A 72,089-nucleotide genomic window follows, 5' to 3' on the forward strand; every position below is an offset into this window, starting at 1 on the left:
TTGCTTATCGTGTCGGAAACATATAAAGATCAAGTTTAAATTTGGTCGAAAATTTTCGGGTCGTCACATTCAACTTATCCACTTGTTTGTGGATGATAAGCGGTTGAGATTTTATGAGTTACTCCATATCTTTTGAGAACTTTCTCAAGTTGATTATTACAAAAATGAGTACCCCGATCACTTATTAAAGCTTTCGGTGTTCCGAACCTAGCAAAAAGACGTTTTAAGAAGTTGACTACAACTCGTGCATCGTTAGTCGGGAGAGCTTGTGCTTTCGCCCATTTAGATACATAATCAATAGAAACGAGAATGTAGAGATTATTATGAGATTTTGGAAATGGATCCATAAATTCAATACCCCAAACGTCAAATACTTCACATACTTGAATGACATTTTGTGGCATTTCATCATGTTGACTTATTTTTCAGGCCCTTTGACAAGCATAACAGGATTTACAAAGAAGGTGTGCGTCTTTAAAAATTGCAGGCCAATAGAATCCAGCGTCGTAAACTTTTCTTGCTGTGAGTTGAGGCCCATAATGCCCTCCTGTTGGTCCTATGTGACAATGGTTTAAGATTTGACTGGCTTCATCCCCAAATACACATCGGCGTGTTATTCCATCGGGACAACTTTTAAACAAATATGGATCTTCCCAAAAATAGTGTTTTATATCACTAAAGAATTTCTTTCGTTTTTGGTACGACAATCCTTTTTCAAGGAATCTACATACTAAGTAGTTTGCATAGTCTGCAAACCATGGAATTTCATTATAATCTATCTTCAATAGATATTCATCAGAAAAGTTATCTTGTATGGTCGATTCATTTAGAACTTCTAATTCAGGATTTTCAAGACGAGAAAGATGATCAGAGGCGAGATTTTCTGCTCCCTTTTTGTCTTAGATTTCAATATCGAACTCTTGTAAGAGTAAGATCTAACGGATTAATCGTGGTTTGACATCTTGTTTTGAAAATAGGTATCTAAGAGCAGAATGGTCAGTATAGACCACCGTTTTAGCTAGAACGAGATATGAACAAAATTTGTCAAAAGCAAAGACAATAGCAAGGAGTTCTTTTTCAGTAGTTGTGTAATTCTTTTGTGCTCCTTGTAACGTCTTACTAGCGTAATAAATAGGTTGAAATCATTTTTCAATCCTTTGTCCTAAAACGGCTCCCATTGCAAAATCACTTGCATCGCACATGAGTTCAAACGGTAGATTCCAATTTGGAGTTATCATGATCGGCGCATTAGTGAGTTTTTCTTTAAGAATATTAAAATATTTGATGCATTCATCTGAAAAGATGAATGGAGCATCCTTTTCTAGGAGTTTATTCATAGGAGTGGCAATTTTAGAAAAAATTTTTATGAAACGTCGGTAAAAACTGGCATGCCCTAGAAAACTCCTAACTCCTCTAACATTGGTGGGATGTGGAAGTTTAGCAATTACATCTACTTTAGCTCTATCCACTTCAATTCTTTCCTTTGAAATTTTATGACCAAGAACGATGCCTTCTTTAACCATGAAATGACATTTCTCCTAATTAAGAACTAGATTTGATTGCTCGCATCTAATAAGCATTCGTTCAAGATTAACTAGACATGTTTCAAATGTATTACCGAAGACTGAAAAGTCATCCATGAAAACTTCCATGCATTCTTCTATCATGTCGTGAAAAATCGCCATCATGCACCTTTGAAAGGTTGCAGGGGCGTTGCAAAGTCCAAATGGCATGCGTTTGTAAGCAAAAGTACCATAAGGGCACGTGAATGTGGTTTTTTCTTGGTCCTCGGGTGCTATTGGAATTTGAAAATATCCGAAAAAACCATCAAGAAAACAATAGTAACTATTCCCTGCTAATCTTTCCAACATTTGATCAATGAAAAGTAAGGGAAAGTGATATTTTCTGGTGGCGTCATTTAATTTTCTATAATCAATACAAACACGCCATCCTGTTACAGTCCTAGTAGGAATAAGCTCATTTTTTCATTTGTGATGACAGTCATGCCACCCTTCTTAGGTACGCATTAAACTGGGCTTACCCATGGACTATCAGAGATTGGATAAATTAAACCTGCATCTAGCAGTTTAATAATTTCTTTCTTAACAACATCTTGCATATTAGGATTTAGTCTTCGTTGGCGTTGCACATACGTTTTATGACCTTCTTCCATAAGGATTTTATGTGTGCAATACGAAGGACTTATGCCTTTAATGTCATGAATCTTCCATGCAATAGATGGTTTATGAGGTTTTAACACAGAAATGAGTCGAGATTTTTCATTTTCTGTAAGAGAAGATGATATTATTACAGGTAATTCAGATTCACCATGTAAATAAGCATATTCCAAATGGTTTGGAAGTGGCTTTAACTCTAATGTCGGTGGTTCTTTTATCGATGATTTGTTTTGATATCTGTCTTCCTCTTTTAGCATTTGAAGTTCTTCTGTTGTTGGTTCGTATTCATTAGCCATAAGTGTAGCTAACATTTCAGCTTCATCAATTGGTTCAGTTCCGTCTCCTAAAGAACATTCTCCTGTTCCTTGTAATTCTGAAAATTCTTCTAACAATTCTGCATGTGAATCTATAATTTGAATATAATAACATGTATCATCTGTAGTTTGCGGTTGTTGCATGGCTCTATCAATAGGAAAGGTAACACTCTCGTTCTCTATACTTAGGGTCAGTTTCTTACCAAACACGTCTATTATTGCTTTAGCCGTGTTTAAGAATGGTCTTCCTAATATAAGAGGAACTCGAGAATCTTTTTCCATGTCCAGAATAACAAAGTCTACTGGAAATACCAAAGTACCAACTTTAACTAGCATGTTCTCCATTATCCCTCTAGGATATTTTACTGATCGATCGGCTAGTTGTATACTTATTCGTGTTGGTTTCAATTCTCCAAGGTCTAGTTTAGTGTATAGTGAATATGGCATTAAATTTATACTAGCACGTAAGTCAGCCAATGCTTCTATTGAACTAAGACTACCCAGAAAACATGGAATTGTGAAACTTCATGGATCTGATAATTTTTCTAGTATCTTATTCAACGGCACTGCAGAACAATTAGCATTCATTGTAACAGCCGAGAGTTCTTCAATTTTCTTTCTATTTGTGATTAGATCTTTCAAGAATTTAGCGTATCTAGGTATTCCTGAAATTGCATCAATAAAAGGAAGATTTACATTTATTTGTTTAAACATATCCAAGAATTTGGATTGCTCGGCTTCAAGTCTTTCTTTTCTCATTTTACTTGGGTAAGGAAGCGGTGGTTGGTATGGTTTAACATAAGGTTTTACCTTAACTGTATTCTCTTCATTAACCTTTTCAACTACCGGTTCTGTTTTCTTCTCTTGTTCAGGTTGTGGTGCCTGTGTAGTGGAAATAGAGTCATCAGAAATTACAGGTATTTCAGGTGGTTTAAGTGTAATACCACTTCTTGTGGTAATGGCTTTAGCTGTTTTATTCCGGGGGTTAGCATTTGTATAGCTAGGTAGACTCCCCTGTTTTCTTTCACCTATCAACCTTGCTAGGTTGCTTACTTCTTATTCCAAATTTTGAATAGAAGCTTGTTGATTTCTAAATGCTTGGGCATTTTGTTCATTGGTTTGTTTCTGAGATGTGAAAAATTGAGTTTGAGATTCAACTAGCTTCGACATCATGTCTTCTAAATTTGGCTTTTTATCATCGGTTTGTGGTGGTTTATTTTAAAAAATAGGTCTTTGCTGATTGTAAGTATTGTTGGATACTTGTTGATTGCTAGGACCTTGTTGGTTGTTGTATGGAACATTTCGGTTATAATTCTGGTTTTGATTGTAATTTGGTCTTGGCGGTTGATAATTATTCTGATAATTATTTCCAGGCCTTTGGTTTATGTATGAAACATTCTCTCTTTGTTCCATTGTTTGTTCAATACTGAGACAATCTTTTGTCAAATGTGGTCCTCCACACTGCTCACAACTAATTCGTATAGCGTGAATATCTTTAGTCATCTTTTCCATTCGTCTCTCGAAAGCATCTATCTTTGCGGACATGGAATCAAAGTCATGGCTAGAATCGGCTCTAGCTGCTTTAGATGATCTAACGATATCTTTTTCTTGGTGCCACTCATGTGAGTGGGAAGCAGTGTTATCAATAATTTTGTAATCTTCAGTTGCGGTTTTCTTCATAATGGAACCACCAGCTGCTATATCGATGTCTTTTCGTGTAGTAATGTCGCATCCTTGGTAGAATATTTGTACTATTTGATAAGTGTCTAAACCATGTTGCGGACATCCTCTCAACAACTTTCTGAATCTTATCCACGCCTCATATAGAGTTTCATTTGGCTTTTGCGTGAACGTAACTATTTCTCCTTGAAGTCTTACGGCTTTAGATGCCGGAAAGAATTGTTTAAGAAATTTTTCAACTAAGACATCCCATGTATCAATCGCCCCTTCAGGTAACGATTCTAACCAATCTTTGGCTTCTCCCTTTAAAGTCCAGGGAAATAACATGAGATAGATCTGTTCATCTTTCACTTCTCGGATTTTAAATAGAGTACAGATCCTATTAAAGGTACGAAGATGTTCGTTTGGATCTTCCTTCAGCGCACCACTAAATTGGCATTGATTATTTACCATGTGTAGGATTTGTCCTTTTATTTCATAATCTGGCGCATTAATGTCTGGTTGAGTAATTGCGTGACCTTGGCCAGTGCGTTTAGATCTCATTCGGTCTTCCATACTTAGAGGTTCCAGATTTTCCATGATTGAATTTGTTGAATCTGAATCACTAGAGGATTCTGATTTAATGGTTTCTTCCTCGACAATCTCTGGATGAGTGATTTGTGGTTCAGGAGAAATGATTAGTGGTTCAGGATCTCTGAATTATCCCTGAATATCCTCCGGATTCTCAATTGTGAGGTCGGGTTCAAAGAATGGATTATCGAAAATTTGAATTGGAGTACTTGGTCGACTTGATGATGATTCTAAGGAAAAATCAACGGCGACAATGTTGGCTAGATGTTTTGATCGAGTTATAGGTGGTGAACGTATGAAAGGTGGTGAACGTTTTGCTCGATGCATTCACTGAATATCCTATTAGTTATAAAAGATAAAAATTATATAAGTTATCAAATTAATAGACTTTTCTGATTTTGCTCACGTTTCGAATAGCCAATAGATGCAGCAGGTAGCCAGGACCCTTTAAATCGGAAGCCCACAACTCGCCACTAACAAATCCAACTATTATTACGAACCAGAAAATTTTGGATGTCTATCAAATTAACCACTTAAAATAATTTTTTCGTTTTGAAATTTTAGAGAAGAAATAGAAAATTTTATGTCCTAAAAACTAGAGCATCGAGAAATAAGAAAGAAAAAGAGCGCGTCGAAAAACATCGAAAAATAAATGTCGAAAAATAATAATAAGAAAGTAAAACGTCGAAACTTAAAAGTCTAAAAATTAAAAATTAAAAGTTGCATCTAAAGGATTTAAAGCTTAAAAGGAATTCTATATCCAAAACGGCAATAACTTAAAAAGGCACTAAAATTTATTTAAAACTAAAACTATAAGCAACGTTGTAAAATTTTAAAGCGCCTAAATCTTAATCTAAAGAAAAAGCACTTAAGGGATTTTACGGCAAAGCCTAGAAATCTAGAAATAAAAATAACTACGGCAAAATACTAAGTTTAAAACTAAGTACGAACGATAAAAATACAAATATTACGAATAAACGATTAAAATATACAATTTATAAAAAGAAATAAAATTACAATTTTATAAAAATATTATTTTTATATTAATATTTTATAAAAGTATTAATTTTATAAATAATAAAACTAATTGAAACTTAAAAATACAAAATAAAATAAACTAAAACTTAATTATTAAATAACTACACCCTAATTAGGGTTTAATTATAATAATAATTAATAATACTCCGTAATTAATGCTGTACTATGATCAATCCTGGCGTGTCAGATAGAGCCATGCGGTCGCATGGGTTTTAAGGCATGGGCTCATGCGATCGCATGAGCTTCAGGTTCAGTTCAATTGCAGGCCAAAAATTGCAGGTTCAAACTTTTTTTTTTTTTTTTACTTTGATTTTTTTACAAAATTTAAAATAAGTAATTAAAATACACTTATATTTTTAAGATCTAAAAAAAAATACTTTTATACTTTATAAAATATATATTTTCGTTTTACTCTTTTTTTTATGTTTTAAATTTTTATTTTTAATATTTAAAACGTATTTTTACAAAAAGAAATTAAAACTTAATAAAAATCTTTTTTTATAGCGTTTCGCTTCGACGTTAAGTTTTTCCCGGCAGCGGCGCCAAAAATACTTGATGTTTGTAGCAGCGTATACAAAATAGTTATATTTTTATTGCGAAATACTATTAAATACGATACAATTTTACACAAGTTAATTATTTATTTATAGAGTGGATATACCTAAACATTGCTACAACACTTATAGGCAGTGTACCTAATCGTACAGTAGTGTAGTTTTTAGCAAGTCCGGTTCGTTCCGCAGGGAGCTAGCCAAGTTTAACGCTACATTTTTAAAACTATATATATATATATATATATATATATATATATATATATATATATATATATATATATATATATATATATATATATATATATATATATATATATATATAAGTAGAATTATTATTATAAAAGGGGGGGGGGTTTACCGTTTAATGACCAGTTTGTCGATTTTATGTCTTTAGTCACAATTAAAACCTAATGTAAAATATTAAATATACAAATAACTTAATTTAAAGCGTAAAGTAAATGACGATAAATAAAAGTACGATAATTAAAAGTGCCATAAATAAAATGACGATAAATAAAATTGCGATAATTAAAAAGTATGATAATTAAAAGTGCGATAAGATATAAAATAAAGGAATTATGCTTATTTAAACTTCCGTAATCATAATGTTCGACGTGTTGATTTTAGTTTATTACCATGGGTTAATTGTCCTTTGTCCTAGATTATTCGATATGTCCATACGGTTTTGTCCATAATAGTCCATCAGTCATAAATATAAAGTGCGAGAGTCTTCGTCAAATTATCCTTATACCCGAAGTCAAATATTCCTACTAATTGGGGATTCGAACTGTAACAAGGTCTTAATACTTTGTTTAATGAATACACCAGGTTATCGACTGCGTGTAATCCAAGGTTTTACTACTTTGTTAACAATTACACCAATTACCCTTGAATGTAATCCACCCCTGTTTTAATGAGTCCATTAACCATTAATCCATTCCTGTGTCCGGTAAAATGAACGATAATTCGTATTTATAGATATCCCGCCCACCGTACCCGATTAAGCGTATGTGGTTATATATAGATACGTCAAATTGTAATCTTTATATTAAATTAACGAGGTATCCTTTAGTTAATATAAAGCCCATTAATAGCTCATAGTTCAATTTCCACAAGTGTCGTTCTTTTGTCCAAACCCCAATTATGGTACAAAGCCCAATTACCCCGTCTTTAATATTTAGCCCAACATCACGATTATTTCGGCTTAAATAAGCATAATAATAACTTATCTACGAGACATTAATTTAAAAAGGTTGGACATAACTTACAATGAGTATTAATAGCGTAGCGTTACACGGACAGAATTTCGAATTACACACTTACAACATTCGCTAACATAACCTTATTATTATTAACTTTAAATTAAAATTAAAATTATAAATATAAATATATATATATTGAGAGTGAGAGAGATTGATATATTGTGTAAATAAATCGGCCGAATTCGTTGCTTTTTATAGGACTTAGCCTGCTACAGGCTGCCATGCGATCGCATGGTTTTAAGCCTTCCTGGCCATGCGATCGCATGGCCTGCTTTTCCAGCTCATAATTGAAGGTATTTCGTATGCCCGAGAGACATATTAAATTAACGTGGCTAGCATGTTATGATCCAAGTCGGGTCATACCCAATAACAAACTTACCAACACCTTAAATGTATTTAATCTTAACGATTAGGTCGTTAAATAAATACGCGACACTTGGACTTTAGAAAATCGGTTTTCTAAAATATTATTACTTGAGATAAATTATTTAGATAATTTATATGATATGGTATTAATCATTTGTAAGATTAATAGTTGTGTTATGATACATTTTATAAAAGGTTTTATAAAATGGAAATTAAATTGGAACAAGTAACATATACATGGTGGAACTTGTTTTATAAATTTAAAAGACTAATTTTATAAACATCCCCATGGGGGGACGGTTTTTGTGAGGACCAAGAGGTCCACCCATGCTACTTTTGTAAGTTTCAAAATGCACAAAGCCTAATGTACTTGTTCCTTGACCAAAAGATAATACATACATGCATTCAAACATCAAGTAAAAAGATAATAAGCTCTCTTTCTTCCTTGTTCCAATTCTGGCCGAATTCTTCAAGAAGAGAGAGGTGACTTTGAGTTTATTGGAAGCTCATTTTCTAGTGTAACAAAATCCTAACCAATTTACAAAGTGTTGGTTATAAGTTTGGGGTATAATCCCTTGAGGTTTCACCATTAGAAGCTAGCATTCATCATCATCTTTTATTGTTGCTGCTGGCCGAAATTTTCAGCACAAAGAAGTGGGTTTCAAGCTAGATTAACAAGGGTGTTGAGGCTACCAAGTCTAGCTAACTTAGGGGTGGTGTTGGAGGATCAAAAGCTTGAAGTTCTACACTTTTGTTCATCATCCTACTACCATTTTGGACAGCCCTTAAACTTAGTTTTAAAGAGGTATAAAACTCTATCTTTTCTTGTTGATTTGTAAGCATAATATTCACAACTTGATCCAAGATGGGATTTAACTTTAATTGGTTTAAAGATTAAACAAGTTTAATTGGTAATTACACGCTTCCGTTTATTATGATTCTTAAAAGGTTTTAAGATATATGAACTTGTTAAATCCCAACAATGGTATCTAGAGCCGAAGTTGTTGAAATATGCTTCGAATTATTGTTTTAAACCCACTATATTTGCATTCTAAGTACATGCATGAAAGAAGAATGCAAAAATTGTTGGTTTTGGGTGGGTACTTCATTATGGCCGAATTTATTAGGGTTCAAAATTGGGTTTTGAGCTCTATCATTTGGTCATATTTTGTTGCATGTTAAAGTTCACAATCCTAGCCTTGACCTTGTGTTGATTGCATGTTATATTTGGTTGATTTGTTATATTCATTTGGTATGTAATATTATTCATTCAATTGGCATGTAATAATTATTATTATGGCTATGTAATTTGTTTTACATTTGGTATGTAAAATAGAATAGGTTGTATTTCATTTTCTAGATAAAAATGTATTAGGATACATATTTTGTAAAAATGAAGAACAAGATGATGAAGACTTGAAGAACACAAGGAGCATTTGGATGCAAGGTTAAGTGGGAGATTGTAATCTCCTACTTTGTATTATTACCCCTTAACCCGGTGACATTTGTTTTCGGCTAAACAAATGTCCACCAAAATGGCTAGATTGTGAACACGCTTATTTTGCATGTGTGGTTGTTTGTATGATTATTGTTTTGCATGTTTGGTTGATACAATTAATCACAAGATAACAACAAACAAAACGACAATTTAATTGGTTAAATTAGACGTTCTAAGTACATGCAAAACGGCAATTTAAATGGTTAAATTAAAATAGCAACCAAAACCCTTAATAAATGGTTATTAAGAACAAGAAAAGGATAACGTATATAAAATGGTTTATATCAAGTAATTGGCTCAATTACAAGACATGAAATTGGTTTTTCACATGTACCATACACTAAATGCATGTTGGTGTATGGCATAAAAGTTTTCTCAAACTAGAATTAACGAAAACTTAAAATCCCTTTTACAAACAAGGTAAACAAGTTTAACGCCATCCTATTGCGTGACACTTAAAAGTATTAGGGAACTCATGATGGGATAAAGGTCACCTAACCGTTATGAGCAAACTAATATGATTAAGGTAAATTTCACATGCTTGTGGGATAAAGGTCACCTAACCACTTGTATGTTAAATTTACAAGTCTATACAAGTAGGACGACTTGATTTGGGAATCATGAACTTAGGGTCACCGAAGCATGAGGAACAAATAGGCGTTGATGGGATAAATATGCCATGCAAAAGGATTGCATGATCCCATACTCTAGAAGTTGCAAATGGATTGCAATTGTCATTTATTGACTACCTAGCTAAATCAAATTGCGGGATGAAGGTCACCTAACCGAAATTTGGTTTACCGTTGGATTCTAGAATTTAATAATTCAATTTGATTTAAAGGGTATTGAATGTTAAATTAAAATCGATACTTAAACGAACTTTGTTAATTTTGTAGATGGCCGACAATAACAACAACAACATTCCAAACGCACCACTTAACCTAAACCACCTATCATTAAGGTCTCTCTTAGAGAAAGACAAACTCAACCATACCAACTTTATGGATTGGTTCCGCAATCTTCGGATTGTCCTCAAACAAGAGGATAAAGCGTATGTACTTGAGGACCCCATTCCCGATCAACCGGATGAGAATGATGTGGAGGCAATGGCCTCTTACGATAAGTATTGCCACGACTCCCTTCAAGTCTCATGCCTAATGCTTGGGACTATGATTCCCGAACTCCAAAAGGATTTCGAGCATCATAGTGCATACGACATGATAACGCAATTGAAGGAGATGTTCCTCCAACAAGCGCGTGTCGAGCGCTTCGAAACGGTTCGGGCGCTACATGCTTGTCGTATGGACGATACCCAATCGGTTTCATCTTATGTACTCAAGATGAAAAGCCTTATCGATCGTGCTAACCGACTTAACCTAAACATATCCAATGAGTTAGCCACCGATCTTATCCTTAACTCCCTATCAAAAAAGTTTGATCAATTTGTAATTAATTACAATATGAATGGGATGGATAAGAGCATAGGTGAGCTTCACGGTATGCTTAGAACGGCCGAAACTAGCATGGGTAAAAGGGCTTTACCCGTGTTAGCAATCGATCAAGGTGGATCCAAAGGTAACGCCTCTAAGCCAAAGGTGGCTAAGAGGAAAGGACCCGCCCATCAAGGCAAAGGGAAGGGGAAGATGGTTACCCCAACCAAGAACAAGGCTAAGAAGCAAAAGGTAGCCGAGAAGGCAAACCCCAAGGAAGACCCATGTTTCGGTTGCGGTGAGATGGGTCATTGGAAACGAAACTGTCCGGTCTACCTTAAGGAGTTGAAGGAGAAGAGGGATGCAGGGCAAACCTCAGGTAATATATATATGGTATATATAGAGCTTAGTATTACTTCTTCTAATACATGGGTATTAGACACTGGATGTGGAACTCACATTTGCAATTCATTGCAGGGGTTCAAAAGAAGTAGCAAGCAAACGGGAACATCGAGTCTCTACATGGGTAATGGAGCCAAAGTGCCAGTGAAGGCTCAAGGAGACTTTGTGTTAAAGCTTCCAAGTGGTTTGGAACTTATTTTGAAAGATGTTTTGTATGCACCCGATTTATGTCGAAACATTATTTCCATTTCCCGTTTGAAACAATGTGGGTTTTATCTTAATTTTGTTAATGATGATATCCATATTTATTTAGATAACGTATTCTATTTCAAGGCTTCACCTTCAAATGGAATTTATGAATTGGTTCATGATGACACATCATCTAGTAGCTCAATGTACCATACAAGCACCAAGAAACTCAAAGGGGATTTGAGTGATTCCTACTTATGGCATTGTCGCCTTGGTCACATAAACAAGAACCGAATACATACACTTCAAAAGAATGGACTTTTGAAATCAAATGAAATGGATTCGTTTGAAGTATGTGAGTCTTGTTTACAAGGCAAGATGACCAAAGCACCTTTCAAAGGGACCTATGAAAGGGCTAAAGATTTATTGGGATTAATACATTCGGATGTATGTGGACCCTTTAAACCCATGACTAGGAATGGTGAAAGATACTTTGTTACTTTCATTGATGACTTTAGTCGTTTCGGATATGTCTACTTATTAAGACACAAGGACGAAACGTTTGAAGCATTCAAAGAATATCAAAACGAAGTACAAAATCAACTCAATAGGACAATTAAGGTACTTCGTACCGATAGAGGAGGTGAATACCTAAGCGATGCCTTCCAAGATCATCTTAGGAGTTGTGGGATTATCTCACAACTTACTCCACCCGGAACACCCCAGTTAAATGGAGTTTCCGAAAGGAGGAACCGAACCCTAATGGATATGGTTCGATCTATGATGGCAAGAAGCTCGTTGCCTCTATCATTTTGGGGTTATTGTCTAAGCTCCGCGGCCCGTATTTTAAATATGGCCCCAACCAAGAAAGTGGAACGAACTCCTCACGAGATGTGGTTTGGTAAACCTCCATCTCTATCATACTTAAAGGTATGGGGATGTGAAGCTTATCCTAAGCGTTACGTCCCTAATAAGTTGAATGCTCGATCCACGAAGTGTATCTTCATAGGATATCCCAAGGATGATATGGGATACTATTTCTATGATCCATCCGAGCAGAATGTATTTGTTGCTCGGAAGGTGGAATTCCTTGAAACTAAGTTCCTAATGGAAGGAAATAGTGAAAGGAAGATAGATTTTGAAGAGGTTCAAGATCAAGTAGATGATACACAATTGGTTGTCACTAGCACTCAACATGAAAATGTTGATAGTGATCAAATGGATGATCAAAATACACAAGACGTTCGAAGATCTAGTAGGATTAGTAATCCTCCCGAAAGATATGGGTTTCTAGTAGATGGTTGCTATACGGTTGATTTGGATGAACCGACAAACTACGAAGATGCTTTATCAAGGATTGATAAAGATAAATGGCAGGAAGCCATGAACGCCGAGATGCAATCCATGTATGAAAACCAAGTGTGGGAACTTGTTGAGCAACCTCCTAGCTCTAAGCTAGTTGATTGCAAATGGCTTTTCAAGATGAAAACCGACATACATGGAAACTTGGATACTTATAAAGCTAGACTTGTGGCAAAAGGTTTCACTCAAACTCAAGGGGTCGATTATGATGAAACTTTCTCGCCAGTGGCAATGCTAAAGTCTATTAGGATATTATTTGCCATTGCTGCTCACTACGACTATGAAATATGGCAAATGGATGTCAAAACCGCTTTCCTAAATGGATATCTTATGGAAGATGTCTATATGGTCCAGCCTGAAGGTTTTGTTGATCCAAAATATCCTAAAAAGGTATGCAAGTTAAAGAAGTCAATCTACGGATTGAAACAAGCATCTAGAATGTGGAATCATCGTTTTAATGAGGAAGCCGAGAAATTTGGCTTCATTAAAAATGGTGATGAAGCTTGTGTATATAAGAAAGCTAGTGGGAGCACTATCATGTTCCTTGTACTATATGTGGATGATATATTATTATTTGGGAATGATATTACCACAATGCAAGGAGTCAAAACTTGGCTAAAGAGTTGCTTCTCCATTAAGGATCTTGGAGATGCACATTACATATTGGGGATAGGGATCTATAGGAATAGATTCAAGAGATTGATAGGTTTAAGTCAAAGTACATACATTGATAAAATCTTGAAAAGGTTCAAGATGGAAAACTCTAAGAAAGGTTTGGTACCTATTCAAAGAGGAACCGTTCTCAGTTCATCTCAGTGTCCTACCACGAAAGATGAACAAGATAGAATGAAGAAAGTCCCATACGCATCTGCAATTGGGTCTATCATGTATGCAATGATATGTACTAGACCGGATGTGTCATGCGCTCTAAGCTTGACAAGTAGATACCAGAACAACCCAGGAAACAGTCATTGGATTGCTGTTAAAAGTATACTGAAATACCTTAGGAGGACTAAGGATATGTTTCTAATATACGGGTCTGGTGAGGAGGAACTCGCTGTAAAAGGTTACGTGGATGCGAGTTTCCAAACTGATCGAGATGACTCTCGATCACAATCCGGTTATGTCTTCATGTTAAATGGTGGTGCGGTCTCTTGGAAGAGTTCGAAACAGGAGGTTGTTGCGTTATCCACTACAGAGTCGGAGTACATTGCCGCCTCACTGGCAGCTCAGGAAGCTGCATGGATAAAGAAATTCATCGACGACTTAGGAGTGGTCCCTTCCATTCAGGACCCTCTTGAGATCTTTTGTGACAACGAGGGTGCGATTTCTCAAATCAAGGAACCTCGTGCTCATCAAAAGACTCGTCACATTGAGCGGAGATTCAACTACATCAGGGATGAGGTTGAAAAGGGAAAGATATGTATTCACAAAGTTCACACAGATCATAATGTTGCGGATCCACTCACGAAGCTTTTACATGGGCCAAAACATGAGGGACATGTTTGTGCATTAGGGCTTCGATATTCTAGTGATTGGAGATGATCTACTTTATGTATTGTAATGGAACGAATTTGTTCAAACTCATTAATATGATTATGGTTTAATTTATTTTGAGTCATGTTCTTATTTGCATATTTTATCCATGAATAAGCTATTATTCTAAAATCCGTAGTTGATCACATTTGTGGGAACAAGTGTGAGGTTTAGACTATTATGAACTTAGATTGGTATACATTCAAGGACTGAATGTGGGGCAAGGTTGCAACCAAAGTTCATAGATATTTGTGGGACACAAATATTGGAAGACCCGCTCTCAAGATTTACTGTATGGAGCCTTCGTGGTTGATCACATGTAATCTTGAATAAAGGCGAATATCATTGTATCCTCTGACCTGAGATACATATTGGGTTCTAATATTCACCGAGTATTATGCCTTGATTCTTTCCTTCGCTATTCTGAAATATGGTAGTACATAAGGAAGAACTCAGGTATATCACAAAGTGTATATCTAGGACGATTGTAGTCAAGATGGAATTTGTCCCTCTTATTCGTTGAGAGTCAGATGTCTAAGGCCTGAAAAGTTAAATCTATAAGAGAGTGATCACTCTGTATCTCTTGGATTTAACATGACATCTAGGATGAAAGGATATAATGAAAGATTCACCTAATCATATTCGAGATGGGAACTCGAAAGGGATGATATTATTGAATGGCACAAAGTCATAACATATTAGGGGTGATGGACAGTGTGTTAGGCTGTATCCATCACTTGCATTAATTTCTTATGTTTCTCGTGCAAGTGGGAGATTGAAGGTATTTCGTATGCCCGAGAGACATATTAAATTAACGTGGCTAGCATGTTATGATCCAAGTCGGGTCATACCCAATAACAAACTTACCAACACCTTAAATGTATTTAATCTTAACGATTAGGTCGTTAAATAAATACGCGACACTTGGACTTTAGAAAATCGGTTTTCTAAAATATTATTACTTGAGATAAATTATTTAGATAATTTATATGATATGGTATTAATCATTTGTAAGATTAATAGTTGTGTTATGATACATTTTATAAAAGGTTTTATAAAATGGAAATTAAATTGGAACAAGTAACATATACATGGTGGAACTTGTTTTATAAATTTAAAAGACTAATTTTATAAACATCCCCATGGGGGGACGGTTTTTGTGAGGACCAAGAGGTCCACCCATGCTACTTTTGTAAGTTTCAAAATCCACAAAGCCTAATGTACTTGTTCCTTGACCAAAAGATAATACATACATGCATTCAAACATCAAGTAAAAAGATAATAAGCTCTCTTTCTTCCTTGTTCCAATTCTGGCCGAATTCTTCAAGAAGAGAGAGGTGACTTTGAGTTTATTGGAAGCTCATTTTCTAGTGTAACAAAATCCTAACCAATTTACAAAGTGTTGGTTATAAGTTTGGGGTATAATCCCTTGAGGTTTCACCATTAGAAGCTAGCATTCATCATCATCTTTTATTGTTGCTGCTGGCCGAAATTTTCAGCACAAAGAAGTGGGTTTCAAGCTAGATTAACAAGGGTGTTGAGGCTACCAAGTCTAGCTAACTTAGGGGTGGTGTTGGAGGATCAAAAGCTTGAAGTTCTACACTTTTGTTCATCATCCTACTACCATTTTGGACAGCCCTTAAACTTAGTTTTAAGGAGGTATAAAACTCTATCTTTTCTTGTTGATTTGTAAGCATAATATTCACAACTTGATCCAAGATGGGATTTAACTTTAATTGGTTTAAAGATTAAACAAGTTTAATTGGTAATTACACGCTTCCGTTTATTATGATTCTTAAAAGGTTTTAAGATATATGAACTTGTTAAATCCCAACAATAATGATTCCAAAAACGTGGGCTGTTGCGTATTAATATATTATATAATATAACATATATACTATTATATAATTTTTTATATATTATATTATATTCTTGTGCATCGTTGACTTGTAATTTTAGGTCCGTTGCGTCGCGCGTTGATAGTTGGTTCATGTCCCGGTTCCGGATTTTCGAACGTCCTTTCGTACTATTTAATATCTTGTACTTTGCGTTCCGCGGCTCGTACTCTTGTGATTTTTAGACGTTTCTCATCAATAATTTGAACCACTTTGATTGTACTTTGTACTTTTTAGCTTTTTGGTCGTTTGCATCTTCTAATCGTCGAATCTATCTTTTGTCTTCACCTTTTATTATTTAAACGGATATCACTTGTAAATAGAACAATTGCAACTAAAAGCTTGTCTTTCTTGAGGGATAATGCTATGAATATATGTTCATTTTTAGCATTATCAATGATTATTAACAATATCATTACTATTATTAGTATTATCATTATTAATAAAGTTATTATTATTAGTAACTCACTAATGTCAAAACTATCATTTTTAACAAATAAATAATTTTGTATATAAAATGTATGTAGTACATATACTATAACTATATTAATATTTCATATAACTATATATTAACATTTTCTAGATAAATAATTACATGTAACAAAACTATTGATTTTCAAACATAATAATAAATATGTATATATACATACATGTATATATATATATATATATATATATATATATATATATATATATATATATATATATATATATATATATATTAATATAACTAAATGAATAGATATTAATCATTTTAAAATATATATATACAAAATAAATATATATATAACATATAATTTAAGATATAAAATAAGTATATGTTTTTAAATGGAATTTAATATAACTCCTATGTAACTACAAATATATATAAAGAATATATATTAATAAATAAAATTATATGATTTCCATTATATGTTTTAATATATATACAAATGATATAGATTCGTGAATCCGAGACCAACCCTGCATTGTTCAGTATTGTCGTATGAATATTTTTACTACAAATATTGTATTGTGAGTTTCATTACTCCCTTTTTAAATGCTTTTGCAATATATATTTTTGGGACTGAGAATACATGCGCTGCTTTTATAAATGTTTGACGAAATAGACACAAGTACTCTAAAATTACATTCTATGGTTGGATTATCGAATCGAATATCACCCTTTTAGCTTGGTAACCTAAGAATTAGGGAACAGACACCCTAATTGACGCGAATCCTAAAGGTAGATCTACGGGCACTAAAACCCCCCATACTGGAAAATGGTATGCTTTAGTACTTCGAGTTTATATTAATACAGATGGATTTCTATTTTGCGGATATTCTATATGCATTATGTTAATGTCGGTTACCAGGTGTTCAATCCATATGAATGACTTTTAAACACTTGCGAGTGTATGATTATTGAATAAAGGAAATCTTGTGGTCTATTAAAATGATGAAAATGAATGTTTACGATAAACTAATGAACTCACCAACCTTTTGGTTGACACTTGAAAGCATGTTTATTCTCATGTATTAAAGAAACCTTTCGCTGTGCATTTGCTCATTTTAGAGATATTACTTGGAGTCATTCATGACATATTTCAAAAGACGTTGTATTTGAGTCGTTGAGTTCATCAAGATTATTATTAAGTCAATTATAGTTGGATATATTATGAAATGGTATGCATGCCGTCAACTTTCGATGTAATGAAAGTTTGTCTTTTAAAAACGAATGCAATGTTTGTAAAATGTATCATATAGAGGTCAAGTACCTCGCGATGTAATCATATGTTATTGTATTCGTCCTTATGGATTAGGACGGGTCGCTTCAATTTCAAAATACTAACTTACTATAATTGCTTTATATTTCATTCAAATTGTTGCCAAGCTATCTTCCATCTATCATCCACAGCTTATGAGCTCTGCTCGTGAGATTTGTACATGCACCTGATTCATTGTTTAACTCAATTTCACACTCCCAATAATCTTCACTCAAAGGAGACTTTAAACAAAACCTATCTTCTATCCTTTACCTCTCACAAAAACACCCGACCCACTGATTACGACTCTTTTTGATACTGCCAGATGAGACACCCGAATCACGCCGCATGTCACTCGCTAACCTACGAGGAAGGAAGTCTTTCGACATCAAAAAAATAACGTTGAGCAATAATCCGATCTATGCTACTAGCTTGGGCCCAAGAACCTATCTTTGGATACAACACCTATCTCCTTAGTTTAGGAGATAACGAGTTGTAGCCCGACCTGAATCTAGCAACTCCATTTCCAAGCAATCCACTCGTACATCACACCGTCCACCCCGATTTATCACTCCAACAAAAAATAAACCCGCTGGTAGGACAAACACATGTACATTACCGATCAAGACCTTGTACGATACGCGATCGCACCCTTAAACGTCTACTTCAACGTTTTTACTTTTACAGTTGGTACACCAACCACATAAGTGTGCACGAATTTCGACAAACCCAATTTTTCTCCCCAAGCTAACTCTTAACATCAAGTGTCTTCCCGTCCGTAAATCGAAATCTACCGGAATACCACCTAAAATTCACCTTCTCGTTCATGTACGGGGAAGCATAGTACGAGGCACTTGAATCTAATATCAAGGATTCGTCAAGAACTCCCTCTTGGCACATTAACTCATCCTCGATCACTGTAGTTATTAAAATCCCACCCGACTATAAACTTCAACACTTTGACTTATAGTGACCAACTTGTTGACAATTCCAACACACCACGTTCTTACTCCTTGATGGATTTCTTGAGCTAGCTCTCCCCTGACCGACAATCATAATTGAACCCGAATTCTCACCCGAATTCATAATGGAAAAATACAACACAATGATATTCACATCATGATGGTGACGAACTAATACTAAATTCATAACTAGAAAAAAGAAATATTGAAGCAAGAAATACAGAAGCAGATCTGAAAATAAAAATAAGAAATATTGAAACTCTACTTCTCCCGACTTGATTTCTACAGAGAAATTGAAGTCAGAAACCTCATAATAGTGATGAACTGATCTGAAACTTTCACGACCCGGAAAATTTCGACTAATTTTGAACCAAACTCTCGATACAATTTAATATTTTTGACGCGATAAGAAAAGTCTGTAATATTGAGTCTCAAAAATTTCGAACTGTTTTCATATATGCAATTACCCTTCGACCATTTCCGACGATTCACGAACAATTAATTATAAGTATATATATATATATATACACATATAATAATTTGAAATATTATATGATTTAATTATTATGAAAAATAATATATAATATAATAAAACTTGTTATTAAACGTGTGTGTATATATATATATATATATATATATATATATATATATATATATATATATATATATATATATATATATATATATATATATATATATATATAAGTTTCGAATATAATTATTATCATAATTAATGTTAATATCATCGGGTAAAAACCGTCGGCAGGCAGATTACAAAATGAGAGGCTTTACACACGTTGGTTTAGATTGTTGATTTAATTAATATATATGTTACTCAACTTTGCATATACATTCATAACTGTTTTTAACTTTTAACATACGTACACCCACATAGAACCCCACCATCACATGATCACCTCCACTAATTGTTTTATCACACGTTCTTTCCCTTATTTACTTTTATATTCATTTATGATTTATGATATTTTGTTTGTGGAAGTACAGCTCATTATGTCTAAATTTTACATATACTTATGCATATCAACATATAACAACAACCACACTCACATTACTACTACTGATAGTTGATTACCTTGTTGCTATTCTAAACTTTTATTTCTTTTCTCTTCTGATGCTACACGCTTTTTCTTTTCTTTTTCTTGGTTGCTACTCAACGAATAACACCATCCAACAACCATAAACACTAGTCAACATCAAACTAATGTTCACTTTCTTTCGAAACCCACCTGGGTTGTTATTGCTCTGGTTCAACCATGATGAACGATGATGAAGAAAGATGATGATGAACGAGGATGATGAATCGAAACCCATTTGTAGTTTTACTATTTCTCAACTGCTATTACTGTTCGATACTTGCAGAAAATTTACACCACCTCACCACCTTAACAATCGCCACCCTCACTTCAACCTCACCATCTCATATTTAAAACTCGATCACACCATTCCATACCCACTACAACACCCACCTTTTGGACTCTCACAACCAAGAACCACCACTTTCACCATCCTCATGCTCCTTCTTCTTCTTTTCACAACATCAAAAAATTACTTGATTATTTTTCCGTTTTAAACAATCACACACTACCACCATAATAATACTATCAAGACCTATCTCCATTAAAACCGCCGCTACATTTGAAACCTCCCAGAACCACCTATCTTATCTATCTATTATCTCTTATATATAATACATATACAAGGCAAAAGGTAGATAATCACCACAACCTCACCATCTCTATCGATCCCCAACTCAAACATCATCAATAACCGTCACCCTGAAACCCATCGTGAATGTTACTGTTCTCTCAGTTTATGAATAGAAAACCATCTTCAATCATCAACCACCGCCTTGCTACTGTTTACGTAATGGTTTCTACTGCAAAAATACTTGTAAACTATTACTCGTTGCTGTTGCATCTCGATCAGACCCAAAATAACATTGAACTGGTACTGTTTTTATCGGTTCCTGTTACTGACCAAAGACACCATGGAGAACCATTCCCATCACGAAAACCACCATCATCTATCCTCCCTATCTCCTATTCTAGTCCGAGAACAACCCATCACCACTATTTTTTTATCACCATAAACGAACCCACAAACCTGCTGCAACCATAAACCGTCCCCATATCTTTTTCTTTCTCCCTCTCTCTCTTATTCTCCTGCTACAAATACAACCGCTATAAAATGTTTCTGTCCGACATTTGCAGCTGTTATTGAACTAAATATTCGATGCTGTGTCTGCAGCTGTTACCAATTCTCTTCTGATTCGATAAAAACAACAATCAGCCCTTTAAAAACCCATTGATATACTGTCACGTTTGCTTCGTTCTTTTATGATCAATGTTATGATAAAAATAAATGAAAGTGGTGATGAACAATAAAGACAATGGACGTGATAATCGATGAGGGTTAAAAGTCGATGTGGACATTGATAATTGTTACAGCTGTTTTCTTTCTGTCAATCTCCAAAAACCCCACATGGCTTCTTTTGAGGATTACCTCATTTTTATATTATTTTTTTTTCAGCCGACAAATGCATAAAATCATAACCAGGCTAATTAATTTTTCTTGGGCTGAACATTTAAATGGGTCTGAGTATATTATTTGGGCTTGTATTAATGCTTTTGGGCCTCTGGTCGATCAAGATGTGGAAGAAGAGGGAAAAGAGAAACGTTATACGGATCATATATATTTCTGGTGCTAATGAAACGGAAAAACTGTTATGGACGAATGGTTTATGGGTGTGTTTGTGTTAACTGAGAGGTCATGGGTTCAAGCCCCGTCTGGGGCATTTTTTTTTTGGGAAAAGCCTTTTAACTCTTTAAAGGTAGTTTATCTTTATTTTTATTATTAGTATTATTATTGTTATTATTATTATTATTATTATTATTATTATTATTATTATTATTATTATTATTATTATTATTATTATTATTATTATTATTATTATTATTATTATTATTGTTATTATTATTATTAATTATTGTTGTTATATGATTAATATTATTATCATTAATAAGTATATCATTAATAAGTATTAGCATTAGGTATTATAAGTATTATTAATAGTATCATTAATATCATTATTATTATTAAAATAAGTATTATTAGTATTAATAACATTATTATTATCATTATTAGAAAAATTATTATTTTTATAGTTATTATAGTCATTATTATTACTACTATTATTATTATTATTATCATTTTTTTTTATCAAAATTTATATTATTAATAAAATTATCATTTAGATTATTAGTAGTATCAATATTATTATTATTATTATTATTATCATAAAAGATACAAATTGTTATTTATTATTATTGATATTATTTTACCAAATGAATAACTATATAAGAATATATTTAATACATATCACATAAGAACATTAATATTTTCATAATAAATACTAACTATTTATCTAAAGTATATAAAATAAATATAGTTAATTTAGTTATTAATGAAACATACAAATTACTAAAATAACAATTAATAATAATACATAAATTGTTCGATTGCGATTATATGTTTTAATATATATAATTGATATAGGTTAGTGAATCCGAGGCCAACCTTGCATTGTTCAGTTCCGCCGTATGCATATTTTTACTACAAAATATCGTATAGTGAGTTCATTTGATTCCCTTTTACTCTTTACATTTTTGGGACTGAGAATACATGCGCTATTTTTATAACTGCTTTATTAAATATTTTTTTTAAAATATATTTTGAACTGCGAATACATGAAATGCTTTTATAAATGTTTGACGAGATAGATACAAGCAAAATATTCCTCGAATGAATTATTATGCAGACAGAAGTTCTGTGGATTATTATTGAATTATGTGGACATGATAATTGCCACCAATTGATGTGAATATTTTTTCCCTGATTATTATTGCTTGGTAACCTAAGAATTAGAAACGGGTATGGCCCTAATTCACGCGAATCCTAAAGGTAGCTACCGGGTTTAACACCCCCACCCAGAATGTTCACTAGACGGAAGAGCTAGTGGGCGTGGTGTTTAGTACTTCGAAGTTTATATATTATACAGCCGAGATGTTCTGTTTTGGGGATATTATTGATGCGCATTATATGTTAAGGTCGGTTACCATGTTGAGCAATGAAATCAAATTGAATGTTATGTATCGAGAGAATGATTTTTATACACAGGTTATGTGTATTATTTTTGTGCACGAGATATGTGTACGGTTATTTAAAAATCGCGAGACAGCCTACGGGGGAGAAAAGGATACGAACCTACTATGCTAAGCATTATGAAAAATGGTTTTGTACACGAGATATGTGTACTGTATTTAAATCTTGTGGTCTATCAAAATGATGAATTTTATTGCTTATGATAAACCTATGAACTCACCAACCTTTTGGTTGACACTTTAAAGCATGTTTATTCTCAGGTATGAAAGAAATCTTCCGCTGTGCATTTGCTCATTTTAAAGATATTACATGGAGTCGTTCATGGCATATAGATGTCAGTACCTCGCAATGGGACCAGATGTTGAAGACTTTGTCAAATTGAATTAGGACGGGTCACTACAGAAACTCCATGGCTGGACTCACTTTGCTGCTACTCCATGGACGAACTGATTTGACATGGTGGTGATGAACTGATGGTGACAAATTCATATCTAATCAAACTAAAAATGATGATGGTGATTTCCGATCTGAAGCACAATAATGGTGATGAACTAATCTGAAACTCCATGGCTGGGTTTTTAAAGATCTTGGTGAATAAATGAAAGAAAGAAGAAAAAGTAGTGGGTCTAGGTTTTTAAAAGAAAGAAAAGAAGAAACAATAATTAGGGTTTTTAAAGATCTTAAATCCATGTCTTTATTTTTAATTTGGGTGTGTAAAATGACAAGAGTACCCTCACATGCAATGCACATGTTAAGAATTGACGGACTTTTTTTTTTTTTATCGAAAGTTAGACGAAGGGGACCATCCACACAATGTTTTTTAAAATATAAGGATCAAGTAAGTAAAAAAAATGACAGGGCGCCGCAAGTATAATGAAGTAAAACTAAGGGACCAATGTAGAAAAAAGTCTAAACGAAAAAAGAAAAATCGTAGCAAAATATCCATTCACCTCCTGAGTCGAGTGGGCTCCGGTTCAATTCCGTTTCTGCAGCTCACACTTCCCATGGCGCCACTGATATGAAAACCGCCTCCCTTGCGTGACAAGAGACATACAGTCTCAGTACCCACACTCAACACATTTTTCCGACTGCCAGGTCACCTTCTATATCTCCTTCGTCTTTTGTCGATTTCGAACCCTAACAGTATTAATCTTCACATTTATCTATTCTATTCTATTTTACAGTTTATTTAAATGACAAAATACAATCAACTCAAGTCCGAGGACGAAATATCTTATGAAACACCCTGGTCAGAAGAACATGAACGTCTTCCGTTAAAGCAACGCTTGAAAATGCTGCACGCCAAGGCTCTATTCCAAAACCCTAAACAAATCATTATTTCTGATATGTAAGAGTTTTGTGTGTGTGTGTGTGTGTGTGTGTGTACGGACATATTATTTGCTAGTTTGGGATTGATATCTGAATATTTATGTTGCTTTTATTGAATGTAGATATCCGAATGGTGATGATGATGATGCTGTAGTTGTTAAAAAGGAAGATGATTCATGTGATTCCATTGTAAGTTTATTTCTACATTTAATTTTTTTTAATGATTTATCCACATTAGTAAGTTTAGGGTGATGGTTGTTTTGTATGTTAAGTGTTTTTGTTGGTTATTGACTAGGTAACTGCTGGTTAACTCTTACTAATTGTGAATTTGCTGAGAATGCAGGTTTTTCAATCGAATCGAGATCAAGATGATAGTGAAGGAAGGTACAACAATGTTTCTTGCAAACAAAACCAACATGGTAATCTTCTTAAGATTATATGTGTTTTCTTAGCTAATTTCCTTCTCTAAGTAAGAATCAGACATGTATATAAAAAAACAACTTACAGAATCAGACATATTGTGCAGATTTCTCAGCTTAAACTTTGATGAATGTATGCAATTCTCACAAAATCGTGTAATTATTCTAATTGAATGGTGTTATTTTTTTTTTATAGTGAGAGTTCCTATCAATGAGAATTGCACTTTACAAGACAAAATTCGGCCAGAGATTGAGAGTAAGACCGCAGAAGATGATTCTGTGACTCAATTGCAAAACTGCAAACACCTTTTGAGTGCTGAAACTGCTGACTATTCTGACAACTTGTTTGATGATCTTGATCACGTTGTTCTGAAAGAACGCCAGAGGATGCTGCTATCAAGGTTCTACAGTCTCTCTCTCTCTCTCTCTCTCTCTCTCTCTCTCTCTCTATCTCTCTCTATAGTATTGGTTTTATTAAGTTATATATGTGATGTTGTTTCTTTAGTAGTATTGGTTCCTTTAATAAAGTAAGTATAGAGCCACTGTTGTATAAGTTGGCCGACGCATTGGTCTGGGGACTATCTCGGACTCGCACAAAAACATCTTAAAAGTAGGTCAACCCTAAAAAGTAGGGTCAAACTCGGGCCGTGTCGGGTCTGAGTCAGTCAAACTCAAAGTTAGGTAAAAAAATTTTTGTATTTTTGAAATGAGATTTTGTAGCATATATATTTATGTTTTTTTTCTTGATATATTTATTTATGTGTATATATATATTTATGTTTTTAATTTATTTATTACTGAAAGTCAACGTTGGTCAATTTCCGGCCTTTTTATTATCTTCCAGAAGGGAACTGGCGGGATTTAGCAGACCAGTCAAGCAGGTAGTTTTTTCTTCTCTACACCTTATATATTGAATTGTAATTTGATGTTAAGATCACTTTATGTTAGTGTAGATGATAATAGTATTCATTCTTTATATAATTTTCAACTTGTCCTTCATATTCTGTATCTTGTTTACATGGACACGAATACATTCCACATCTATCTTAACATTTTTAACATATGTTACCTCATTTTGTGAAACAACATGTTCGTTCAAGGTTGCTTCCCTTGCAGTTTTGATATTTTCTTTAAATAAATAACATTGCGGTCCATCAGTTACTATTTAAATAAGATTGATGTGAAAGAAAATAGAGTAAAATCATACAATTGGAAAGCAACCACTGAAATTTAATGTCTGCAAAATTCTGTGTTTCTTTTGAGATGTTCAATGTCTATACAAGTTTATTGGACTCTAGAATCTCTGATTCTAATCCAAAAGATGCGTTAAAACATAGGCAACATTACGTAGCATGAATCTAAATAGATGTGTTATTGATACTTTTGTACATGAAAAAATATCCATCATAATCAAACTAGGTTTACACATCATTTAATGTAAAATATATCCGTGTTTAAAGCTATTAACTTAGTAATTCTTTTAGCTATTGTACATTTTCTGTACTACTTAATACTGTCAGTTGTATGATAACCAGTGACGATTCTACATTGTTAGTTGTGGTGTTTCGTATCTCACCACTACTTTCGATTTACTTTTTTTTACAAAGTATCAAATTGTATAGCACATTACTAAATTCAATGATAGGATCCCGTATAATTTAAAAATTATGGTTTTTAAAGGTAAACGGTCACTCAAATTGTACAAGACTCCTTTGAGTTTAATTTTAAGAATCGCCACTGATGATAAATGTTATTGAATTGTCATGTTACAGCATAACCCATCAGACCCGTCTTCGAATTCAGTTGATACAAATTTGCGAAGTGCTGAAACACGATATCGAAAAAAGGATAACTGCGGTAGAAGATCTGCAATAGGAAAAAGTGACGTGTATGAAAAATGTGATGGAGAAATTATATCAACCGAATCACAAAACTATAACAATGTTCATGGAGCTAAGCCATGTTCATCTGTTAAAAGTGCTACTACTGAAAATAATTTGCTGTCAAGTTCTTGTAAAACTGACCACACTTCAGCTCTACAACGTTTTCCAAACGTTAAGGTCGAACCATTAGATGATGACATGGAAATTCAAAACAAAGATGCTATAGATACTCAGTGCAAGTTATCTGTGAAGAGTGAGCATGTAAACAATACTGAAATTTTTGAAGATATAATAGATCACATGCTGCTTGGAGATAGGATGAGATTGTTGGCCACGAGAACCACTTCTAAGACTATTAAGTATGAAAGTCTAGAGAACTCAAAGCCATATTTGTCTTCTTCTGCTAGTGAACATAAGCGTACGTTATTTGAGTCTTCAAAGCCACTCTTGATGAAACAGCCGCGCAAAAGAAGAAAAACTGTCACGTAAGTGTTTCTTTTGAATACACAAAATGACATGGAACAAGTTATTTACTTAGATATATGGTTATAGGTTTATAGGATTGAAGCTTACCTGTTTTGAATATAATTAATAATTCAGGGACTCGATTGAAACCGCATTGGAGGAAGATGCACCCGGACTTTTACAGGTGATACTTGAATAAATGGATCGTTCTTTGTATGATTTTTGGTTGTTAATCATGCTCTACTACTCGCATGGCAGGTACTAATGGAGAAAGGGGTTTTAGTTGATGAAATTAAACTTTATGGAGAAACGGAGGGTGATGACGTGTTGGATGAATCACTGATTGAAGATAGCTTCTCAGAGCTTGAAGATGTGATTGCAAAGGTAGGCAACAATTCGACCTAACATTGTTTGCACATGTTTCTATTGCTCAAAAAACAACTTTTATTTATTTATTTCTTTTTTTTTGTTTTTTTTTTGTTTTGCATTAAGAAACACATTTCAATGTTGGGGAGTACTCGGTCGGGATTTTTAGGGAGTACTCGGCAACTCGGGGAGTACTCAGATGTTGACCAAGTTTGACTCTAGATGTTGACCAAGTTTGACTTTGACCGATTTTGACCTAATTTCCGAGTATATAATTCTATATATTTGTATGAGACAGATTTTCTCTCAACGTCAGTCATTGTTGAAGTTAGCTCCAATAAGGTGTGGTAGAGGAGAAAAAGTTGGTTATTGCTTGACTTGCCTTATTTCACTTGTGGAGCAGGTATGATAATACTAATTTAAGTTTCATACACTAATCATTTTTATTTTTATTTAACAGTAATATACACCAAGCATTTAGGTCTAATTTGTATTCTTATTTCATGTGCTTCTTGTACTCTTGTAGGCACGATACCTGCGTATTAGAAAGTGGCCAGTGGAATGGGGTTGGTGCCGGGACCTCCAATCCTTCATTTTCGTTTTTAAAAAACACAACAGGTTTACTATCAATCAATAATCACCATTATTATTATTATGCTTTAGACACGTTTCTCTTGCTCTAATATACGATTTTTATTTCTCTGGGATACAGAATAGTGCTGGAACGTCCTGAATATGGATATGCAACATACTTTTTTGAACTGGTGGATGCGTTACCTGTTAATTGGCAGATCAAACGTCTGGTTACAGCAATGAAACTGACTAGCTGTAGCAGGATGACTCTGATTGAAAATAGAGCACTTATGGTAACCATAATACTTCTTTTTAGAGTTGGCAAGATGGACTGGCTGGGTAACAGTTCAAAAAGTGTATAATATGAAATGGGTCACTTTTAGTACGGGTAGGGTGGGGTTGACCTGGAAACACTTTACACAATAACTAAATATATAGTTAGAATTTTAATCTATGAGGTTGTATGCATTACGTATATGCTTTGGTGATTTACAACTCGTTCAATCCATTGGGGTGTACCCTCTTTTAGTATTTCTTTTATAACTTAATGAATTTGACGCATTTGGATGAGAACATAATCGGTGTTGCAAAACTCGGAATTACTAGGTTTTGCATCTCGGGAGTACTTGGCGAGTACTCGGTCAAACTTGGTCAAACTAGGGATTACTTGGAGAATCGGTCAAAGCTCGGTCAAAGTTAAACTTGATCAACATCCGAGTACTCCCTAAAAAGTCTTGACCGAGTACTCTCGGAGTAGCGATTTTTGCAACCTTGAATATAACCCAGATTGACCCATTAGTCACTTGTATTTTTTTTCTATTTATAGTTACATTACAATTTAGTATATGAGATTGTAATTAATACACGAGTTTGATTGGGTTAGGTTGGGGATGATCTAACAGAAGGTGAAGCACGGGTGTTAATGGAATATGGTTGGATTCCAGACAGTGGAATAGGAACAATGCTTAACTACTGTGATAGAGTTGTTCATGACAGGAAGAATGACTATGAAACTGACAGCTCCGAGTGGAGGTCTAAAATTGGAAAGTTACTCACTGATGGCTACAATAGTGGAATCATTGTCCCTAATGATATCCCAAAGAAGGTTATGGAGTATGGTGCGTCTCAAAACACTCAAATCAAGTTGGAGCAGTAATTAAAGGTTTGTAAAAATTAATACATATTCTTTACTTGTCAGCATAACACGTTCCTTTAGAAATTGTAGACCCCCGGCTGTTCATAGGTTCAGTTTTCGGTTTCCTCATTTTTTTTAGAGACGACCTAAACCAAAACCAAACCGAATTCGGTTCAGTTTTGGTAAAAACCCAAAAAAAAAAAAATTTTAAACAAAATAATCATAACAAATCGATTTTAAAATTGACTTTTGATTTTAAAATCGATTTTGACCATATATATTAATAATTAATATATTATTAGTTGAATTCGGTTTTTGGTTTAACCGAATTCAGAAATGTAAAACCGAAAACCGAATACAAATTTGAAAACTGAAACCGAACAACGAATTCAAATTTGTTTTTTTTACCTGGTTTTCATCCGGTTTGGTTTTCGGGTTAATTGATTTGAAATCATATTTAACACCCATACCCCCTACCGGCCCTGTTAGCCACGAGCTACATGCTACAAATACTGGTTTAATAGTCCTTGTTAGTACCAGTAAAACTAAAGTTTACCCATGTGCTTTTATCACTGATTGCTATATGTGGCAATCTTGTCCTGTTTATTTATGAGTTTATTAAACTGCTATTAAAGCAGTGTCAGCAATGCCCAAAAAGCATAGCTGGCACCTAGGTGGAAATTATCTGACGCCCTGATGCCATTTTACGCGGTAAAAATTTCTTTTTTAAGCGTCAGATCACCCAAAAAGTATTAATTTAATTTTTTGTTTCTACCCGACTACCAATCATATATTATCACATCACCCACCACAAATTTAACACTCAAATTTGACAATCCTTTATTTAACTTCACTTTATGACCTTGCCATATCACCCAAAAAGTGTTAATTTGGCTACACGTCTAGTTTTAGGGTTAAGCTAATCATCTATTGGGTTGAATTTATGTTACTCTTTTTTTTTTTTCTTGAATGGAAATGGGTCAAGTGTTGATCAAATAATATTTTTAGTTGATAGTTGATAGAAACTCCCAAATTGTATTTGACAAATTAATTAATCAATTAAATTCTTTAAACTCTGAAGAAATGTGTTTCGAGTCAACACAATGATATCTGAACATAAGTTACTTGTTATCCGACCCACCCATTTTCCCACATCTAGTGATTGCTATAATTGGTGTTCAATGAGTAAACAAAGTTATACAATTTGCACGTGAATCTGTTGCACATTTATTTAGATGTAGCGTTGGGTTGAAGCAAGTGTTTTTGTAATTTTTAGGAGTTATGTTGGAGCAAGGTCCTTCCTGATACGCCTTTGGTTTTGTGCTGTACATTCTTGCAGAATCATGCTTAGTAAACAGTGGGTACATTCTATCTTTATTAGCATTAGCATAATATATTATAGCTGGAACTGATGGCCGGTTCAAAATACATGTAAATAATTTATGCGAATCTTGAATCTTTGTTTAACCTTTATGATCCCTTGTTTTGACGTATTGGTGGTATAATGACTCTCATAGTTGGTTCCAGTCATTTTTGGTAGGATGGGATGATTGGGATCCTTTTTTTGGTTGTTTTATCTGAATTTTTTTTTTTTTTTTTTTGGTATACAAGTGATTATTCATATATGTAGTATCTGCTTATAGAAAATTGTCACTAGTGAATGGTCTATAACCAGTTGGTAAATTATGTCTTCTAGCAACTGCAGTGGTAATCATATGAATAAAATAAGTGTTACTAAGACCACTATGAAAACCCATGTCAATTAATATTAACATGCTATCACGTCAATGTAAGTTCAACATTTCCTTCTCATCACACATTCAAGACATTTCACTAACAACCATGACATACCCTCCACACCCACTAAGTTAATATATTAATGCAAAGTATAACCTTTCATTCAAAATGTACCAACAAAAACCCGCATGTTATTCAACAACGAAATGGTACACGAGCTTCAAATGGTGAGCCAAATACACCTTGGTGCCATCGGCTCCAAAAAAAATACAAATGGGAAAGACAACAAATCGACAATATTGTTGGGGATACTCTAATGTTTGAGAAGACTATTGTAAATAAATAAAACAATGGTATATTTGTTTCTTTGGAAATAATTTTTTTGGAGAAAGTAACGACAATAACTTACTTTAAAGAATGATAGCTAAAGGAAACAAAATAACTGTAAATCGCAAGTTATTTTACATTTCAGACAACAACAAACGACAACAAATAAGTGATGTATGGTGGAGGTAAAATGTAGAAAATCATTCCCCTATTCTAAAATAAAGAGAAATCATTTCTCCACTCAGAGTGAAACACCCCAAGAGTAGACAAAGTCATCCCTCTCAATGTTTTATGGATAGATAAATTGTTTCTGAATGGAACTCCGACCAATAAGTAGGTTAAAAAAAGATAAGTGTAAGACGCCATGAAAATGATAGAATCAAATTTCCATGGGTTTTAAACCTGCCCGAAGTTCAATTTAGGCCTTAGGTAGCAGTCAAATCGTCAATAAATCGACGCTTGCTATTGACTCGATTAATAGAGCCACTTATTTTACATTTCAGATTGTTTAATTTTTAGTTTTTTTATAATGACAATTGTCATTAAGGAGTAACTTTTAAGTAATTTAGTAACTTCCAATTTGGACTTCTTTTTCTTATTCGGATGAATGTCATAAACGGTCTGTTTATATGCTGATTACACTATTTTTATTATTAATTTGTGAATTTTTTCTCCAAACTGCAACCACGTTCATTCCCTTGAAAGCCAATATATTATTTTTCAAATTCCACCATCCAATTATGATTTTCATCTTCCGTCATTTTTCCTTTCCGTTTTATAACTTTCACATTCAATGAAATTATCGAACAAAAAGATAACTAGTAAATAGAAACAACAGTTCACACCCATGTTAATACACAAACAAGAAACGTAACACGTGTTTTAAAATCACCATAATCATACAATTAGAGGATACCCAGATTCCCAAATCAACGGTTATTTACTTTATCAACAAATCAAAATTAAGCAAAGAATCAAGAAAAGTAGTAATAAAAAATCAATAATAAAATTACAGAGAAACTAGTTTATAATCTGCAAATTCGCGGGGCTATAAAAATAGAATTTTTGTTATACATACAAAATATTTATATTATACATTATGTGTTAAATACAAGTGTTGATGAAAAAAGTTAACAATCATAATTTTATTTTATCGTTGAAAGGTTGTTCGTTATAAGTAACTAGATGGAGGTCCGGAGTAGCCCATTCCGTTGGGCCAGATAATCGGGATGAAAAACCGTAAAAAAAAAAAAACCATTAAAAGACGAAATAGGTGATGTCGTGATGACATCACCGAGTACTATTTATTGGTGTTGGCTAATATACGACATCACCCGAGTACTATTCATTGGTGTTGGCTAATATACTTATTGTAAAGGTAAGTGAAATTTATGTTATATACATGTGAGACAATAGTTTATTTAAATTAAGAAGAATCAACTATCCTGTTCTAATCTAAATTTCACTTAGCTGATATCGATATGAACCTGTTACGGAGTACATTGTTTTCTTATTTCAATTGCACTTTTTCAAAAAATCAGACAACTATCATCTAATGAAAGATTAACCAATAAATCTTCTTCTATAAATTCCGAACATCATCAAACATAATATGAAATTTTGACTATAAAAAAAGACAAATCTTTAATTCCATACAAGAAGTTGTTTATCCCTTTAAAAGATGGTCAACTTTTCTTTTTCCATAAAATCCACTTGATACGATGGAAATCAACAAACACTTGTAAAATTTTAATTTCAACATCTATTATCAACTATAGTAAACCCCGTATCAACTAACTTTTCGCTACTTCTTCCACACCTCTTATTCCTTGAAGCTCTATAACAACACCTCTTATTCCTTGTAGCTCTATCATCACTATCCTCAGAAAAAGTAATCACCTCATTCAACTTCAAGGTAACAGAATCCACCATCTTCGCAGTCACCATCATTGATATATTAACTGTCGCCAATTCAGGAAGTTTACAGATCGTTGTTCTCAGGTTCACTGCTTGGCTTAGGTGCAGTGGATGCGAACTATCAACCTTTTTAGTGGCTGCACCTACTGCATGTTTAAAGAGGATAGTTGTCTATGCTTCTACTGGAGAAGGATCAATTGGGGTCATCCCCATAGCGTTAGTATTATTCTTGAGCTCGTCTAATTTTGTATTAGGGAACACGTATATTTTAAATTCCACATTCAACTCTGCGTGTTCCCTTGAACAAAAACTCTGAAATTTAAAGAATATAACGATTTAGGTGTTTAAATACTTCTAATGAATTTCACCAAGTGAACCCATTTGATGAGCTAAGAATAAGACCTCCATATATTGGTTTAGACTTTAATGGTACCTTTATGGTATAGGCAACAATGGTTTAGACTTTAATGTCTTAATAATACAGTAATAAGTATAACTAATAAACTAATCAATTTATATATGCAATCTTAAGCAATCATGAAAAGAATATGGTAAAAATAATAATAACACGCGGTTTAATAATATCTATTTAGCAATAAGCATGTGTTAAACATGGTTACAATATCTATTACATAATCGTAAACCTGATTGAGAATTTGTTATACCCAGATAGATAGGCATCGATATCCTGTTAATATGCAGATCCATTTTCTAACCTGTCCATTTTGCCACCTTTAGTAAGGTGTGTCAGAAATAAAGAAACGTGTACCTTCATTTTGTATTGTAATAGCGAGCGAATACAAAGGAAAGAGAACCAGGCCAGGTGGTAGTTACATCAGCAATGGCAGTTAGTTTCACCAAACCTATTTTAGCAGCACAAATGGTTATGGTGACAGCATGGTCTCCTCCTGTATCGATCAAGTCTTGGCATAAACTTTCGCATAAAAAAATTAGAACATAAAGTGAATAGTCATATAAGTTATGACACGATATTCGTTTGTTTACGAATAAACTTGAAGGAAACCTATAAAACATTTCTATTATAGAAGATACCTCAGGGAACTTGTATCCAAATTGTTCTTTAAGAGTAGTTAAAGCATCTTACTAAACAACTTGAAGGAAAAATATAAAACATTGATTTGAGTAAAAGTTGTTATCACTTGGATACACAACATGTTAACAAAAAGGAAGGCAATAGTAACTATATTTTAATAATGGTTAGAAACAACAAGTAATCCTTAAAGTTGTTGTTAGCATCAATCATACAGTCAGCTAAGGCCTTGACATTGTATTGCACAATGTATAGTGATGGTGTGCACCAAAGACTCTTAAATAGAAACTAGATTCAAATACTAAAAATAAGCACACATGTTGAGTCCCCAAAATAATAAGGGATTTAATTATGACAAAACAGCAAATATGTACACTAAAATGTTATGTGCAGCCAGCATAGATTTGTTTATGTATAGACAGCAAATATTGTTGTATCGAGTGTTTAGTATGCTGCTTAGTCTACCAACACAAGGTAGATAGTAGTCTTCAATTAGCACAGGATGAGTGCCCAACAAATCATGAAGATCAAGTGTCTCAACATAGAAGAACCAGCATAGCTGATAAGCAGCTTACTACACACAGATAGCTATGCTCCATTACAAGCATAGTGGTTTCCTGAGTGGTCTACATCAATTGTACTATTCAACAGAAGTCGAAGACAATGTTGAACAGAAAAGGACACGTGTCGGCGGTTGACAAGTGACCTTACAAGACCACGTGGCAATGCAGAAGTTTAACGCATGTGCAGACATGTGTAATACTTTATCAACACCTAGGGAACACAATATTCTATTTGTTTATTCAAATAATGATGCCAAACTGAACTGGGGTGTTTCTGCAAATAGCTACCAAAGAGGAAAGAAGAGAGCACGCTCTTTGATGCAGCTGTCCCCACAAGTACAGACATCCTATGTACCAATGGACAATAGAACAATTACATGGATAATAGGATTACTATAAATAGAAGTATCCACTATTGTAATAACTAGTGGTGTGGGTTTATTTATTTAGAGTCCAAACTTGTAATAACTTAAGATATCCTCGATAGCTATAACTTAGGTATAATCTGTATCAACCAACTGTCATTCCGCCAAGGATAATTGTAATTCTTTGTGATTCAAATCAATAAAGAATAAAACGTTGAAAATTACCTTTAACTCTATTTAAATTACTTGCTTGAATACTAAATTGCTATAACTGTTAAGTTAACTAAAAGAACTATATTCACCCTCTCTACAATACTCCTGTTGTTAATCAAGGGACCAACAACTGGTATCAGAGCTTCAGTCTTGATAATCTCATATCTTGGATCTGAATTCTCTAATGGCTGCATACACCAATACATCTTACCTTGAATATGAGTCATCCAATAGACCACCTAAATTTGATGAAGATGAGTATGAAACCTAGAAAGCTAGGTTCTTGCTCTATCTTGAGTCTGTTGACCCACTCATACCTGGAATTGCCACTGATGGTCCATTCATCCCTACCGAGACACTTGAAAGCGTTCCTGCTACAGAAGACACTCCTGCTATTCCTAGCAGAGAAGTTGTCCTTTCACCATCTAAATGGGATGCCGAGGATAAACGACGTGTTGGACTAGACCCTAATATCATAACCTTGTTAGCTATAACATTACCTAACCATTTGTTCAACTGATTAAGGAAAAACTGAATGCTAAAGCTATGCTAGACTATCTTGATGTGACGTATGAGGGTATGGATGAGGTTAGGCAAAATAAGATTATTGCTTTGAAAAGAGAATATGAAATATTTTTTGCCTATAAAAGTGAGACCCTTAAGCAAATCACCTATACTGATTTTGAACAGGTCAACAAATTTATTGACTCACTGCCTGCTAATTGGAAACCTGTTACTGACCCCTTAAGAACCACTCAGACTTTAAAGAAATTTAACATGTCCTCTCTGTATAGTACACTTTAGAACCATGAGAAGGCAGAGGCCAAACTTGAACTTAATTTAAAAGAAAACTTTAAGTCTGCCCCTACCACTTTAAAGTCTATAAAATTAGATGATACTGCTCTTGTTGCTGCTGCTAAAAAGAAAGCTCAAAAAGCTTTACTGGTTTAAAGGTTGATAGCAGAAGAAGAGGAAGCTGAAGATGATGAGGGTAGTGGTACTGGGTCTGAAGAAATCAGTGATGATGATGATAATGTTGAAGGGTTTGCGGAAGGTATGGCTTTGCTGGCTAGGCCGATTAAAATGTTCAATCGTAGTAGGACCAGCAAGCCATACAAAGTGAGTAAGAAACCAAGTGCTAGGTATGGTAGCAAATCAGTCAAGGGCCCAAAATCTGAGTGTTACAATTGTGGGAAGTTTGGACATTTTGCAGCTGAATGCATGTCCATGAAATCTTCATCACATGCTAATTCCTTCTCAAAAGATGAAAAGTACAAGAACAAGTATAAGGCTATGGAGGCTCAGATGAAGGAAAATTCAAAGGCTGATAAGAAGGAGAAGAAACCAGTTAAAGTGCTAGTTGCTGAGCATCATGATTGGGATGAAACCAGTTCATCTTCGTCTTCTGATAGTGATACTGATGAGGATTGTGCTGGTTATGCTTTTGTTAAAAAGATGTTGTGTTTGATGGCCAAAGAGGTTGAGAAGTTTAATGAGGATGATAATGGTAGTACATTTCTGCTGATATGAGGGAAGCTGACTCTAAAAGGGATTCACCTGAATGGAAATCTGAAATGCTGTGTAAGGTTGAGAATTTTTCAAAGTTATACTGTTGATGAAAAAGCTGAAATGTTTGACTATCTGAGAGTTGATTTATGCAGTTGGCAGAAGGAATACGGTAAGAAACGTGAGAAGGCGAAAGACAACGTTGTAATCAACATGATTAGTATCGAAAAAGATGAGCTCGACCTTGGAGAGACGCGGCAATCACATTCCCTAGGTTACCGAAACGATACGCTCGGGAAGAACCTATGGTGATTGACGGCCTGATAGATGGCTTTCGTGTCCAGGAAATGTACACTGACACTGGGAGTGAGGTTGATGTCTTGTACGCCCATTGCCTGTAGTGACCCGAACTTTTCCATGTTTATATATATTAATTGAGATTGATGTTTACATGATTAAATGTTTCCAACATGTTAAGCAATCAAACTTGTTAAGACTTGATTAATTGAAATAGGTTTCATATAGACAATTGACCACCCAAGTTGACCGGTGATTCACGAACGTTAAAACTTGTAAAAAAACTATATGATGACATATATATGGTTAATATATAGTTAACATGATATTATGATAAGTAAACATATCATTAATTATATTAACAATGAACTACATATGTAAAAACAAGACTACTAACTTAATGATTTTGAAACGAGACATATATGTAACGTTTATCGTTGTAACGACATTTAATGTATATATATCATATTAAGAGATATTCGTACATCATAATATCATGATAATATAATAATTTAAAATCTCTTTTGATATTATAAACATTGGGTTAACAACATTTAACAAGATCGTTAACCTAAAGGTTTCAAAACAACACTTACATGTAACGACTAACGATGACTTAACGACTCAGTTAAAATGTATATACATGTAGTGTTTTAATATGTATTTATACACTTTTGAAAGACTTCAATACACTTATCAAAATACTTCTACTTAACAAAAATGCTTACAATTACATTCTCGTTCAGTTTCATCAACAATTCTACTCGTATGCACCCGTATTCGTACTCGTACAATACACAGCTTTTAGATGTATGTACTATTGGTATATACACTCCAATGATCAGCTCTTAGCAGCCCATGTGAGTCACCTAACACATGTGGGAACCATCATTTGGCAACTAGCATGAAATATCTCATAAGATTACAAAAATATGAGTAATCATTCATGACTTATTTACATGAAAACAAAATTACATATCCTTTATATCTAATCCATACACCAACGACCAAAAACACCTACAAACACTTTCATTCTTCAATTTTCTTCATCTAATTGAACTCTCTCAAGTTTTATCTTCAAGTTCTAAGTGTTCTTCATAAATTCCAAAAGTTCTAGTTTCATAAAATCAAGAATACTTTCAAGTTTGCTAGCTCACTTCCAATCTTGTAAGGTGATCATCCAACCTCAAGAAATCTTTGTTTCTTACAGTAGGTTATCATTCTAATACAAGGTAATAATCATATTCAAACTTTGGTTCAATTTCTATAACTATAACAATCTTATTTCAAGTGATGATCTTACTTGAACTTGTTTTCGTGTCATGATTTTGCTTCAAGAACTTTGAGCCATCCAAGGATCCATTGAAGCTAGGTCCATTTTTCTCTTTTCCAGTAGGTTCATCCAAGGAACTTAAGGTAGTAATGATGTTCATAACATCATTCGATTCATACATATAAAGCTATCTTATTCGAAGGTTTAAACTTGTAATCACTAGAACATAGTTTAGTTAATTCTAAACTTGTTCGCAAACAAAAGTTAATCCTTCTAACTTGACTTTTAAAATCAACTAAACACATGTTCTATATCTATATGATATGCTAACTTAATGATTTAAAACCTGGAAACACGAAAAACACCGTAAAACCGGATTTACGCCGTCGTAGTAACACCGCGGGCTGTTTTGGGTTAGTTAATTAAAAACTATGATAAACTTTGATTTAAAAGTTGTTATTCTGAGAAAACGATTTTTATTATGAACATGAAACTATATCCAAAAATTATGGTTAAACTCAAAGTGGAAGTATGTTTTCTAAAATGGTCATCTAGACGTCGTTCTTTCGACTGAAATGACTACCTTTACAAAAACGACTTGTAACTTATTTTTCCGACTAGAAACCTATACTTTTTTTGTTTAGATTCATAAAATAGAGTTCAATATGAAACCATAGCAATTTGATTCACTCAAAACGGATTTAAAATGAAGAAGTTATGGGTAAAACAAGATTGGATAATTTTTCTCATTTTAGCTACGTGAAAATTGGTAACAAATCTATTCCAACCATAACTTAATCAACTTGTATTATATATTATGTAATCTTGAGATACCATAGACACGTATACAATGTTTCGACCTATCATGTCGACACATCTATATATATTTCGGAACAACCATAGACACTCTATATGTGAATGTTGGAGTTAGCTATACAGGGTTGAGGTTGATTCCAAAATATATATAGTTTGAGTTGTGATCAATACTGAGATACGTATACACTGGGTCGTGGATTGATTCAAGATAATATTTATCGATTTATTTCTGTACATCTAACTGTGGACAACTAGTTGTAGGTTACTAACGAGGACAGCTGACTTAATAAACTTAAAACATCAAAATATATTAAAAGTGTTGTAAATATATTTTGAACATACTTTGATATATATGTATATATTGTTATAGGTTCGTGAATCAACCAGTGGCCAAGTCTTACTTCCCGACGAAGTAAAAATCTGTGAAAGTGAGTTATAGTCCCACTTTTAAAATCTAATATTTTTGGGATGAGAATACATGCAGGTTTTATAAATGATTTACAAAATAGACACAAGTACGTGAAACTACATTCTATGGTTGAATTATCGAAATCGAATATGCCCCTTTTTATTAAGTCTGGTAATCTAAGAATTAGGGAACAGACACCCTAATTGACGCGAATCCTAAAGATAGATCTATTGGGCCTAACAAACCCCATCCAAAGTACCGGATGCTTTAGTACTTCGAAATTTATATCATATCCGAAGGGTGTCCCGGAATGATGGGGATATTCTTATATATGCATCTTGTTATTGTCGGTTACCAGGTGTTCACCATATGAATGATTTTTATCTCTATGTATGGGATGTGTATTGAAATATGAAATCTTGTGGTCTATTGTTACGATTCGATATATATAGGTTAAACCTATAACTCACCAACATTTTTGTTGACGTTTTAAGCATGTTTATTCTCAGGTGATTATTAAGAGCTTCCGCTGTCGCATACTTAAATAAGGACAAGATTTGGAGTCCATGCTTGTATGATATTGTGTAAAAACTGCATTCAAGGAACTTATTTTGTTGTAACATATTTGTATTGTAAACCATTATGTAATGGTCGTGTGTAAACAGGATATTTTAGATTATCATTATTTGATAATCTACGTAAAGTTTTTTTTTAACCTTTATTGATGAAATAAAGGTTATGGTTTGTTTAAAAATGAATGCAGTCTTTGAAAAACGTCTCATATAGAGGTCAAAACCTCGCAACGAAATCAATTAATATGGAACGTTTTTAATCAATAAGAACGGGACATTTCAGTTGGTATCCGAGCGTTGGTCTTAGAGAACCAGAAAATTTGCATTAGTGTGTCTTATCGAGTTCGTTAGGATGCATTAGTGAGTCTGGACTTCGACCGTGTTTTCTTTAAAAATGATTGCTTAACATTTTTGTTGGAAACTATATATTTTTAACATATGAATATTATGTGATATATTAATCTCTTAACGTGTTTGATATTATGTGATAGATGTCTACCTCTAGAACAAGTCCCATTGACTCACCTAATAATAATGAAGAGTCAAATGTAAATTGGAATGATTCGTGGACTGATTCACAAGTTCCCGAAGAGGAACCGGAAGAAGAGTCGGAACCGGAAGAAGAATCGGAACCGGAAGAAGAATCGGAACCGGAAGAAGAAATAGAACCGGTGGGGGAAATAATAAAACGGTTAAGTAAAAGAGAATCCTCAACCAACCGACCAAGGTTAATTATGGTCAATGGTGTTTCCGTCAAGGAAGCAAAATATTGGGAGGATTACCAATTCTCCGATGAATCGGATTCCGACGAGAATTCCGATGATGTTATAGAAATTACCCCAACTGAATTTAAAAAGGCAAAAGAAAATAATAAGGGAAAGGGCATAAAAATAGAGAAATCTAATTCCAACCCCGATGAACTTTATATGTATCGTCAACCCCCGAAGTCCTTAAGTTGTAACAATGACCCGGGAACCTCTAAACCACCAGGTTTTTCTAAACCAATGTGGATAACGACGGCTCGTATTAGGGGAACATCATATATCCCTAGAAACTTGGCAAAACGAACCAAAACCGAACAAGAAGAAATGAGCGAGTCGGAATAAGATAGTTATATTCGTGTGGTGTAATATATGTAATATAGTGTGCTTATGCTTTATGATATTTGTAAAAATTGCTTGTATTAATAAGTATTTTTTTTTATGAATCTAACTCTTGTCTATTTTACAGTTTAAAAACACAAAATGGATAGACAACCCAATATTTTAAGAGACCTACCCGGAGACATGATTGATGAAATCTTGTCTAGAGTCGGCCAGAATTCTTCGGCACAACTATTTAAGGCGAGATCAGTTTGTAAGACATTCGAAGAACGTTCCAAGAATGTCTTGGTTTATAAGAGACTTTCGTTTGAAAGATGGGGGATATCACATTGGGAAACCCATAAGTTACGATGTGTTTACTTTGACGCATATATTGCGGGGAACCCAAATGCTATTTTACGCAACGGGTTAAGAAATTATTTTGACTCAATATATCCGAATATTGGACTTCGTGATTTAGAAAAAGCGGCTAACATGCAACATAAAGAAGCATGTTATGCTTACGGATTAGTAATGTTCGCTTCTCACCAAAGTGAGAACAAGAACATCGGGCAACAACTATTAAAAAAAACGTTTCCACAAGTGACGGAGTCGGTAATTGGGGTAAGAAATGAGGTTTTTAGATTATTACGGGACTGTTGGACATTACGTAACCCTCGTCCCTTTGATGACGTTACAACACGCTGTCTTATCAACGGCCATAACGGTTATGTTGCACAAGACCAAGGATGGGAAGTAGTCCTAGTAAAACCAGAATGCATGACTTGTTTCTGGACGTATGAATTACGTGTCTTTATTGCCTTTGCTGAACGACTTGTGTACTAGCTAGAATTGTCTTCACAACTATCTTGTATCAAAGTTATTGTGTGCTATATTTCATGCTTTATGTAAAATAAGCGGTATTGTAAGTTTGTAAAATATTGTATAAAAGTTTGAACGCGAAATATTATTATAATCAGTTTTTCATATAGAATTGTAGTAGTTGAATTGTATATTAGCTACTAAGTATGAACTTAACGGGTAGGTACTACCCGAATTTAAACTTATAAAACGCTAATATGAAGAAAAAGCTTTTATAAATGAGTTCATATTATGCTACGAAATACTATTAACTACTCTTAATATTCTGTATGATTAACTTGTTCCATTTAACTATTTTGAAGGAAATGGCACCGACTACTCGACACACCGTGAATATGAATGAAGAGGAATTCCGTACTTTTCTAGCTTCAAACATAGCCGCAGTACAGGCTGCGCTACATACCAACAATAACCTTGGATCTAGCAGTACAGGAAATCGTGTAGGATGCACCTACAAAGAATTCACTGCCTGCAAACCTTTGGAATTTGATGGAACCGAAGGACCGATCGGATTGAAACGGTGGACCGAGAAGGTTGAATCGGTGTTTGCCATAAGTAAGTGTACTGAAGAGGACAAAGTGAAGTACGCTACGCATACCTTCACAGGTTCTGCGTTAACATGGTGGAATACCTATCTAGAGCAAGTGGGACAAGATGATGCGTACGCACTACCGTGGTCAGCATTCAAGCACTTGATGAACGAGAAGTACCGTCCCAGAACCGAGGTCAATAAGCTCAAGACAGAACTTAGAGGGTTACGAACCCAAGGATTTGATATTACCACGTACGAAAGACGATTCACAGAATTGTGCCTATTGTGTCCGGGAGCAATTCGAAGATGAGGAAGAGAAGATCGACGCGTTTGTGAAAGGATTACCGGAAAGAATCCAAGAAGATATAAGTTCACACGAGCCCGCCTCCATACAACAGGCATGTAGAATGGCTCACAAACTAGTGAACCAGATTGAAGAAAGAATTAAAGAACAGACTGCTGAAGAGGCCAATGTGAAGCAAGTCAAAAGAAAGTGGGAGGAAAACGGTGATAAGAATCACCAATACAACAACAACAGCAATTACAACAATAATCGCAACAATTATCCCAACAATCGCAACATCAATCGCAACTACAACAAACGGACCAACAACAACAACAACAACAACAACAACAACAACAACAGCAACTACAACAATCATCCCAACAACAATAATAACCGCAACAACAACAACAATCAGAAGCAACTATGCCAAAGGTGTGAAAAGAATCACTCGGGGTTCTGCACCAAATTTTGCAACAAGTGTAAAAGAAATGGTCATAGCGCGGCGAAGTGTGAGGTCTACGGACCAGGGGTTAATAGAACGAAAGGAACAAATGGTGTCGGAACGAGTAATGGCGGAGCAAGTAGTGTCGGAGCAAGTTATGCCAATGTAGTTTGTTATAAATGTGGAAAACCAGGCCACATTATTAGAAATTGCCCGAACCAGGAGAACACGAATGGACAAGGCCGTGGAAGAGTTTTCAATATTAATGCGGTAGAGGCACAGGAAGACCCGGAGCTTGTTACGGGTACGTTTCTTATTGACAATAAATCTGCTTACGTTTTATTTGATTCGGGTGCGGATAGAAGCTATATGAGTAGAGATTTTTGTGCTAAATTAAGTTGTCCATTGACGCCTTTGGATAGTAAATTTTTACTTGAATTAGCAAATGGTAAATTAATTTCAGCAGATAATATATGTCGGAATCGAGAAATTAAACTGGTTAGCGAAACATTTAAGATTGATTTGATACCAGTAGAGTTAGGGAGTTTTGATGTGATAATCGGTATGGACTGGTTGAAAGAAGTGAAAGCGGAGATCGTTTGTTACAAAAATGCAATTCGCATTATACGAGAAAAAGGAAAACCCTTAATGGTGTACGGAGAAAAGGGCAACACGAAGCTACATCTTATTAGTAATTTGAAGGCACAAAAACTAATAAGAAAAGGTTGCTATGCTGTTCTAGCACACGTCGAGAAAGTACAAACTGAAGAAAAGAGCATCAATGATGTTCCCATTGCAAAAGAATTTCCCGATGTATTTCCGAAAGAATTACCGGGATTACCCCCACATCGATCCGTTGAATTTCAAATAGATCTTGTACCAGGAGCTGCACCAATAGCTCGTGCTCCTTACAGACTCGCACCCAGCGAGATGAAAGAACTGCAAAGCCAATTACAAGAACTTTTAGAGCGTGGTTTCATTCGACCAAGCACATCACCGTGGGGAGCTCCTGTTTTGTTTGTCAAGAAGAAAGATGGTACATTCAGGTTGTGTATCGACTACCGAGAGTTGAACAAACTTACCATCAAGAACCGCTACCCACTACCGAGAATCGACGACTTATTTGATCAACTACAAGGCTCGTCTGTTTATTCAAAGATTGACTTACGTTCCGGGTATCATCAAATGCGGGTGAAAGAAGATGATATTCCAAAGACTGCTTTCAGAACACGTTACGGTCATTACGAGTTTATGGTCATGCCGTTTGGTTTAACTAATGCACCAGCTGTGTTCATGGACCTTATGAACCGAGTGTGTGGACCATACCTTGACAAGTTTGTCATTGTTTTCATTGATGACATACTTATTTACTCAAAGAATGACCAAGAACACGGTGAACATTTGAGAAAGGTGTTAGAAGTATTGAGGAAGGAAGAATTGTACGCTAAGTTTTCAAAGTGTGCATTTTGGTTGGAAGAAGTTCAATTCCTCGGTCACATAGTGAACAAAGAAGGTATTAAGGTGGATCCGGCAAAGATAGAAACTGTTGAAAAGTGGGAAACCCCGAAAACTCCGAAACACATACGCCAGTTTTTAGGACTAGCTGGTTACTACAGAAGGTTCATCCAAGACTTTTCCAGAATAGCAAAACCCTTGACTGCATTAACGCATAAAGGGAAGAAATTTGAATGGAATGATGAACAAGAGAAAGCGTTTCAGTTATTGAAGAAAAAGCTAACTACGGCACCTATATTGTCATTGCCTGAAGGGAATGATGATTTTGTGATTTATTGTGACGCATCAAAGCAAGGTCTCGGTTGTGTATTAATGCAACGAACGAAGGTGATTGCTTATGCGTCTAGACAATTGAAGATTCACGAACAAAATTATACGACGCATGATTTGGAATTAGGCGCGGTTGTTTTTGCATTAAAGACTTGGAGGCACTACTTATATGGGGTCAAAAGTATTATATATACCGACCACAAAAGTCTTCAACACATATTTAATCAGAAACAACTGAATATGAGGCAGCGTAGGTGGATTGAATTATTGAATGATTACGATTTTGAGATTCGTTACCACCCGGGGAAGGCAAATGTGGTAGCCGATGCCTTGAGCAGGAAGGATAGAGAACCCATTCGAGTAAAATCTATGAATATAATGATTCATAATAACATTACTACTCAAATAAAGGAGGCGCAACAAGGAGTTTTAAAAGAGGGAAATTTAAAGGATGAAATACCCAAAGGATCGGAGAAGCATCTTAATATTCGTGAAGACGGAACCCGGTATAGGGCTGAAAGGATTTGGGTACCAAAATTTGGAGATATGAGAGAAATGGTACTTAGAGAAGCTCATAAAACCAGATACTCAATACATCCTGGAACGGGGAAGATGTACAAGGATCTCAAGAAACATTTTTGGTGGCCGGGTATGAAAGCCGATGTTGCTAAATATGTAGGAGAATGTTTGACGTGTTCTAAGGTCAAAGCTGAGCATCAGAAACCATCAGGTCTACTTCAACAACCCGAAATCCCGGAATGGAAATGGGAAAACATTACCATGGATTTCATCACTAAATTGCCAAGGACTGCAAGTGGTTTTGATACTATTTGGGTAATAGTTGATCGTCTCACCAAATCAGCACACTTCCTACCAATAAGAGAAGATGACAAGATGGAGAAGTTAGCACGACTGTATTTGAAGGAAGTCGTCTCCAGACATGGAATACCAATCTCTATTATCTCTGATAGGGATGGCAGATTTATTTCAAGATTCTGGCAGACATTACAGCAAGCATTAGGAACTCGTCTAGACATGAGTACTGCCTATCATCCACAAACTGATGGGCAGAGCGAAAGGACGATACAAACGCTTGAAGACATGCTACGAGCATGTGTTATTGATTTCGGAAACAGTTGGGATCGACATCTACCGTTAGCAGAATTTTCCTACAACAACAGCTACCATTCAAGCATTGAGATGGCGCCGTTTGAAGCACTTTATGGTAGAAAGTGCAGGTCTCCGATTTGTTGGAGTGAGGTGGGGGATAGACAGATTACGGGTCCGGAGATTATACAAGAAACTACCGAGAAGATCATCCAAATTCAACAACGGTTGAAAACCGCCCAAAGTCGACAAAAGAGCTACGCTGACATTAAAAGAAAAGATATAGAATTTGAAATTGGAGAGATGGTCATGCTTAAAGTTTCACCTTGGAAAGGCGTTGTTCGATTTGGTAAACGAGGGAAATTAAATCCAAGGTATATTGGACCATTCAAGATTATTGATCGTGTCGGACCAGTAGCTTACCGACTTGAGTTACCTCAACAACTCGCGGCTGTACATAACACTTTCCACGTCTCGAATTTGAAGAAATGTTTTGCTAAAGAAGATCTCACTATTCCGTTAGATGAAATCCAAATCAACGAAAAACTCCAATTCATCGAAGAACCCGTCGAAATAATGGATCGTGAGGTTAAAAGACTTAAGCAAAACAAGATACCAATTGTTAAGGTTCGATGGAATGCTCGTAGAGGACCCGAGTTCACCTGGGAGCGTGAAGATCAGATGAAGAAGAAATACCCGCATCTATTTCCAGAAGATTCGTCAACACCTTCAACAGCTTAAAAATTTCGGGACGAAATTTATTTAACGGGTAGGTACTGTAGTGACCCGAACTTTTCCATGTTTATATATATTAATTGAGATTGATGTTTACATGATTAAATGTTTCCAACATGTTAAGCAATCAAACTTGTTAAGACTTGATTAATTGAAATAGGTTTCATATAGACAATTGACCACCCAAGTTGACCGGTGATTCACGAACGTTAAAACTTGTAAAAAAACTATATGATGACATATATATGGTTAATATATAGTTAACATGATATTATGATAAGTAAACATATCATTAATTATATTAACAATGAACTACATATGTAAAAACAAGACTACTAACTTAATGATTTTGAAACGAGACATATATGTAACGTTTATCGTTGTAACGACATTTAATGTATATATATCATATTAAGAGATATTCGTACATCATAATATCATGATAATATAATAATTTAAAATCTCTTTTGATATTATAAACATTGGGTTAACAACATTTAACAAGATCGTTAACCTAAAGGTTTCAAAACAACACTTACATGTAACGACTAACGATGACTTAACGACTCAGTTAAAATGTATATACATGTAGTGTTTTAATATGTATTTATACACTTTTGAAAGACTTCAATACACTTATCAAAATACTTCTACTTAACAAAAATGCTTACAATTACATTCTCGTTCAGTTTCATCAACAATTCTACTCGTATGCACCCGTATTCGTACTCGTACAATACACAGCTTTTAGATGTATGTACTATTGGTATATACACTCCAATGATCAGCTCTTAGCAGCCCATGTGAGTCACCTAACACATGTGGGAACCATCATTTGGCAACTAGCATGAAATATCTCATAAGATTACAAAAATATGAGTAATCATTCATGACTTATTTACATGAAAACAAAATTACATATCCTTTATATCTAATCCATACACCAACGACCAAAAACACCTACAAACACTTTCATTCTTCAATTTTCTTCATCTAATTGAACTCTCTCAAGTTTTATCTTCAAGTTCTAAGTGTTCTTCATAAATTCCAAAAGTTCTAGTTTCATAAAATCAAGAATACTTTCAAGTTTGCTAGCTCACTTCCAATCTTGTAAGGTGATCATCCAACCTCAAGAAATCTTTGTTTCTTACAGTAGGTTATCATTCTAATACAAGGTAATAATCATATTCAAACTTTGGTTCAATTTCTATAACTATAACAATCTTATTTCAAGTGATGATCTTACTTGAACTTGTTTTCGTGTCATGATTTTGCTTCAAGAACTTTGAGCCATCCAAGGATCCATTGAAGCTAGGTCCATTTTTCTCTTTTCCAGTAGGTTCATCCAAGGAACTTAAGGTAGTAATGATGTTCATAACATCATTCGATTCATACATATAAAGCTATCTTATTCGAAGGTTTAAACTTGTAATCACTAGAACATAGTTTAGTTAATTCTAAACTTGTTCGCAAACAAAAGTTAATCCTTCTAACTTGACTTTTAAAATCAACTAAACACATGTTCTATATCTATATGATATGCTAACTTAATGATTTAAAACCTGGAAACACGAAAAACACCGTAAAACCGGATTTACGCCGTCGTAGTAACACCGCGGGCTGTTTTGGGTTAGTTAATTAAAAACTATGATAAACTTTGATTTAAAAGTTGTTATTCTGAGAAAACGATTTTTATTATGAACATGAAACTATATCCAAAAATTATGGTTAAACTCAAAGTGGAAGTATGTTTTCTAAAATGGTCATCTAGACGTCGTTCTTTCGACTGAAATGACTACCTTTACAAAAACGACTTGTAACTTATTTTTCCGACTAGAAACCTATACTTTTTTTGTTTAGATTCATAAAATAGAGTTCAATATGAAACCATAGCAATTTGATTCACTCAAAACGGATTTAAAATGAAGAAGTTATGGGTAAAACAAGATTGGATAATTTTTCTCATTTTAGCTACGTGAAAATTGGTAACAAATCTATTCCAACCATAACTTAATCAACTTGTATTATATATTATGTAATCTTGAGATACCATAGACACGTATACAATGTTTCGACCTATCATGTCGACACATCTATATATATTTCGGAACAACCATAGACACTCTATATGTGAATGTTGGAGTTAGCTATACAGGGTTGAGGTTGATTCCAAAATATATATAGTTTGAGTTGTGATCAATACTGAGATACGTATACACTGGGTCGTGGATTGATTCAAGATAATATTTATCGATTTATTTCTGTACATCTAACTGTGGACAACTAGTTGTAGGTTACTAACGAGGACAGCTGACTTAATAAACTTAAAACATCAAAATATATTAAAAGTGTTGTAAATATATTTTGAACATACTTTGATATATATGTATATATTGTTATAGGTTCGTGAATCAACCAGTGGCCAAGTCTTACTTCCCGACGAAGTAAAAATCTGTGAAAGTGAGTTATAGTCCCACTTTTAAAATCTAATATTTTTGGGATGAGAATACATGCAGGTTTTATAAATGATTTACAAAATAGACACAAGTACGTGAAACTACATTCTATGGTTGAATTATCGAAATCGAATATGCCCCTTTTTATTAAGTCTGGTAATCTAAGAATTAGGGAACAGACACCCTAATTGACGCGAATCCTAAAGATAGATCTATTGGGCCTAACAAACCCCATCCAAAGTACCGGATGCTTTAGTACTTCGAAATTTATATCATATCCGAAGGGTGTCCCGGAATGATGGGGATATTCTTATATATGCATCTTGTTATTGTCGGTTACCAGGTGTTCACCATATGAATGATTTTTATCTCTATGTATGGGATGTGTATTGAAATATGAAATCTTGTGGTCTATTGTTACGATTCGATATATATAGGTTAAACCTATAACTCACCAACATTTTTGTTGACGTTTTAAGCATGTTTATTCTCAGGTGATTATTAAGAGCTTCCGCTGTCGCATACTTAAATAAGGACAAGATTTGGAGTCCATGCTTGTATGATATTGTGTAAAAACTGCATTCAAGGAACTTATTTTGTTGTAACATATTTGTATTGTAAACCATTATGTAATGGTCGTGTGTAAACAGGATATTTTAGATTATCATTATTTGATAATCTACGTAAAGTTTTTTTTTAACCTTTATTGATGAAATAAAGGTTATGGTTTGTTTAAAAATGAATGCAGTCTTTGAAAAACGTCTCATATAGAGGTCAAAACCTCGCAACGAAATCAATTAATATGGAACGTTTTTAATCAATAAGAACGGGACATTTCATTGCCTTTCCCAACTCCCAAAATATGTCGGTAGAAAAATGAGGCACTCAAACACCATTAACTCTGGATTTGCGAGCTCTACTGAAGAACCCATAGGAAGACTCAAAGCAACGGTGACGGTACATCTACTGCCAACCAGTTACCGAGACCAAAAGTGAGAAAATACTACAAATGTGGCAGCAAAGCTCAATTGTCTAATCAGTGTACCCAAACTATGAACCCCAATTCTGCTACTCCTCAAACTAATCAAGCAGCAAGGAAGAAGGTATCAAAGACGACTCTTCCAGAACCCATCCTTGGATGGTTTTCCCAAAAAAAAAACTAATCTCTTAGCTACTGTGCATGGCATTCAAAACAAGCAAATCTAGTATCTCGATAGTGGGTGTTCGAGACATATGACCGGATGTAAGTCTCCGCTAATGGACTATCAAGAAAAGGATGGTCCAGTTGTTTCATATAGAGTTAATTCGCTGGGTTATACAAAGGGTTTTGGTACTTTAACAAATGGGAATATTACATTCTCAAATGTAGCTTATGTCGTTGGGATTAAACACAACTTACTCAGCATAAGCCAACTGACAAACAAAAGAAAGATAGTCTAATTCAGAAGGAAATTGGCACTATTTTTGATAAGAAAGGGAAGCCACTGCTAATAGCAAAAAGACATGAGAACAGGTATCAAATTGACATGAACACAGCAGTCACAACAACTGATACTTGTTTTTACTCAAAGGCAGCAGACAACCTCAAGTGGTTATGGCATAAGAGACTCTCACATCTCAACTACAAAGATATTCACAAATTATCAAGTAGAAGTTTAGTGTCTGGGCTACCCATCATGTCTTATGTGAAGGACAGATTGTGTTCTAGCTGTGAAAAGGGAAAACATCACCATGCTTCATTCAAGTCAAAGCAGATTTCATCTGTTGAGAAACCATTTCACCTAATTCATATGGATCTTTTTGGTCCTGTTAATGTAGCCAGCTGTAGTGGAAAGAAGTATACACTGGTTATTGTTGATGAATATTCCAGATATATTTGGGTATTCTTTTTGAAGCAAAAGAGTGAAGCTGCTGATGAAATTATCAATTTTATCAAAAGTATAAAACTATTGAATGGGCAATTGGTGAAGCAGCTAAGAAGTGATCATGGTACAGAATTCAGAAGTGCAACATTGGAAGAATTTTGTGCTGACAAAGGTATTTCACAAAACTTTTCTGCTGTGAGAACACCACAACAAAATGGTGTTGCACAAAGAAGAAACAAAACTCTCATTGAAGCAGCAAGATCTATGTTAGCTGAGTCTGGGTTGAAGAATTCATACTGGGCAGAAGTTGTGAATACTGCCTGTTTTACCCAGAATAGATCTTTAATAGTGAAAAGACATCAGAAAACTGCTTATGAAGTTCTCAAAGGAAGAAAAAGACCCTAAATTTCATTTCTTCATGTATTTGGCACTCCTTGTTTCATTCTAAACAATAGGGACCAGCTTGGTAAGTTTGATGCTAAAGCTGATGAAGGTATATTTCTTGGATATTCTAACATGTCAAAAGCATATAGGGTCTACAACAAAAGAAGGGGCTGTTTTGAAGAATCCATTAATGTCATATTTGATGAAACTGCCCCCACTTCATCTTCTGGTTAAGAAGATGAGGAGTTACTATTTGAAGAGCTTACTCAGCAAGCTCTTGATGATAAAGAAGAACCAGCAGCAACTCCCTCTCCAATTCATGTTGCTGGGTTCTCTGATGATGAGATAGAATATTCTGTTCAATCTGTGTCTAAACCATGTGGACCTACTGACTCTACTGAAGTTCTATAAATTGAGCAAAGGTCTAATGTTTTTGAAGGATCACAAGCTGGTACTGGTTTCACTCATAATGAACAGCTGTCTTCTACTATTGTACATACTACTGAACCAGCTGATGATCAAGATGTTATGTGTTCCACAACAAGCTCACCTGTTCATAACACTAGATGGACAAGGGAGCATCCAATTGAGCAGATTATTGGTGATCTGACTAGTGGCATTAAGACAAGGAGGCATGCAACCAGTAAATTTTGTATGCATGTAAACTGTTTGTCTACCATTGAACCTACCTCTCCTGAAGAAGCCTTAAAAGATCCTAGCTGGGTAGGAGCCATGCAAGATGAGTGTAAAGACCCGTTCTAATCCATTTGGACGAATACATTACATTTGGTTACATCGCGAGGTACTTGACCTCTATATGATACATTGCACAAACATTGCATTCGTTTTTAAAAGACAAACATCCATTACATCGAAAGTTGACGGCATGCATTCCATTTCATAATATATCCAACTATAATTGACTTAATAATAATCTTGATGAACTCAATGACTCGAATGCAATGTCTTCTGAAATATGTCATGAATGACTCCAAGTATTATCTCTAAAATGAGCAAATGCACAGCGGAAGATTTCTTTCATACCTGAGAATAAACATGCTTTCAAGTGTCAACCAAAAGGTTGGTGAGTTCATAGGTTTATCATAAAACAATAAAATTCATCATTTTGATAGACCACAAGATTTAAATACAGTACACCTATCTCGTGTACAAAACCATTTTTCATAATGCTTAGCAGATTAGGTTCGTATCCTTTTCTTCCCCGTAGGTTGCCTCGCAATTTTTAAATAACCGTACACATATCTCGTGCACAAAAATAGTACACATAACATGTGTATAAAAATCATTCTCTCGATACATAACATTCAATTTGATTTTATTGCTCAACATGGTAACCGACCTTAACATATAATGCACATCAATAATATCCCCTAAACAGAACATCTCGTCTGTATAATATATAAACTTCGAAGTACTAAACACCACGCCCACTAGCTCTTTCGTCTAGTGAACATTCTGGGTGGGGGTGTTAAACCCGGTAGCTACCTTTAGGATTCGCGTGAATTAGGGCCATACCCGTTTCTAATTCTTAGGTTACCAAGCAATAATAATCAGGGGAAAATATTCACATCAATTGGTGGCAATTATCATGTTTACATAATTCAATAATAATCCACAGAACTCCTATCTGTATAATAATTCATTCGAGGAATGTTTTGCTTGTGTCTATTGAAATGTCCCGTTCATATCGATTATAAACGTTTCATATTCATTGATCTCTTTGCGAGGTTTTGACCTCTACATGAGACGTTTTTCAAAGACTGCATTCGTTTTTAAAACAAACCATAACCTTTATTTTATCGACAAGGTTAAAAAGAAACCACCTAGATTATCAAGAAATGATAATCTAAAAATATCACACTTACACACTACCAATACATATTGGTTTACAATATTAATATGTTACAACAAAGTAAATCTCGAATGCAGTTTTAAACAATATTATACAATCATGCTGACACCGAATCTTGTCCATATTTTAGCATGCAACAGCGGAAGCTCTTAATAATCACCTGAGAATAAACATGCTTTAAACGTCGACAAAAATGTTGATGAGTTATAGGTTTAACCTATATATCTATCAAATCATAATAATAGACCACAAGATTTCATATTTCAATATACATTCCATACATAGAGATAAAAATCATTCATATGATGAACACCTGGTAACCGACATTAACAAGATGCATATAAGAATATCCCCTATCATTCTGGGAAATCCATCGGACATGATAAAAAACGAATTCGAAGTACTAAAGCATCCGGTACTTTGGATGGGGTTCGTTAGGCCCAATAGATCTATCTTTAGGATTCACGTCAATTAGTAGATCGGTTTACTAATTCTTAGGCTACCAAGCAAAAGGGGCATAATCGGCTTCGATCATTCACCCATATAATGTAGTTTCAATTACTTGTGTCTATTTCGTAAAACATTTATAAAACTACATGTATTCTCATCCCAAAAATATTAGATTTTAAAAGTGGGACTATAAATCACTTTCACAGATTTTTAGTTCGTCGGGAAGTAAGACTTGGCCACTGGTCGATTCACGAACCTATAAAAAATATGTACATATATATCAAAGTATGTTTAAAATATATTTACAATAATTTTTATTACGTTTTAATGATTTGAGTTTATTAAATCAGCTGTCCACGTTAGTAACCTACAACTAGTTGTTCACAGTTAGATGTACAGAAATAAATCGATATATATTATCTTGAATCAATCCACGACCCAGTGTATACACGTCTCAGGCTAAATCACAACTCAAAGTATATATATTTTTGGAATCAACCTCAACCCTGTATAGCTAACTCAAACATTATTGCATATAGAGTGTCTATAGTTGTTCCAAATAATATATATACATGGGTCGATATGATATGTCAAAACATTTGTATACGTGTCTATGGTATCCTAAGATTACATAATATATTAGAATACATATATAATACAATATAAGTTAGCTAGGATATGATTAATATAGATTTGTTACCAATTTTCACGTAGCTACAACAAGCAAAATTATCCAATCTTGTTTTACCCATAACTTCTTCGTTTTAAATCCGTTTTGAGTGATTCAAGTTGCTATGGTTTCATATTGAACTTAAATTTATGAATCCAAACAGAAAAAGTATAAGTTTAGAGTCGGAATTACAGATTACAAGTTGTTTTTGTAAAGGTAGTCATTTCAGTCGAAAGAACGACGTCTAGATGACCATTTTGGAAAACATACTTCCACTTTGAGTTTAACCATGATTATTGGATATAGTTTCATGTTCATAAGAGAAATCATTTTCCCAGAAGAATAACTCTTAAATCAAAGTTTATCATAGTTTTTAATTAACTAACCCAAAACAGCCCGCGGTGTTACTACGACGGCGTATATCAGGTTTTACGGTGTTTTTCGTGTTTTCAGGTTTTAAATCATTAAGTTAGTATATCATATAGATATAGAACATGTGTCTAGTTGATTTTAAAATTCAAGTTAGAAGGATTAACTTTTGTTTTCGAACAAGTTTAGAATTAACTAAACTATGTTCTAGTGATTGCAAGTTTAAACCTTTGAATAAGATAGTTTTATATATATGATTTGAATGATGTTATGAACATCATTACTACCTCAAGTTTTATGGATAAACCTACTGGAAATGAGAAAAATAGATCTAGCTTCAAAGGATCCTTGGATGGCTTGAAAGTTCTTAAAGCAAAATCATGACACGAAAACAAATTCAAGTAAGATTTTCACTCGAAATAAGATTGTTATAGTTATAGAAATTGAATCAAAGTTTGAGTATGAGTATTACCTTGAATTAGAAAGATATCTTACTGTAAATAAGAAAGATTTCTTGAGATTGGATGATCACTTGAAATGGATTTGCAAGATTGAAAGTAAGCTAGCAAACTTGGAAGTGTTGTTAGTGTGTTCTTGAGTAGTTGTTTTGTAACTTGGTTTATGTATGGATTTATGAACTAGATTGAGCTAGATTTTGATGAATATGATGAAGAACACTTAGAACAATGGAAGAACACTTGAGAGAGTTTAGTTTGATGCATAAAAGTTGAAAAATGAAAGTGTTTATGGTGATGATTGAAAAAGTGATGTAGGTACTCCATATAAGGTCACATTAGTTTGTAATTTTGCGTAATCATTCATGCTAGTTGCCAAATGATGGTTCCTACATGGTTAGGTGACTCACATGGGCTGCTAAGAGCTGATAATTGGAGTGTATATACCAATAGTACATACATTTAGAAGCTGGGTATTGTACGAGTACGAATACGGGTGCATACGAGTAGAATTGTTGATGAAAATGAACGAGAATGTAATTGTAAGCATTTTTGTTAAGTAGAAGTATTTTGATAAGTGTCTTGAAGTCTTTCAAAAGTGTATGAATACATATTAAAACACTACATGTATATACATTTTAACTGAGTCGTTAAGTCATAGTTAGTCGTTACATGTAAGTGTTGTTTTGAAACCTTTAAGTTAACGATCTTGTTAAATGTTGTTAACCCATTGTTTATTATATCTAATGAGATGTTAAATTAGTACATTATCATGATATTATGATGTATTAATATATCTTAATATGATATATATACATTTAAATGTCGTTACAACGATAATCGTTACATATATGTCTCGTTTCGAAATCCTTAAGTTAGTACTCTTGTTTTTACATATGTAATTCATTGTTAATACACTTAATGATATGTTTACTTATCATTTATCATGTTTAAATATAGTGTATCAATATCTTAATATGATTCATATATATTTAATAACACGTTGTTATAACGAAAATCGTTATATATATCGTTTTCGAGTTTCTTAATTCAATAGTCTCATTTTTATGTATATAACTCATTGTTAAAATACATAATGAGATACTTACTTATCATAATATCATGTTAACTATATATATATATATCCATATATATGTCATCATATAGTTTTTACAAGTTTTAACGTTCGTGAATCGCTGGTCAACTTGGGTGGTCAATTGTCTATATGAAACCTATTTCAATTAATCAAGTCTTAACAAGTTTGAATGCTTAACATGTTGGAAACACTTAATCATGTAAATATCAATTTCATTTAATATATATAAACATGGAAAAGTTCGGGTCACTATAGTACCTACCCGTTAAATAAATTTCGTTCCAAAATTTTAAGTAGTTGGAGGTGTTGACGTATCTTTTGGAAATAAGTGCGGGTATTTCTTCTTCATCTGATCTTCTCATTCCAAGGTGAACTCAGGTCCTCTAAGAGTATTCCATCGAACCTTAACAATTGGTATCTTGTTTTGCTTAAGTCTTTTAACCTCACGATCCATTATTTCAACGGGTTCTTCGATGAATTGAAGTTTTTCGTTGATTTGGATTTTGTCTAGCAGAATAGTGAGATCTTCTTTAGCAAAACATTTCTTCAAATTCGAGACGTGAAAAGTGTTATGTACAGCCGCGAGTTGTTGAGGTAACTCAAGTCGGTAAGCTACTGGTCCGACACGATCAATAATCTTGAATGGTCCAATATACCTTGGATTTAATTTTCCTCGTTTACCAAATCGAACAACGCCTTTCCAAGGTGCAACTTTAAGCATGCCCATCTCTCCAATTTCAAATTCTATATCTTTTCTTTTAATGTCAGCGTAGCTCTTTTGTCAACTTTTGACGGTTTTCAACCGTTGTTGAATTTGGATGATCTTCTCGGTAGTTTCTTGTATTATCTCTGGACCCGTAATCTGTGTATTCCTCACTTCACTCCAACAAATCGAAGACCTGCACTTTCTACCATAAAGTGCTTTAAACGGCGCCATCTCAATGCTTGAATGGTAGCTGTTGCTGTAGAAAAATTCTGCTAACGGTAGGTGTCGATTCCAACTGTTTCCGAAATCAATAACACATGCTCGTAGCATGTCTTCAAGCGTTTGTATCGTCCTTTCGCTCTGACCATCAGTTTATGGATGATAGGCAGTACTCATGTCTAGACGAGTTCCTAATGCTTGCTGTAATGTCTGCCAGAATCTTGAAATAAATCTGCCATCCCTATCAGAGATAATAGAGATTGGTATTCCATGTCTGGAGACGACTTCCTTCTAATACAGTCGTGCTAACTTCTCCATCTTGTCATCTTCTCTTATTGGCAGGAAATGTGCTGATTTGGTGAGACGATCAACTATTACCCAAATAGTATCAAAACCACTTGCAGTCCTTGACAATTTAGTGATGAAATCCATGGTAATGTTTTCCCATTTCCATTCCGGGATTTCAGGTTGTTGTAGTAGACATGATGGTTTCTGATGTTCAGCTTTGACCTTAGAACACGTCAAACATTCTCCTACATATTTAGCAATATCGGCTTTCATACCCGGCCACCAAAAATGTTTCTTAAGATCCTTGTACATCTTCCCCGTTCCAGGATGTATTGAGTATCTGGTTTTATGAGCTTCTCTAAGTACCATTTTTCTCATATCTCCAAATTTTGGTACCCAAATTCTTTCAGCCCTATACCGGGTTCCGTCTTCCCGAATATTAAGATGCTTCTCCGATCCTTTGGGTATTTCATCCTTTAAATTTTCCTCTTTTAAAACTCCTTGTTGCGCCTCCTTTATTTGAGTAGTAAGGTTAATGTGAATCATTATATTCATAGCTTTTACTCTAATGGGTTCTCTGTCTTTTCTGCTCAAGGCATCGGCTACCCCATTTGCCTTCCCCGGGTAGTAATGAATCTCAAAGTCGTAATCATTCAACAATTCAATCCACCTGCGCTGCCTCATGTTCAGTTATTTCTGATTAAATATGTGTTTAAGACTTTTGTGGTCGGTATATATAATACTTTTGACCCCATATACGTAGTGCCTCCAAGTCTTTAATGCAAAAACAACCGCGCCTAATTCTAAATCATGCGTCGTATAATTCTGCTCGTGAATCTTCAATTGTCTAGACGCATAAGCAATTATCTTCGTTCGTTGCATTAATACACAACCGAGACCTTGCTTTGAGGCGTCACAATATATCACAAAATCATAATTCCCTTCAGGTAATGACAATATAGGTGCCGTAGTTAACTTTTTCTTTAACAATTGAAATGCTTTCTCTTGTTCATCCTTCCATTCAAATTTCTTCCCTTTATGCGTTAATGCAGTCAAGGGTTTTGCTATTTTAGAAAAATCTTGGATGAATCTCCTGTAATAACCAGCCAGCCCTACAAATTGGCGTATGTGTTTCGGATTTTTCGTGGTTTCTCACTTTTCAACGGTTTCAATCTTTGTTGGATCCACCTGAATACCTTCTTTGTTCACTATGTGACCAAGGAATTGAACTTTTTCCAACCAAAATGCACACTTTGATAACTTAGCGTACAGTTTTTCTTTTCTCAGCAACTCTAGCACTTTTCTCAAATTTTCTTCGTGCTCTTGATCATTCTTCGAGTAAATAAGTATGTCATCGAAGAAAACAATGACAAACTTGTCAAGATATGGCCCACATACTCGGTTCATGAGGTCCATGAACACAGATGGTGCGTTAGTCAATCCAAACGGCATAACTAAAAACTCGTAATGACCATAACGCGTCCTAAAAGAAGTCTTCGGAATATCATCCTCCTTCACCCGCATTTGATGGTATCCAGAACGTAAATCGACTTCGAATAAACCAACGAGCCTTGTAGTTGATCAAATAAGTCGTCGATTCTAAGTAACGGGTAACGGTTCTTAATGGTAAGTTTATTCAACTCTTTAGTTGATACACAACCTGAATGTACCATCTTTCTTCTTGACAAACAGAACAGGAGCTCCCCATGGTGATGTACTTGGTCGAATGAAACCACGCTCTAAAAGTTCCTGTAACTAACTTTGTAATTCTTTCATTTCGCTGGGTACGAGTCTGTATGGAGCACAAGCTATTGGTGCAGCTCCTGGTACAAGGTCTAATTGAAATTCAAAGGATCGATGTGGGGGTAATCTCGGTAATTCTTTAGAAAATACATCGGGAAATTCTTTTGCGATGGGAACATCACTGATGTTCTTTTCTTCAGGTTTAACTTCATCGATGTGTGCTAGAATGACGTAACAACCTTTTCTTATTAGTTTTTGAGCCTTCAAACTACTAATAAGATTTAATTTCGCGTTGTTCTTTTCTCTGTACACCATTAAAGGTTTTCATTTTTCACGCCTAATGCGAATCGCATTTTTGTAACAAACGACCTCTGCTCTCACCTTTTTCAACCAGTCCATGCCAATTATTACATCAAAACTCTCTAACTCGACTGGTATTAAATCAATCTTAAACGTTTCATCCCCCAATTTAATTTCTCTATCCCGACATATATTATCTGCTGAAATTAATTTACCGTTTGCTAATTCGAGTAAAAATTTATTATCCAAAGGCGTCAATGGGCAATTTAATTTAGCACAAAAATCTCTACTCATATAGCTTCTATCCGCACCCGAATCAAATAAAACATAAGCAGATTTATCGTCAATAAGAAACGTACCCGTAACAAGCTCCGGGTCTTCCTGTGCTTCTACTGCATTAATATTGAAAACTCTTCCACGGCCTTGCCCATTAGTATTCCCCTGATTCGGGCAATTTCTAATAATGTGGCCCGGTTTTCCACATTTATAACAAACAGCGTTGGTATTACTTGCTCCGACACTATTTATTCCTTTAGTTCTGTTAAACCTTGGTCCGTAGACCTCACACTTTGTCGCGCTATGACCATTTCTTTTACACCTGTTGCAAAATGTAGTGCAAAACCCCGGGTGATTTTCTTCACACCTATGACATGGCTGATTTTGGTTTTTGTTGCCGTTGTTGTTATTGAGGTTGTTGTTGGGATTGTTATTGTTGTTGAAACGGTTGTTGTAGTAGTTGTTGTTGTTGGGACGTTTGTTGTAGTTATTGTTAGGATTGCGATTATTATTGCGATTGTTGTTGCGGTTGTTGGGATAGTTGTTGCGATTGTGGTTGTAATTGTTATTGTTGTTGTACTGGTGACTCTTGTCACCGTTTTCCTCCCATTTCCTCTTGAGTTGTTTCGTGTTGGCTTCTTCAGCCGCCTGCTCTTTAATTCTTCCCTCAATCTGATTTATGAGTTTATGAGCCATTCAACTTGCCTTTTGTATGGAAGCGGGCTCGTGTGAACTCACATCTTCTTGAATCCTTACTGGTAACCCTTTTACAAACGCGTCGATCTTCTCTTCTTCATCTTCGAACGCTCCCGGACATAATAGGCACAACTCTGTGAATCGTCTTCATACGTGGTAATGTCGAACCCTTGTTTCTAGGACGGTATTGCTCGTTCATCAATTGCTTGAATGCCGACCACGGTAGTGCATAAGCAGCATTTTGTCCTACCTGTTTTAGATAGGTGTTCCACCACGTTAACGCAGTACCTATGAAGGTATGCGTAGCGTACTTAACTTTGTCCTCTTCAGTACACTTACTTATAGCAAACACTGATTCGACCTTCTCGGTCCACCATTTCAATCCAATTGGTCCTTCGATTCCATTAAATTCCAAAGGTATGCAGGCAGTGAATTCTTTGTAAGAGCATCCTACACAATTTCTTGCGCCGTTAGCTGCATTGCTAGATTCAGAGTTATTGTTGGTATGTAGTGCAGCCTGTACTGCGGCTATGTTTGCAGCAAGAAAGGTACGAAATTCCTCTTCGCTCATATTCATGGTGTGTCGAGTAGTCGGTGCCATTTCCTTCAAAATAGCCAACTGAATCGAGTTAATCATACAGAATATTAAGAGTAGTCAATAGTATTTCGTAGCATAATATGAACTCATTTATAAAAGCTTTTTCTTCATATTAGCGTTTTATAAGTTTTAATTCGGGTATTACCTACCCGTTAAGTACATACTTAGTAGCTAATATACAATTCAACTACTACAATTCCATATGAAAAACTGATTATAATAATATATCACATTCAAATATTCTTCAAACTTACAAATTCCGCTATATTACATATAACATCAAATATAGCACACAATAACTTGATATAAGACAGTTTTGAAGATAAATCTAGTTAATACGCAAGTCGTTCAGCAAAGGTAATAAAGACACGTAATTCATAAGTCCAGAAACAAGTCATGCATTCTGGTTTTACTAAGACGACTTCCCATCCTTGGTCTTGTGGAAAGTAACCGTTATGACCATTGACTATGCAGTATGTTGTAATGTCGTCAAAAGGACGAGAGTTTCGTAATGTCCAACAACCCCGTAATAATCTAAAAACCTTGTTTTTCACTCCAACTACTGAATCCGTCACTTGTGGGAAGGTTTTATTTAAAAGTTGTAATCCGATGTTCTTTTTCTCACTTTGGTAAGAAGCGAACATCACTAACCCGTAAGCATAACATGCTTCTTGATGTTGCATGTTAGAAGCTCTTTCTAACTCACGAAATCCTATGTTGGGATATGTTGAGTCAAAATAGGTTCTTAACCCGTAGCGTAAAATTGCATTTGGGTTCCCCGCATTTAACGCTTTAAAGAAAACATGGCGTAACTTACGGTCTCCCCAATGTGATATACCCCACCTATCAAAGGAAAGCCTTTTATAAACTAAGGCATTTCTGGAAAGTCTTTCAAATGTTTGACAAGTTAATTTCGCCATAATTAATTGTGCTGATGAATTCTGACCGACTCTAGAAAAGATTTCATCAATCATATCCTCTGGTAGGTCTTCTAAAATATTCGGTTGTCTACTCTTAACATCCATTTTGTGTTTTTATACTGTAAAAATAGACGAGGGTTAGATTCATAAAATATAATTAACAAACAATACAAGCAATTTTTACATTTATCATAAATGCACAAGCACACTATATTACATATATTACACAACATGATTACAACTCTTTAATCCGACTCACTCGTTTCTTCTTCTTCGAACTTGGTTTGTTTTGCTAATTTCCTAGGATATATGGTGCTCCCCTAATACTAGCTATCGTTTTCCACAATGGTTTAGAAAAACCTGGTGGTTTAGAGGTTCCCGGGTTATTATTACAATTTAGGAAGTACGGATGTTGCTGATACATATAAAGTTCATCGGGGTTGGAATCAGGTTTCTCTATTTTTATACCTTTTCCCTTATTATTTTCTTTTGCTTTATTAAATTGGGTCGAGATAATTTCTATAACATCATCGGAATCCTCATCGGGATCCGAGTCATCAGAAAATTGGTAATCTTCCCAATATTTTGTTTCCACGGCGGAAACACCATTGACCATTATTAACTTTGGTCCGTTGGTTGAGGATTTTCTTTTATTTAATCGATTTACTGTAGGTATCAATATTTCTTCCTCTGGAACCTCTTCTTCTTCCGGTTCCTCCTCTTCCGGTTCCTCTTCTTCCGGTTCCTCCTCTTCCGGTTCCTCTTCGAGAATTTGTGAATCTTCCCAAAATATATTCGACTCTTCATTATTTTTATGTGAGTCGATGGGATTTGTACTAGAGGTAGACATCTATCACACAATATCAAACACGTTAAGAGATTAATATATCACATAATATTTACATGTTAATAATATATAGTTTCCAACAAAATATGTTAAGCAATCGTTTTTGAAGAAAAACACGGTCGAAGTCCAGACTCACTAATGCATCCTAACAAACCCGGTAAGACACACTAATGCAAAATTCTGGTTCTCTAAGACCAACGCTCTGATACCAACTTAAATGTCTCGTTCATATCGATTATAAACGTTTCATATTAATTGATCTCTTTGCGAGGTTTTGACCTCTACATGAGACGTTTTTCAAAGACTGCATTCGTTTTTAAAACAAACCATAACCTTTATTTTATCGACAAGGTTAAAAAGACACCACCTAGATTATCAAGAAATGATAATCTAAAAATATCACACTTACACACTACCAATACATATTGGTTTACAATATTAATATGTTACAACAAAGTAAATCTCGAATGCAGTTTTAAACAATATTATATAATCATGCTGACACCAAATCTTGTCCATATTTTAGCATGCAACAGCGGAAGCTCTTAATAATTACCTGAGAATAAACATGCTTTAAACGTCAACAAAAATGTTGGTGAGTTATAGGTTTAACCTATATATTTATCAAATCATAATAATAGATCACAAGATTTCATATTTCAATATACATCCCATACATAGAGATAAAAATCATTCATATGGTGAACACCTGGTAATCGACATTAACAAGATGCATATAAGAATATCCCCTATCATTCCAGGAAATCCATCGGACATGATAAAAAATGAATTCGAAGTACTAAAGCATCCGGTACTTTGGATGGGGTTCGTTAGGCCCAATAGATCTATCTTTAGAATTAGCGTCAATTAGTAGATCGGTTTACTAATTCTTAGGCTACCAAGCAAAAGGGGCATATTCGGCTTCGATCATTCACCCATATAATGTAGTTTCAATTACTTGTGTCTATTTCGTAAAACATTTATAAAACTGCATGTATTCTCATCCCAAAAATATTAGATTTTAAAAGTGGGACTATAACTCACTTTCACAGATTTTTACTTCGTCGGGAAGTAAGACTTGGCCACTGGTCGATTCACGAACCTATAACAAATATGTACATATATATCAAAGTATGTTCAAAATATATTTACAACATTTTTTATTACGTTTTAATGATTTGAGTTTATTAAGTCAGCTGTCCTCGTTAGTAACCTACAACTAGTTGTTCACAGTTAGATGTACAGAAATAAATCGATATATATTATCTTGAATCAATCCACGACCCAGTGTATACACGTCTCAGGCTAGATCACAACTCAAAGTATATATATTTTTGGAATCAACCTCAACCCTGTATAGCTAACTCAAACATTACTGCATATAGAGTGTCTATGGTTGTTCCAAATAATATATATACATGAGTCGATATGATATGTCAAAACATTTGCATACGTGTCTATGGTATCCTAAGATTACATAAAATATTAGAATACATGTATAATACAATATAAGTTAGCTAGGATATGATTAATATAGATTTGTTACAAATTTTCACGTAGCTACAACAAGCAAAATTATCCAATCTTGTTTTACCCATAACTTTTTCGTTTTAAATCCGTTTTGAGTGATTCAAGTTGCAATGGTTTCATATTGAACTTAAGTTTATGAATATAAATAGAAAAAGTATAAGTTTATAGTCGGAAATTCAGATTACAAGTCATTTTTGTAAAGGTAGTCATTTCAGTCGAAAGAACGACGTCTAGATGACCATTTTGGAAAACATACTTCCACTTTGAGTTTAACCATAATTTTTAGATATAGTTTCATGTTCATAAGAGAATTCATTTTCCCAGAAGAATAGCTCTTAAATCAAAGTTTATCATAGTTTTTAATTAACTAACTCAAAACAGCCCGCGATGTTACTACGACGGCGTATATCTGGTTTTACGGTGTTTTTCGTGTTTTCAGGTTTTAAATCATTAAGTTAGCATATCATATAGATATAGAATATGTGTCTAGTTGATTTTAAAATTCAAGTTAGAAGGATTAACTTTTATTTGCGAACAAGTTTAGAATTAACTAAACTATGTTCTAGTGATTACAAGTTTAAACCTTCGAATAAGATAGTTTTATATATATGATTCGAATGATGTTATGAACATCATTAATACCTCAAGTTTTGTGGATAAACCTACTGAAAATGATAAAAATAGATCTAGCTTCAAAGGATCCTTGAATGGCTTGAAAGTTCTTGAAGCAAAATCATGACACGAAAACAAATTCAAGTAAGATTTCCACTCGAAATAAGATTGTTATAGTTATAGAAATTGAATCAAAGTTTGAGTATGAGTGTTACCTTGAATTAGAAAGATATCTTACTGTAAATAAGAAAGATTTCTTGAGATTGGATGATCACTTGAAATAGATTTGCAAGATTGAAAGTAAGCTAGCAAACTTGGAAGTGTTGTTGGTGTGTTCTTGAGTAGTTGTTTTGTAACTTGGTTTATGTATGGATTTATGAACTAGATTGAGCTAGATTTTGATGAAGATGATGAAGAACACTTAGAACAATGGAAGAACACTTGAGAGAGTTTAGTTTGATGCATAAAAATTGAAAAATGAAAGTGTTTATGGTGATGATTGAAAAAGTGATGTAGGTACTCCATATAAGGTTGCATTAGTTTGTAATTTTGTATAATCATTCATGCTAGTTGCCAAATGATGGTTCCCACATGGTTAGGTGACTCACATGGGCTGCTAAGAGCTGATCATTAGAGTGTATATACCAATAGTACATACATTTAGAAGCTGTGTATTGTACGAGTACGAACACGGGTGCATACGAGTAGAATTGTTGATGAAAATGAACGAGGATGTAATTGTAAGCATTTTTGTTAAGTAGAAGTATTTTGATAAGTGTCTTGAAGTCTTTCAAAGTGTATGAATACATATTAAAACACTACATGTATATACATTTTAACTGAGTCGTTAAGTCATCGTTAGTCATTACATGTAAGTGTTGTTTTGAAACCTTTAAGTTAACGATCTTGTTAAATGTTGTTAACCCATTGTTTATTATATCTAATGAGATGTTAAATTATTATATTATCATGATATTATGATGTATTAATATATCTTAATATGATATACATACATTTAAATGTCGTTACAACGATAATCGTTACATATATGTCTCGTTTCGAAATCCTTAAGTTAGTACTCTTGTTTTTACATATGTAGTTCATTGTTAATACACTTAATGATATGTTTACTTTTCATTTATCATGTTTAAATATAGTGTATCAATATCTTAATATGATTCATATGTATTTAATAACACGTTGTTATAACGATAATCGTTATATATATCGTTTTCGAGTTTCTTAATTCAATAGTCTCATTTTTATGCATATAACTCATTGTTAAAATACCTAATGAGATACTTACTTATCATAATATCATGTTAACTATATATATATATATATATATATATATATATATATATATATATATATATATCCATATATATGTCATCATATAGTTTTTACAAGTTTTAACGTTCGTGAATCGCTGGTCAACTTGGGTGGTCAATTGTCTATATGAAACCTATTTCATTTAATCAAGTCTTAACAAGTTTGATTGCTTAACATGTTGAAAACACTTAATCATGTAAATATCAATTTCATTTAATATATATAAACATGGAAAAGTTCGGGTCACTACATCTATCTCATCAAACATTTATAACAGCATTTCATGTATTCGAAGTTCAAAATATATTTCAAAAGTATTTAATAAAGCAGTTATAAAAACAGCGCATGTATTCTCGGTACCAAAAATGTAAAGAGTAGAAGGGAATCAAATGATCTCACTATCCAATATTTTGTAGTAAAAATATTCATACGACGATACTGAACAATGCAGGGTTGACCTTGGATTCACGAGCCTATATCATTTGTATATATATTAAAACATATACTTGTAATTGAATAAATCTATATATTATTATTAGTGATGTAATTGTTATATTTAATAATTTATAAGCTTCCTTATTTATATATTTCCATTTTATATATCGTAATATTATATTAAATATATATCTTTTATATGAAGATTATTTGTTTACGAAATTGTTATTAGTTTTGGTAATACTAAAGTTAATAAAAATAATGATATTTTATAATAATATTGATAAAAGTGATACTAATAATAATGTTATTAGAAATAATGATATTAACAAATATAATACTAAGTTGTGCTATGATAATAATAGTTATAATTTTTTTTTTGTTTTTAGTAATTCCTATGAATCATAATTTAATTAAAAATTTAATTTAATGATTTTCCTGCTAATCTTTATGTCCAAGATTTTTATTTTCATAATTGTAATAATATTATTAAAATCTTTATATTCCTAATCATGAAAATCATAATCTTCGTGCCAAATTTCTATGATAACGACTATAGTTTCCTATAACATTAATTTGTATCTATAATCATAACTTTTACATGTATTCGTATAACTACAACTATTTTCTATAATCTTTATCCTATTATCTTTTATTATATATATTTATGTTATTAATATTTTTATTATCCCTGAAATCATAATAATAATAATACTAATAATAATAATACAATAATAATAATAATACTAACAATAACGATAATATTAGTAATGATGATATTAATAATTATAAACATATTGATAATACTAATATTTATAAAATGATACAAATTCTAGTATTAATGATAATAATGATAATAATCCTAATCATGTTAATAATAATAATAATAGTTATACTAGTAATAACCACAATAATAATATTTTTAATTATTCTAATAAACATATTAATGGTATTAGTAATAATAACAATTAACAACAATAATAATTAATAATAATAATAATAATAATAATAATAATAATAATAATAATAATAATAATAATAATAATAATAATAATAATAATAATAATAATAATAATAAAGATTTTTGACATTAAAAACTACCTCATACGGTCTTTAAAAAAATAGTTGCTGCCCGCAGGGCTCGAACCCGAGACCTCTCGTATACCTCAACACCCTCACAACCGTTGAACCAATTCATTTTTCATGAACTAAACCCAAATGATAAATTTATAACCTGTTTCTTTTTCCGTTTCTTCCACTTCTTCCTCAATAAAAATCAAACGAATCCATGAATTAACTTAAAAAAAATGTTTACTAATTAGTGTTAGGATAAAAAAATAGATTCAAAAACATTTAACTAGCATTAAAATGAAATTGAAAAAGAAAAGAAAAAAAATATATAAACAAAATGCTGCCGAGCAGCGACGATGAACAAAAAAAATGATTTTGATATTGAAACATTTTTAGACTTCTAAACCTTCATAAATTATCTTCCAAATCGTCAATGGAATATACGAGAATCATCAATTGCATCAGAATCGTAACATATTACTCGAATTCGTTCATAGAAAATCGTTTGACTTTTTTTTTTAAAAACTTTGACCTCGAAATTCTTGATTGTTTCTTCGAATTAGCTTTTGTAACTTTGAAGAAAGTTTCAAGCAATGAACTAGAATGTTTCTGCATTTCCACTTTCCTTCAATTCGTTTCGAATCGGACCAAAGGTTTAATGGGTTTGAAGAAGAGAAGAAAGAAAAAAAAATAAAGAACGAACGCATAACATCAGATGAGATATACAAATTGTGATTGAATGATTCATACAGAAGTAATAATTGATCAATATTGTTTGTAGGGTTATTGATAGTTGACAGCAAGATCACGAGCCAAATAGAAAGGCAAAAAAATGAATACTGATAATTGATTCCGCGTAATTTATGTCTTTTTATTTTATATTTAATTAATATTAATAATCAATTATATTAATAATTATATTAATAATTATAGTAATAATAATATTAATAATAAAAATATCAAAATAATACTAATAATAATATTAATGATAATGATAATAACTTGTATCTTAATAATAATAAAAATAATAAATTTTAATAATAATGATCCTTAATGATAAATGGTAGTAATAATATCTAATAATAATACTAATAATAATAAAGATATAACAAACTTACATGTTTTAAATTTTTATATCTATATATTATATATTATATATTATAATAATATTAATAATACATATATTAATATTAATATTTAATGATAATAGTGAAAGTAATAATAATAGTATTAGTATAGCATTTATATTTTGATATATTAATATTACATATTATGTATTATTTAATACTTATATAATAACATATATTTAATATTTATACATTTTATCGATATACATATAATAATATTTATGTTTATACATCATATACATATTCAAATTACTATATATAATTATGTTTTTCATATCTAGTTTTATTACTTAGATGAATGTATTAATTATATACATTAAAACAATTAAACTCAAAGTATAACCTTATTCAATTAATACTTTGTTAATCGTTGACAAATTATGTATATTCAACCTACTCTCTATATTTGAATAAACAGTTTTAAATAATAAATTTAAGTATTCTTTCTAAATCACATAATAGTTCATTAATATATTTATAATATATAATTTATTTACATGTATAGTTATTTATATATACATTTCTATTTACGATAAAATGGTTCGTGAATCGTTGGACATGGTCAAGGTTAAATGAATCCGTGTAAACAGTTCAAAAATTTTGAGACTCAACATTACAGACTTTGCTTATCGTGTCGAAAACATATAAAGATTAAGTTTAAATTTGGTCAGAAATTTTCGGGTCGTCACAGTACCTACCCACTGTAGTGACCCAAACTTTGCCATGATTATATATTATATGTGATTAATATTTACATGAATAAATGTTTTTGTCATAACCCGACCTTAACCATAAGGACGAATACAATAACATATGATTTCATCGCGAGGTATTGACCTCTATATGCGACATTTTTCAAAAAATGCATTCGTTTTTACAATACAAACCATAGCTTTTATTAAAAATACAAAGTTTAAACATCATAATAATGATTATCATTTAGCGATAATCTTAGCCTTACAAACTTTACATGTGATGATAACAACATGATTTCCAACGTATTTTACATTACAACTTCTCCGATATGCAGTTTTATTTTTGACACAAATATGCATACTCAAGATCTTGCTTAAATTCCACATGTTGCAGCGGAAGCTTTTAGTTATCACCTGAGAATAAACATGCTTAAAACGTCAACATAAAGTCGGTGAGATATAGGTTTAATGCTGGCATCGTTATAAATATAGACCACAAGATTTCATATATAAACGTTTTAATAAAAATATTCTAAGTTGTTGAGCACTTGATAACACTTAACATTTAATCAACGTCGCATATTCCCTTTATTATGAAATCTTACTACACCGTACCAAGTGTAGTCACCGAAACGAAGTACTGTGCAACCGTTGAATACTAGTCGTCCAGTCCGGTTGGGGTTGTCAGGCCCGATAGATCTATCAACAGGATTCGCGTTTACAATACCTCATGTAATTAGTAGTTACCAAGTTACAAGGAAGTATGCCAGTGGTACAACTCAACGTAGAATATATATTTTTAATCACTTGTGTCCATAACGTAAATCATAAAATGCATGTATTCTCATCCCGAAATATTTAGAGTTTAAAAGTGGGACTATATACTCACTTTTGCCTTGAAGGTATTTAATTCGACTTGGTCTCCGATAGATATCAAGAACCTAACCATATATATAATATATCAACATATTTTCTTTTTAAGTAATCGTTACATATATATATACTTTTAATACTTTTAATATTTTCTTAGTCCGTAGTTAGCAGTCCGATGTTAGTGGTCCACAATTAGTTGCTTAAATAAAATAAATAAAGACCCCATCGTATTCGTATTGATCAGAATTAATCTCGACCCATGGTACCATGTTGTCAAATGACGTGTTGCGTACATAAAGTACCGTGTTGTCAAATGACGTGTTGCGTACAATCATGAGGTCTTATGATTAATCTTCTCGTGTTGTTTACGGGTGGTCCTGAAATATATAAAATCAAATCATAAGTAATTATATATAAAATATCATATTAATTAGAAAAGATATGATTAATTTACTTTTTCTCCAAATATTTTCGTAGCTAAACTAGCTTCGGATACCCAATCTTGTTTTAGTCGTAGTTTCTTCATTACAACTCCGTTTTTGTTGGTTCAACTTGCCACTTCCTTGGATTGAGTCAAATTTTAAGAATATGAACTGAAAATACCTTAGTTTGTATTCGAAATCATAGGTTATAGGTCAAACTTTGGTGAAACTTATGAAAGTGATCATTTTCCATCATAAAAACAACATTTAATGATCATTTTTCTAAAAATAGTTACACTTTGAGTTAAACCATGAAATCTTTATGTGTTAACATATTCATAAGAAATATCATTTTTCCAGAACATGAACTTCCAATTCAAAGTTCAAGATGGTTTTTAATTATCCAACCCAAAACAGCCCCCGGTTGCACTCCGACGGCGTAGATTCAGTTTTTAAGATGTTCTTTGTAAAACCAAGTTATATCTTGTTAAGTTAGCATATCATTATGATATATTACAGGTCTTGAAGTGTTTTAAAAGTCAAGTTAGAAGG

At 33.6% G+C, this 72,089-nt stretch overlaps 1 protein-coding gene across 1 annotated transcript; it reads left to right on the forward strand.

Annotated features, from left to right (window-relative positions):
- Positions 1 to 24,121: 24,121 nt before the first annotated feature.
- LOC139847528 (uncharacterized) lies at positions 24,122 to 30,957 on the forward strand. The gene is made up of 14 exons (XM_071837210.1): positions 24,122 to 24,257; positions 24,347 to 24,510; positions 24,614 to 24,680; positions 24,835 to 24,910; positions 25,107 to 25,311; positions 25,755 to 25,791; positions 26,683 to 27,278; positions 27,394 to 27,442; positions 27,517 to 27,642; positions 27,923 to 28,027; positions 28,151 to 28,242; positions 28,337 to 28,490; positions 29,081 to 29,359; positions 30,609 to 30,957. The coding sequence occupies exons 2-13, from the start codon at positions 24,356 to 24,358 to the stop codon at positions 29,351 to 29,353; spliced, it is 1,935 nt and encodes a 644-aa protein (XP_071693311.1). The 5' UTR covers positions 24,122 to 24,257; positions 24,347 to 24,355; the 3' UTR covers positions 29,354 to 29,359; positions 30,609 to 30,957.
- Positions 30,958 to 72,089: the final 41,132 nt, after the last annotated feature.

This window comes from Rutidosis leptorrhynchoides, chromosome 5 (genome assembly GCF_046630445.1).
Source record: "Rutidosis leptorrhynchoides isolate AG116_Rl617_1_P2 chromosome 5, CSIRO_AGI_Rlap_v1, whole genome shotgun sequence".
NCBI lineage: Eukaryota > Viridiplantae > Streptophyta > Magnoliopsida > Asterales > Asteraceae > Rutidosis > Rutidosis leptorrhynchoides.

Bases quoted from the DNA above. Each gene is read 5' to 3' on its own strand.
- LOC139847528 (XM_071837210.1), top strand. From the start codon at position 24,356: ATGACAAAATACAATCAACTCAAGTCCGAGGACGAAATATCTTATGAA. The intron at 25,312-25,754 runs GTTCTACAGTCT...ATTATCTTCCAG, and splicing joins CAGAGGATGCTGCTATCAAG to AAGGGAACTGGCGGGATTTA. The intron at 28,491-29,080 runs GTAACCATAATA...TGATTGGGTTAG, and splicing joins TTGAAAATAGAGCACTTATG to GTTGGGGATGATCTAACAGA.